This window comes from Paramormyrops kingsleyae, chromosome 10, assembly GCF_048594095.1.
Source record: "Paramormyrops kingsleyae isolate MSU_618 chromosome 10, PKINGS_0.4, whole genome shotgun sequence".
Taxonomy (NCBI): Eukaryota; Metazoa; Chordata; class Actinopteri; order Osteoglossiformes; family Mormyridae; genus Paramormyrops; species Paramormyrops kingsleyae.
Window position 1 is genome coordinate 6,782,675 of NC_132806.1, and position 54,641 is coordinate 6,837,315.

Below are 54,641 nucleotides of genomic sequence, written 5' to 3' on the forward strand. Positions count from 1 at the left end.
GCATAAAAGGTAATATGATTTTTGGCGCTTAAAAATCGCTAGATGCAAGACATTCTTCTACAATACGACACTTTTTGGGGGGGAGGGGGTTGAATTCACGCAAAGACCACCAGGGGCGCTAGAGCGCCGTGACTGACAGAGCGGAGGACCAGCGGAGCGCAGCGTATGAGCGCTTCAGACCGAGCGGGGAAAGTGGCTGCGTGTTTGGAAAAAAAAGAGAGGAAAAAAAACCCGCCCCCCAAGCTTTCCTGTGCGTTTCGTTTCGGCTTTCTGAAACACACTCCTCTCTCGCTTGTATTTGTGCAACTACAACGGGGATAGGAGGAGATGTAGATGGAGGGAGGGAGAGAAGCCGCTCCACACCGCCCCTATATTAAAGAAATTCATTTTAAAAATCCGCTCCGTGCAAGGTTAGCGAGCCTGTCAACCGGAAGATCAGATTTTTTATATATTCAAGCACATACACCTCCCCCTTAACCCCCTCCCTCAAACAAGTAGTCGGTCTGTCAATGCATTGCGAGCGCTAGTCAAATCAAACGAGTGGCGTTTCGGAGCCGGGGAGGCAAACGCAGCACCATCAGGATTCAATGATTGTATTACAGACCGTGTGCGTAGGAATAGCGATCATTGAGAAATAGCCCTTCGATTTTGTCTGATTTTTATTCATCTTAAATAATATTGCTCAATTGTAACGAATGTCATCTACCACTACGAGTTTTCTTCATGCATTAATTTAAAAAGGTTTTAAATATGAGTATTGGTGTTAATTTGCGCATGGACGTTATTTTTATTCCGATCTGAGCTGAAGGAAGGTGCTGCAGGATTGAGTGCGTTCACTCGTACTATAAGGGATTACAAGTTGAATTCCATGGAGACGGGACTATAAAGAAACAGTGTCCAAGACCAAGAGCGTTTTTCTTTCAAGAATGGAAATTGTGAAATAAAAGAACTTGACACGTTGGACATCCGTCCATTTTGTTCCCGAGTTCCGAATTTTTTTTACCATCCCTTTCGGAGAAAACAACTGGAATGAAAGAGAGGGGGACAGAAGGAATGGGAGAGAAATCAAACAAAACCCGTACAGAGAGCAAGGTACAGCAGTTAGGACAAATATCAACACACCGCCCGAATCGCTTTATAAATCATTAAACCCGAACTGAAATAAGCTCCTCCACGAGGATTTCTTTGTTAAAAGGGGGGTTTCGTCCGAGCAAGCAAACCACGTTCTCTGAAAGAAAACGGGACTAAAGACATAATTAGAAAAACATGGATTCGTCATAGCCCTGCAAAACTGTACGCTACTTCTGAACCTAGGAAAAGGTTTATTGATGCGGACATGCTCTTCCCACGGGGATCGGAGGCACTGAAGAACTTTTAGCAGTTTTATCGTGTATTTTGTTTTTATTATTATTTTTTTTCTTATTGGACATCCATGCGGTTGCTCCAGTCAAGCTTTCTCGTAAAGTACTGAGGGATATTCCTGTAGCCCATCGGGGGATTTTTTTTAATCTTCAACGCCCCCGTATATTTTTAAGAACATCCCTTCCGATGAGGGGTAAAAGACACAGCTTGGGGGTTACAATGGCGTGTCGGAACAGTGGTTTTGGGCTAGGAATTTTTGCAGTATTCATGGTGGATTTACTGGGGATCTCCGCCACTAATATGGAGCCGATATACTGGAATTCCTTGAACAAAAGGTAAGAGTTTCGAGCAAAGCGGTTTCGTGTTTCTTATTATAGCATAATATATGCACAATGATATATTTGTTTCTATGTGAGTAATACCTCCCGATCTGTAATATGCCGAAGTTCAATACAATCTTCTCGCATTGTGAGTTTGCGGTACACCGCGGTAATAAAGGTCCCGGCGCCGAGTCTTCGCACCACCGACCAGCCCTTGGGATCAGAAGTTGGCATTGTGGCAGCGTGCCATGCAACCCGGTGAAATCCGCTGTTTCCAGACTGAGCACGTCTCTGTCCGTGGCACCTCGGCGCCTGTACTGAGATTTCTGATGCTGGTGCTGCTTTAGTCGAAGACTGTCTCTCCGGCAGAGATTTCCTTTGCGTCAGGTGGTTTATTTTGCGATCAAATTCACAACCCTGATAGATGGTCATGTCTTGTAGATGCTTAGAGGTGGACTTCTCGGTACAGTGATACAAATTAGGTTGGACGATGGTTTGTACCTTTGAAAATGCAAGGTCATTTAATCAATTATGAATTATCCCAGACTGTCTTTTGCTATATTATTATTATTATTATTATTATTATGTCAACATATATACTTGCACGAACCGTACCGGATTGGGTTATTGAGCAAAGTTTTTGAATTGCATTCGAAATATCACATGGGCTTCTGCAGAATGTGCCATGATTTATGGGCACGTTTTGAGATGTATTTGCCGGGTTATTTATTTGAGTGCTTTTTCCAGGCTTAAAAACACAACAACGTTGTCCTTGCCTCAATTGATTAGTAGGTGCGAGTTTAATGTGCTTTTCCTGGAGCTGACACCGTGGGAGGGCAGCCTGTTGGTGAAGTGAAATTATGGCATCTTTTGTCGTGGAAGCGAGGGCAGGAGCCGTGAAGAAATCTGTGCTTGGAAGTTATGTGCCTGCGATATTTCCTTCGCCTCGATGCTGGATTTTAAAATCACTGCAAGAACTTGAGGTGGTATAGGCCTATAATTGATGACGATTATTATTATTATTATTATTATTAATTTATTTATTTAAACAAACATTTGATTTTTTTCGCCTGTAGGGTGCTTGTAATGTGGTTTAAGAACAAAAATATGAGCATTCATTTCCACCAGTGAGTCAGTGTTGGACAGGGACGTGTTGAATCACTTCAGTAGGGGTCAAAGATGCGTGGGTATTCGTCCCAGATTTCGACAGGGTCTTAGAAACCGCACCTTGTTGTAGCTCCTGTAACAGAATTTTATTCACATTTTACTTGTGATCTGTGTGGTAAATATAAACGAATTTCACAAAAAGTGCGGGTGGCGATTGCAGACGAGCTTCAACACTTCGGCAAACGCTTGTTGTCCGTAAATAGTTTCCAGCTTTTGCTCTTGTTAAAACTAACAGTCCCGTACTATTCGATGTGACCCAAGCTTTATGTAGAGATTAAATTAAATGCCCGTTTTCAAGGAAATTTACCAACACGGACTCTGCCAAGAATTCCCCTTTTTAATATTCATTATTGTGGACGAGCGCCTTTCAGATGCGGCAAATTAAAAGCATAAATCCTGACATGTGTCCAATTTAACAGTTAATTACATTGCTTAAATCGCGGGAAGGGGCACTGAGATAAAAGCGTCTGATGGGACGCGGCCGAGAAGGAGCCCCGATGGTTGTAAAACAGGGATCCTGGGGCAGTGAAACGCTTTATGCTCAGTTTTTATCCCTTATTGTGAATATTATCTTTCCAAATAGAAGATAATCCTTATAATTAATAAAATATTGTCATACAACCTTTTCGCATAAGTGAACACTCGACTCTTCATTAACACCGTATCGATCGGTGCACTATAAATGGGTTTTATGCTTTTTGTTTTTAGATTTCCAATTTTTTTGTAAATATAGCTAAACCTAGGGAGTTTATTGTACCGAGAGTACTGTAGGTTATTTACGCTGGTCAGCTCCTTTTAATGTTAGATTGCCGTGGTATTTAACCTAAATCGGGTTAATACACCGGTACCTGCCCAGGAAATTTAGAAGATGATTTTTGTAGGTTTACAAACCTCAGAAAACAACCCCAAGCTGCCCCCTGAGTCGAAAACGCCTTACTCTCTTTAAGTTGTAATTTTATTATGACCCCCGCCACAGGTTAAAGTTTTAAAATGTGACTTTAGGGCTCAGGCCTACTGTTTCTTAATTAATTTCTTTTCGTAGCTACCAGTCAACATTTAATGTCTTACCTCCGAAAAAGAGCTTTGACTCTTGGCTGTTTCGTCTGGAGGCGCGCAGGAGAGCCGGCCGGGTCCCGGCGCCGCTTTCGGGCGCCGCAGCTTTACGCCCCACCGAGCGGCTGCCCTTCCTAACCGCTCGGGGTTAGTTGTACTACAGCTCTTCTCCCTCAAACACACATTAAAAATTAAACCCCCTCCGGCATTTCAATAATTAATTAATCGTCAGCTAATTGGCTCTGGATAAAAGACTGGTTAACTAGGCTAAGCGTTTCAAGTACAAATAAAAGGAAATTTAATTCAGACACCCTAAGTTTTCAAAAGGGTACTTGGGATGTCAGTGGGAGGGAAGTTAATGGGTCAGATTTGTGTTTGATTCCAGACTGAGCTCATTTATTATTTTTTTTTAATTTGTAGGCTGTGTTTACTGCAAACCACAGACTGGTTTATTTACAAATGACACATTTCACATGCAGGTAAGCTTGCATATATACAGTGTATATATATATATATATATATATATATATATATATATATTTTTTGTATTCCTGTAAAGTGAACCCTGGATCTCCAAGGCTTTTCGTCTGGGGCCAGAGAGACCAACTGCACCGCCTTTTGTCTCGGGACGTGGTTTGTAAGAGAGGCTGCAGTTGTGTGAGCACAGGTGCCTTTTCGGAAAGAACGCGTGCTGAGAAATTCATTTGCGCCTACCCCCCCCCCCCCCCCCCCAATAGCTTTTAGTGGAATGTCAGAGCGCGAAGGGGGCTGACCTGGAATGGATGGAGAGGGGTGGAGTCCATTTGAGTAGCTGAGGACACGGGACCTCGCAGCGGGCTGCGGTGGGGCTGCGGTGAGGCTGCGGTGGGGCTGCGGTGGGGCTGTGGATCATGGCATCGGGACAGGGTGACCAGCAGACGGGCAGGTGCTGTGGGACCTGTGTGCACGCCGGCCAGTCCCAAAAACCTCCGGAAGATTAATGGGCATCGTAATCTTCTCATTTCCCGGATGACTGTGTAACTAAAGCCGCTGGCCACTTCCCCGAGGCTGACGGGCTTGGCAGCATGTGTGACCCCCCCCCGGTCCAGCGAGTAACTGTTAGCAGACAGACAGAGAGACAGACAGGTTGGGGGGCAGATCGCTGGGGGTGCACTCCAGGTTATAGCAGTAGCTCTTGCCTTGGGCCAGCCCCCCCTCACTTTAGTACTTTCTCCCTCCTGGCAGCTTGGTACTGGGCTTGACTCCCCCATACCCCCCCCCCACACCCCCTTGTAGCCAGTACCAGTAGCTCACCTGGAGGTGCTGCCTTATGCAACGCCAGTGATCAGTGCTCTGAGATCAGGGATAGAGTGACTCAGGAAGTACGCCCCCCCAAAACATGGTGCCAGGTGTGGCCCAGAGCCCGTCTCTCTCCACTGGGGGGTGTTTGGTCGAGTACGATGTGAGGACCAGTGTCATTACTACGTCGATCAGACCGTGGCGGAGGAGGGAGACTGGAAAGTCTGAGTAATGTGTAGCTGGTTGGTTTTGAGATGAACGTAATTAAGCAATGTGCAGGACGAGGGAGAAAGAGAGAGGGTTCCGCTGTTGGTGGGCATGTGGCAGAGCTGCCCCCCCCCCCGGTATTGTAAACATGCTTCAGAGTGCGGCCCAGCGGCTGAGCTCTGCCTCTGTGTAGACTCCATGCTTCATGGGCAGGTCGCCCAGCTGACGCACCTTATTGGTCCTTCCAGATCCGGGCGCCATTTGTACAGCTCGCCTGGGCCCATCTTGAGCTCGTTATGAAACGTTTGGCCCGCAGGCACCGTTCTTCCCATTAACGGGGCTGCCAGATGGCAGCGGCGTGTCGCTGTGGCAATCTGACCTTGTGGGGGGGGGGGGCATTGTTATGAAGAGACAAGCCGGATCGGACCCAAAGCGTGGGCTGGGGGTAGGACAGCAATGGCTCACAGAGGCCACTCTGCCACCTTCCCTGAATGCTGTGGAATCCCTCCCTCACCAACTTTGATTCATTAATGTGTTTGGGGCGGTCCTGTTCCTCACCCTGCCCTGTTCCTCGCCATATCCGACTTCTTGCCCTGTCCCACCTCGCTCTTCACCTTGCCATGCTCCCAGCTCCTTGCCCCATCCCACTACTTGCCCTGTCCTGCTCTTCGCCCCAAAGCCCCATCCCGCCCCTCGGCCCATCCTGTTCCTCATTCCATGCTCCATCCTGCTCCTCGCCCCTCCCCTCACTCCGTCCTGTTCCTCATCCCACGCCCCATTGCGCTCCTCGCCCCATCCTGCTCCTCGCCCCTCCCCTCACCCCGTCCTGTTCCTCATTCCTCACCCCATCCCGCTCCTTTCCCCTCCCCTCACCCCGTCCTGTTCCTCATCCCACGCCCCATCCCGCTCCTCGGCTCTCTCCTCACCCCATCCCGCTCCTTTCCCCACCCCTCACCCCGTCCTGTTCCTCATCCCACGCCCCATCCCGCTCCTCGGCTCTCTCCTCACCCCATCCCGCTCCTTTCCCCTCCCCTCACCCCGTCCTGTTCCTCATCCCACGCCCAATCCCGCTCCTCGGCCCTCTCCTCACCCTGTCCTGCTCTTCATCCTGCGCCCCATCCTACACTCATGTTCATGGCTGTTTCGGGGCGGCTGTGTCACATCGGCCATCATCCCTTCTCAGGAAAATTCTTCCTCTAGAAGAGGAGGAAGTCCTGCTTTGGCGCTGGACCAGCTTCAGCATGGGGGTGTTACGTTTCTCAGGAGGACCCCTCCCCCCCACAACTCTCTTTCTCCCATGCTTCTTTTCTACACTCACTGTCCAGACCTGCAGAATGCATGACCCCCCCCCCCCCCTCCAAGTTCCTGTCTCCCTCACATTACTCTCTCAGGCTGTCTTACATTTGTTTAAATGGATTTCTCCTCTTGGTGGGCGGTCCGCTAGTCCTGAACCCCCTGGCAGCCCCCCCCCATTCCCCCGGTGAATGATTTCAGGATGCTTAAATGTAATGAGGGCCGAGTCGCGTTGCCAAGGCAATAACGTTTTCCCCAGGCTTGGCTCCCCGCCAGCGCAGAATAAAAAGTCCTCGATACCTCCCCCTTTTGCCGTGTTCGCCCCTTCCCTTCTCCACTCCCCCTCTCTCCCTCCCTCTGTCTGCATTGGACTCCAGCTGTAGCACAGGTCTGCGGCCGCCGCAGAGTGAGCAGATGGTGGCTTTTCTGTAGTCGAGTTAAAAGAAAAGGGAGGGGGGCAGCAGAGGGACAATGGGCCTCCGGCTCCGCCGACCCGCTCCACTCAGACGACTGCGTTTGCTCCATTTATGTGTAGAAGGATGTGTGGATACCACCCCCCCCCCAGCTAGGGTTCTGTAGTGCAGAACATGCGAGCATCAGGCCGCTTTTGCCTGGAATGTCAGTGGCTCAGAAGCCTCCAGCTCTCTGGGGAGTCTACAGACCCCCCAGTCAGCCATGGGGAGTGGGCACCGACAATCTCCCAGCATCGCCTGCCCCGTGGCCCTCCTGCCTTACGCGCTACCTCTCGCAGGCCAGCTGCGGTGGAGCCCCCCCAGCTACACATGCCGCATCTCGAGGGGACGACCCAACCGGCACCAGCGTCTTCCAGATCCGAGTCGGGAAGCAGCTGCCGGGACCGAGCAGGAGGGAAATCCAGGGAAACCGGCGGGACGTCGAACTGGTCCGGAAGGCTGATCTGTAACCGTGTAAACTGCGGGTGGCGTGTGACTGCCAGTCGTGCCGGTTCGAACCCTGCAGACGCACTGAGGGCAACAGGGTCCCTGCGTGTGAGTGACTAACAGCTAATACACTGCTGCGTTTGGTTAGTAATTTAGCTTCATGAGTTAATGGGTAACTCTGTTAGTCAGGATTATAGTGAGTGAAAGGTGAGTACCTGGTTAGTTTCTAGCACACATATATGACGATTCAGGTTTCTGAGTTACCCCTAACAGAGACATACCTTAGTTTAGGTTACTAGGTTATTTTGTAATGCTTGCAGGAGGTGGCGGATTGCATGTGTGTGGGCTGCGCCTGTGGTCCCCCACCCCCCTACAAAAAAACCCCCAAAAACATCAAGAAAACAGGAGCATCTTTCCCCTGTGACGGCGTAAAGGGGACCAGCAGGGGGAAAAAAACCAGCAAATCGGCTGTAGCACTTGACCCTGTCTTGGGATGGGGATTGGGGGTTGCGAAGAGGGGCAGATAATCCCCCTGCGGTCACGACACCGCCAGCCCCCTCAAGTGGCTCTCCCACGCGGCGTGCTCTGCTATCAATCAACCACCAAATCTGTGTTTGAGGGGATTAAATCCCCCCGCCCCCTTATGTAATGTGGCAGCTTCACTGACCAGAGCGCCTACCTCCTGAGAGCGATCTCGGCTCCGCCCCCCAACCCCCGCATTGCATCACGGCACGCTCGCCGACTCCTCCGTCACGCATGTAAGCAGCCAGGTGACCACCCCAGCGGCTTGGGGTCTGTGATTCCCTCTGTGCTGCTTCATTACTGAAAACCCCGAGGACAATTAAGCCCTCCAGACCCAGGGGGCGCTGTGCTTCACACGCCAGCATTTGTTTTGGAGCAGATGAAGTGGGCTTCTCATTCGGCGAGTGAGTGTTTTAAAAAGTGATGGCGCCGCTGGCTGTATGACGAGCTGGGGCCTCGGCGGGCGAGCCTGAAGCGGCACAGCTCCTCATGTGACGGGCAGCGGAGATGGGAGCAGCCAAGGGGCACCCCTGGGACTAGAGAGGCAGCATGCAAAACAGCCATTTAAGTGAATGAACCACCCACTGCTTCTGAACACACTTCCATAACACACACACACACACACACACACACAGAAGGCTTAACTAATCACCGTGATGAGGAGGGCTTCCACACCGAACTCGCCATCAAAACATCCAGTCCTTCCAGGCTATTTCCGAGTAAGAATCAGCTTTCCGGAATGTTCCCATAAGTGAAGTTCTCGTGCTGTAGATCATGTCAGATACGATGGTGTGGACACATCAGCAGCTGCATGGCTGTGCCCTCCGACCAGTGTTTGCCATCCCTGCTCTTTGTCTCGCACTTTGTCTGTCTCACACCCTCTCTCACTCTTTGTCTCTTTCACCCTTTATGTCTCACACCCTCTCTTCACTCTACCTCACACCCTCTCACTCTTTCTCTCTCTCCCCAATCTCCTACCCACACACAATGAGAGAGAAAGGCGAGAGAAAGTATTTTAAGCCAGGACACGTGTGCAGTGGGGGTATCTTAGAGAGTGAGCCAAAGGTCTGGGTCGCCGTGGCAACCTGGGGATGCCAAGAGCCCTGCTCCCCTATTAGATTGCCAGAGTATTGGCAGGGCGGGGGCCAGTTCATTTTTCAGAAGGGGAGCATTCCTTCAAGCCAGATACACCGCTGTTCCCCAATGTCGGCTGTGGAGGGATAATCCATTCGTCGTCATTAACTGCCTCACAATGTCGTGCTGCGCTGCCCTCTGTCTCTCTGCGCCTCGCACTCCCCAGCCAGCAGGGGGGGCACCTCGGCTCTGCTGGACGACTGGTCTGCGTCCCTCAGCCTCCTCTCTGTAATCCCAAAACTGGGCTCAGGACCCACATCAATCTCGGGGGCAGGTGGGGGTTCCCCTACTGAGTTCTTGTTCCTGTTGGTTTCTTATCTCCCGCCCACTCTCACATCATTCGAGGACCATTCCTTAGCCCATGGTCACAGTCTTTCACCCCCCATCCCTGTTGCCATCGCCCTCCCCTCTTTCTCTGCCCGCCTTTTCAAGCTGAGGATTTCCCTTTACTTTCCATGTCCTCCCCAACATGGTTGCCACACAGTGCTTGCAAAATGATGCATAATATAATTAGCAGCAAGATTGATAAATTCAGAAGCACTCACATATGTGCCCCCCCCCCCCCTTCCCTCTCTCTCTATCCTCTGCCCCAACCCCACCCCCCGTTTTCGATTCGGATGCGGGTCTTTTAGTAGAGCGGCCTTGTGGGTAATGGTGTGGAGGAAACTCCGGGCCAGGCTGCTTAAATGCCACGGCTCGCGAGTGGAGGTCCATGTAAATCAGGCCGGGGATGCAGTGACTGCTCTGCAGGGCTGGGGGGGGGGGGAGCTGAATGACAGCAAGCTGAGGGTACTGCCTGGGGGGCTTGTGTGTGTGTGCGTGTGTCTATATCAGTGTGTATCTGTGTGTATCAATATGATTGTACCTGCGTGTATCAGTATCTGTGTGTGTGTGTGTGTGTTGGTGTGTGTGCGGAGCCCTGGCAGGCTGTCTCTCACTCCCTGGCAGCCCGCGGAGCTCTCTGGCATGAGGGGAAGTCCCACAGAGACGGGAGGATTACACAGAATTACACGCCACGCGGCGCGCGCACACACACACACACACACACACACACACAAGGCTGAGCATACACACGTGCATTGGCCCGGTGCCAGGGGGACACGCTGTCTGAGATCCTGTGCAAGCAAACGGCCGATTTCACGGGAGGAGGCTGTCAGACTGGCTGATCTAGCAGCGGCCGCGTGCTGCCCGCGCCTGTGCGTCTGCCCGCGCCTGTGCTCATGCAAATGGGTCCTGTTTTGGTCCTTTTTCAGTCCTATTCCGGTCCCTTTCGGTTGAGCTCTCCAGGTCCCCTCTGGCTCTGTTGCATTCCCCTTGCTGTCCCCGTCCTAGTCGCTGCCGAGGCATGTGATGTAGGCCAACTCCACGCCGTCTCGTATCTGCACGTGTGAGCAGACGGGCTGCACATGGAGATCCTGCAGCTCCTCCCACTGACAGCCCCTGCGTCTCCCTCTCCATCCCCAACGCTTCTCACTTAACGAGCGTCCTCGTTAATGCCACGGCCGCTAGCTGCCCCTCTTTCCCTGTCCCCCACCCGTGCCTGGAAAGAGAGGTGGACAGCAGGAAGAGGGGGCGAGTGAAGAACTCTATGCCGGGAGGTGGGTGAGGAGCAGGAGGTGCGGAAATCCAGAGAAACAGGAGGGGGGTGAGAGCAGAGGACGTGTTATGGGGGGGGGGGGGGGCGTGCGGATGACTGGCCCGGATGTGAGGGCAGCATGTACCATGCAACGGTACGGGGGACAGCGCTCTCACGTGTTACGTCGCTGCGAGATTTACAGCTCTGAAATTAGAGATGCTCGCAGTTCAGTGTGGTGGTGGGGTAGCGCCAAAAAAGATATGAAAATTAGTTATGCCTGAATTAATGTGGTAATTAAAGAACCAGTCCTAATTAAGTGTAGAGTGATATTAGCAGGTTTTTCAGGGCCAGATCAGAGGAGGGCAGACTGTCAAAGGTCACAAAATGCAGTCTTCCAGTCAGGACTCCCTCATTCCCCTGTCTTTGCCGCGGTTGCTGGCTCGTACCTCCAGGGCCCACAATCCTCGCTTTGTTCAAACTTTGCATATATTTTCATCTTACTGATAAATCTTTTTTTTTCTTCAACACATGCTTGGTTTGTTTCACTTTGTTTATAACTCGTTTAAGTGTTGTTATGGCACACCAGCTAAATGTGAGGACGTGTGTTTATACAGGTTTTCCTATCTTTAGGACTACTTGGAGGAAAAGACTCCCTTTTTCCCACCATTTACTTAAAAATAAAACAGATGTGGCAGACTGTTAGTTATCAGTCTGTTTTTGATTTTCGGTGGTCTTTGGTTAGGAATCATTAAAATGACTCAATGGAAAAAAACAAGTGTGTGTGCATGAGAGAATAGATCTGCAACTGTGTGCGCATGCTGTGCATATGAGAGTAAAGATCTGCTAATATATAAATCTGCGTGTGTGTGTGTCTCCATACTGTGAGCATGACAGTAGATCTGCATGTGGGTGTGCATACTCTGTGCATCAGAGTATAGATCTGCATGCTCTGTGCATGAGTATAGATCTGCACGTGTGTACATGCTGTGCACATGAAAGTATAGATCTGCATGAAAGTGTGTATATGCTGTGTGTGTGTGTGTGTGTGTGTGTGTGTGTGTGTGTGCACACTCCTGCCCGCCTGCATCCAGAAGCAGCGTGTTCCCTGGCAGCTCCCCCCGTCGCTGACAGTTTACTAACAAATCTGAGGTACCAGAAGTCGCATCTCATGGCCTCAGAGCCCATCCTCTGTCAGGCCAGAAAGCCCCGGAAGCCAGACGGGACGGAGGGTCCATTTAGCACAACGCGTTGCGGGTTCCTGACTCACATCCGGCCCCAGTTTTTATAGCCAGCTGGCAACAGTGGCAGTAAGAGCTCGGTACTGCCCAGCCGCTCTCTCTCTCTGCCTGCCCTCCGCGCCACCCAGCCGCTCTCTCACTGCCTGCCCTCCGCGCCACCCAGCCGCTCTCTCTCTGCCTGCCCTCCGCGCCACCCAGCCGCTCTCTCTCTCTCTGCCTGCCCTCCGCGCCACCCAGCCGCTCTCTCGCTGCCTGCCCTCCGCGCCACCCAGCCGCTCTCTCGCTGCCTGCCCTCCGCGCCACCCAGCCGCTCTCTCTCACTGCCTGCCCTCCGCGCCACCCAGCCGCTCTCTCTCGCTGCCTGCCCTCCGCGCCACCCAGCCGCTCTCTCGCTGCCTGCCCTCCGCGCCACCCAGCCGCTCTCTCTCTCTCTGCCTGCCCTCCGCACCGCTCAGCCGCTCTCTCTCTCTGCCTGCCCTCCACACCGCTCAGCCGCTCTCTCTCGCTGCCTGCCCTCCGCGCCACCCAGCCGCTCTCTCTCTCTGCCTGCCCTCCGCGCCTCCCAGCCGCTCTCTCGCTGCCTGCCCTCCGCGCCACCCAGCCACTCTCTCTCTCTGCCTGCCCTCCGCGCCACCCAGCCGCTCTCTCGCTGCCTGCCCTCCGCGCCACCTTAGCCACTCGCTCATTTCTTTGACTGTGCCCCATCATTTATATCCTCATAAAATGCTTTCATCTGGTTAAAAATGTGATGCATTAACTGTTTACACAGGTGGGCATTTTTAAGGGCGCCCGTGTTAACACGACGGCTCCAGCACCTTGGCGGCTGCGTCATCCCCATGGCCGCGTTGCCAGGTACTGCCGCGATTAGAGCAGCAGGGAGAGCGACCGGGACCGTGACTATAAAAGGAAGGAAATGAAGCTGGTGGCAAAGCGTGCCTCCAGCTGGCTCGGAGCTCACAGCCCCGGCTGCAAATTAGCAATTACGAAAAACGGATCCTCGCAGGTCAGCAGCCTCTCCACTATCTGATTATTCAGCTGAAATTTCGGTAAAAATGTCTCAGGGTAGCTGCAGCTGTGAGGCCGCACTCATCGGTAACGTGTGCTGTCAGGTTGAGCCTGTGGCGATTTTCAATTGCTCTGTTCCCATCTTAACCAGCCTGCTGTGTGGTTCAAGTGCCACCAAAGGCGTGGCCTGGTATGACCAGATGCTTTTTTAGTGGACTTATGCAGTATGACTGGTTGACTGACAGGAAGTTGGACCAATCAAAAGCTTGATAGTGATTTTGTCTGAGAATGACCTTTATGGTGAAGGTCACCACGCCGACCGAGCTCAGCTAATGGAGCAGCATAGAGATGAACCTTCCTGGCGCCAGTCCCAGCATCGGCACTGCTGTTGTACCATTGAGAAGCACTGAATCCCCCCAGTATGACATCCAGCCATGTAAATGTGGTGAGAGTGTTAGAAACGGGGTAGAATGTGACTTTCAGCGTGAAAGTGGTGCACTGGAGGGGAGGGAGTGTCCCGCGCAGCCCCCCAGCTGAGTTAGCGTCCCGGCAGCCTGGGAAAGAGGAGCACTGCTGGAGCTCTAAACGGGGCAGTTTGTCAGTCCCGCAGACGCTGGGGGAGGCGGGGAAGCGATCGCTAACAGGGCCGTGCCTGTCTTTGCAGGGAGCTCTTAAAGACGAGAGTGTCTCTCCCCCCTCCCCCATCTCCAGTATCTTTATCAGAAAGGCCATTAATATACCCCCCCCAGCTCACTTTCCCCTCACTGCCTCTGCTCTTTCTTCATCCCCCTTTCTTCTGCCATTTTTTCCAGAGCTTTACCTTTCTGTCTCGTTCCGTTTCACTCCAACCTCTCCTGCCCCCTCCTTGTCCCCCCCCCCCACTCCCATTCATCTGTCGGGGTATCTCTGCTGGGGGTCTCCCTAATTACGCCTGGCCCTCCTTGCGGTTCCTACCCCAGGGGGGCACTAATGCAGGCACCTGGCTCCGCAGTCACCCCGCCCCCCCAGTCTCCGGTGTGTTCTCCGCTGTCCTCTTCACTGCCTCTTTGTCTCTCCACCTCCCTCCTCTGTCAGCCTGGCTCAGATCGGCTTCACTGAATCGCACGTTTTTAAAGTAAGATGCATCTGCAGCATCGTGTGGGTGCTGCAGTTAATGGCCCTGAGCAGCACAGTGTGCAGACAAGATGCACATTAATAGTAAAAGTTATTCTGATAAACGCTGTTAGTGTGTATTTTTTGACTGGTGCTACGACCGTGAGTCTCAGCTTGTTTTGCTCACGCTCCCTCTGCTCTCCCCCCCCCCCCCCCCCCCTTTTCTGTCACCCCGTCCTCCTGCTTCTGCTCATTTTCCCCCGTGGCCCCCTACTTTCTTCTTCCTGCCCCGCCGGCTCTCTGCCTCCCTGTCACTCCCCACCAGCCAGGTCGCATCCATCGCACGGCGCCGGCACAGACCGCGCTCGCTAAAGTAAGCGGCTCTGCAGGGAATGATAATGAGGGAGTTCCCCTTCAGATGCATGGCATCGGGGCTACTGGAAACAAAGGCGGATTGTATTTTTAGACTTGTTGGTTTTTTTTATTACCATAATGTTTTAGTTCGCTGGATCTTTTCATGTGCGTTAGTGTGTCTGCGGGATGGGCGCTATTCCCGACGGCGGCCTCCTGGAAGAAACGCGTATCCAGCGTGTCCCTCCCTCCACGAACGCGCTGCCTATTATTTATTTACTTATTTGTTTTATGTGAAAATGTATTTTAACTTTAATCTTTATTTTCTACGGAAACTGTGCCGAATCACGTGGCGCTAACTGCAGCGTATTTGTACAGTTATTTTTTTTCTTTATTATCTTTGGTGGAAAAGCAGCCTTTTTATTTTTGATTAACCTTTCCGGTTGTCCGAAGCCAAACGCTATTATCGACACCGACTCACGGTTTGTATCATTAGTTTTGCACAAAAAAAACCTATTTTCATTCATAGTCCGTGTAATGTTATTATAATATTTTTTCTGGGATGTGCGAGGAATATAATAAAACACCAAGTTATCGTTTTAAAATTCTGAAAGATAAAGTAACTGCTTGCAAGAGAATGAATGTCGGCAGTGTCAGAAAGTCTGAGTGGGGAATTGTTTTAATAAAATATCCGGCTTCGTAATGCCCCAAACCTGAAAGCCAGCCTGTTTCAGGCAGCCCTGCTGAGACCGGTCTCTTAATTTATCAGGCAAATAAATAATGTAATGTATTGTAACTCAGGGTTTGAGCCACCACTAAATGGGTAAGCCTGCCAGTTGAAGGCAGGTCTGAGTGGTCGGTGTGATGGCCACCAAACGGACTGCAGGGAGGAGAAGGCTTAGGCGGGAGCTGGAGTTCAGGTGAACTGCATGGTAGAGCAGCACTATGGACAGGGTGGTGTATGCTCTGTGCACAGGGTGAAGCAGCACTATGGACAGGGTGGTGTATGCTCTGTGCACAGGGTGGAGCAGCACTATGGACAGGGTGGTGTATGCTGTGTGAACAGGGTGGAGCAGCACTATGGACAGGGTGGTGTATGCTCTGTGCACAGGGTGGAGCAGCACTATGGACAGGGTGGTGTATGCTGTGTGAACAGGGTGGAGCAGCACTATGGACAGGGTGGTGTATGCTGTGTGAACAGGGTGGAGCAGCACTATGGACAGGGTGGTGTATGCTGTGTGAACAGGGTGGAGCAGCAGTATGGACATGGTGGTGTATGCTCTGTGCACAGGGTGGAGCAGCACTATGGACAGGGTGGTGTATGCTCTGTGAACAGGGTGGAGCAGCACTATGGACAGGGTGGTGTATGCTCTGTGAACAGGGCGGAGCAGCACTATGGACAGGGTGGTGTATGCTTTGTGCACAGGGTGGAGTAGCACTATGGATGGTGGTGTATGCTCTGTGCACAGGGTGGAGTAACACTATGGATGGTGGTGTATGCTCTGTGCACAGGGTGGAGCAGCACTATGGACAGGGTGATGTATGCTCTGTGAACAGGGTGGAGCAGCACTATGGACAGGGTGGTGTATGCTGTGTGAACAGGGTGGAGCAGCACTATGGATGGTGATGTATGCTGTGTGAACAGGGTGGAGCAGCACTATGGATGGTGATGTATGCTGTGTGAACAGGGTGGAGCAGCACTATGGATGGTGGTGTATGCTCTGTGCACAGGGTAGAGTATATCTAGGCTGTGTGACCAATTGATTTCACACCTCTAATGAATTACTTTTATTTGGAGGACTTGCGCTTATGAAAAGAGCCCCAGATACCAGCAGCAAAGTGTGCTAAGCACTTAATTGGCACGTTTAGGCTGAGCTCACATAGCAGATCTTGCCAGGACCCCCCCCCCCCCCCCCCCCCCAACACGTGTCTCGGCCACGTGATGTCAACGTCTCCAGCAAGAGGCAGCAGAAGCTGAAGTGCCAGTGTGAGGCGCTGTTCCACTGTGTCACTAAACACACGTTTCACGTCACATATAATTTGTCTCCAGCGGTGTGACGGATCATCAGGTAATGGCCGTCTTCCCGGGCGCAGGGCGGCCCGCGTGGCGTAGGCCCTGATTACCGCCGGGTGTCTTACACAGGTGCGAGGGAGTTGCCGTTTATTGTGACACCGGGAGCTGAGGGTCCTCAGCCATTCGGGGTGCCTGTTACGTGCCTGCAGGGCCCATCAGCCACCAGACGTGAGCGACTCCCTGCTGGGGGAGGTGCATAGCCTAGCAGGTGCTAAGAATGGCTCCCCAGTTGAAATCTCCCCTCCTGCCACTTGGATTAGCATCATCGCTTCTGCAATGTTATATATACGCCCAGTGGATGTATTTCTGTAAAGAACATTACATAGTTTGAGCACTTTGTTTGTTTGTTTTTATTTCTGTCCACTTTCGACCCCTGTAATCGCTCTTTCGCTCTCTGGTACCAGTTTTTTAAAAATCTCTTGACCACCTGCACCCTCCGCTGACCATTGTTCTTGACAGCACAGCTGGTCATTGTCTCTCTCTTTCTCTCTCTCCCTCTCTCTCTCTCTACCTGGTGACAGGTCAGCTAACTGGCTGTGTTTCCGAAGGGTCATAAAATGGATTTAACGTGCTTCTGGAGAACATCTAACATTAGTCTGTGCTGTACGTTACGATTGGGGGCATGCAGAGAGGGGGAGCTCCCAGACCATAATAGAATAGAAATGGATTATCTTTCTGCGGGGGGGGGGGGGGGGGCAGGAAAGGCCCGGGCCAGCTGTTGCGTTACCCTGGCACTCCGGCTCCACAGATGTGTAACATTCCTGGCTTAACATGCCACCTTGTGGCTCTGTGGGTGGGGGGGGGCAGCATTACATCAGTGCGATGGAGGCTAAATGTCAGGTTGCAGCACTGCCTGGCTGGTCCCCGTCGGGCCGGCCCCCACCACAATGACCCGGGGTGTAAACGTTAATGCACTTTACACGTCGGTGGTGTGAAACTGCCTATTACCGTCTCAGAGAGCGCACAGCGTCGTCACCTTAGTCACAAGTCATTTTTCTGGAGAATGAGGTGTGAATTGGATTGGGGACAGGTCTGTAGATAACATGGGGCTCATGCAGGAGTCAAGAAAACCGTTCTAAAGTAGGGACGCATCAGACGCCCCCCCGCCCACCCCACCACTCGTGAATGTGTGACGTCGTGCGTCCGAGTAGAGACGCTCGTCCAGGAGTAGCTTCTCAGGGTCCTAACTTGCTTGCGGTCGCTCTACTGCTGCAGTTAAGGGCCTATATTCAGATCGCAGGTGCCAGTCCGTCACGGGGCTAAGGCAGGGTGCACACAGGGCGGGATTTGAACCCATGACCTCTTCTACCGAATGTGGCATCTGTATGAAGCAGCTGACAGGTTAAAAACCTGACCATACATGGAGCAGCGTGGGAGGTGTAACGGGAGACAAATGGCCCACTCCTCTGGGAAGGGGTAGCATTGGGCTGTTGGAGATTCGGGTTGAGAAAACAATGTTTCTGCTCCCATGCCCTCAGTGGAGGAGCAGAAAGAAAAGGAGTGAAAGTTCTGCACCCCCATCCCCAGTTTCTCCCCCCTCTTGGTGCCTGAAAGCGTGGCCCAGTGAATAGGGCCATTGTCTCTGAGCAAGGGGCAGATTGGGCAGGTGGGGTGAGGGCTTTGTGTGAACGGGTGCTATTCGATGGTTGGGGGGGGCAGTGGCGGAGGTGAGATGGGGGCTGAATGTTTCAGCATAGCTGCAGAGAGTGCAGGCTTGGGCCAGCCGGTGGCATGACGGTTAAGGCATTACCCTCATTTAGAATGTCCCCTGGCCCCAATAAGCCATTGGAAAGCTGAAGAGGTGCTGTCACAAGAGGAGGTGTCACAAGAGGAGGTGTCACATGGTTACATTTCAGTCACACAGCTGCTGATACTCAGACATTGCAACTTTAATAATAAACATTTCTGTTCAGCCAAAATCGGTTTTATTTGCCTGCTAGCATGTTTTTATCCATGCGTGTGACAGATTTATCTGTGTATATGAACTTTATTGTGGAAACCTGTCAGAACATATTGGTGGGGGGACACTCCGATGTGCTAAAAATGTATTTTACTTCTGTTTTGCTGGCTGACTTAGTTTGACTAGAGCAAGAAGTGGGAGAGACGGCAGGGCACCTGCTGACATCATGCATGTTTTGCGGGCGGGCTCGGGGGGGGGGCACGCAGGCCGATCCTGGCATCTCGTGTGTTGTTCCTCTATTTCCGGCAAAAGTCGCACACGGACGCGGAGTCACAATGCATCCAGAGCAGCAGGAAGTGGATACCTGCATGCACAGGGGGCTGGGGCACGTGGGAGGCATGTAGGTAACGTGGGACACGGATCGCGTGCATGTGGGAATGCATGTAACACGCCAGTGCTTCCTGCCACGGTCGCCATCCATCTGCTTCTGTTGCTCTTATCTTTGCTTTGGTTTTTTTTAATCCTGCAACCCTGCTTTCTTCTCCCACTCTGTCAGCCTGCACTTTCTTCTTGTCTTCCTGACTGCATCTTTATTTGTTACGCTCACCTCTGTTGCACCCCCACCCCCCCACCCATTGTGTGTCTACCACCCGCGGCAACACTGAACAGGACAACAATCAGATAAGGGGCAAAAATGCACGTTTCAGTTGGCGTGGGGCTTGTGGGTTGGCCTCTGTGTGAGGCTCTCACCCTGCAAGGTTCTGTGTGCTGCCTTGATTTGAAAACTGACTCCTTGGGGAAGGGGGGGGGCTTCAGGGTTACCAGGGTTTGTGAAGATGGGGAAAAAAAATTCAGACTGCATAGAACAGCGATTCAGACTGAATGCCAAAGTATGCTAATTATCCTTTACGCCTTAAAAATGTAAACTGCTGTTGCTATTTTTAATAGATCTTTTATAGCACACTGGTCCCTGTTCAGCCCGCCTACAGAGAGAGCTGGGCGGGTGGAGAGGTTGTTGGGGGTTGTTTCGGTTCGGTTAGTTGCTCTGTATGCGTCACTGATGTTTCCCTCCCTCGTCCCCCCGCAGGTTTGGGGACGACAAAGGCTATGTCCTTTATCCCCAGATCGGGGACCGGCTGGACCTCATCTGCCCGGCGTCAGAGCCGCCCGGCCCGCGGGCCCCACCCGAGTATGAGTACTACAAGCTGTACCTGGTGTCGTCGCGGGAGCAGGCGGACCACTGCGAGGTGACCGGCCCCCCCAACCTGCTGCTCACCTGCGACAAGCCCAACAGCGACATGCGCTTCACCATCAAGTTCCAGGAGTACTCGCCCAACCTGTGGGGGCACGAGTTCAAGACCATGCACGACTACTATATCATCGGTGAGTGATGAAGCCCCCCCACCTTGGGGAGACAAAGCCCCCAGGTGCATAAAGGCCTCTGGTGGGACGGCAGCCCGCTGGGAGCGAAACGAGAATCATTCCTCACATGCCTTGTCCCACACCAGGGGGTGAAATTTAACCTGCAGGAACACAGAGTGTAATGGATAAAAAGCACTAGTGAATACTACCCAAGCCAGCCTGCCCGCTCTTTAAAATTTCACGCCTGGTCATTTTAAAAAGTTTCCAGCTGTGATTGCCCTTAAATACCTGCTCTTAATTGTTTAAACTTATAAATCTGATAAGGTTTTTTTTTTTTCTTTAATTCCTTGAGGCTTCCTGGTCATTCAAGGAAAATTATAATTATATTTTTTTACTCTTAATACCAGATTATCTAGTGGCCATAAAGCGTGGTTTGTTTCTCCCAATTGCCCATATATTGTGTATCCTTGGGACAGGTTCTAGGTTCCACCTGACCCTGTATTTGGGAGATTGGTTGTGGAAGTCAGATGGATGAAGTGAGATTTAGCACATGTAGCTGGGGCTGTGATGAATAACAGAATATTGTGGAGAATAATCATCAGGTTTTTGAGGAGGGTGTTGCGCTTCCTTTAGGCTGTCAGAGTATGTTTGCGTTCCAGCCGGCTGGTGGGGTTGGTGTGTGACGGACGCTGCTTTTCGTCCTGCGGGAGGAGATTTCTGCTCCCTAGGTTCGCATGCGGAGTGGCGCCTGGTATCGCCGTCCTGTAACCATCCCGGCCGCTGTCCAGAGCGACCTTGGAGGGTGTCACGGCGATACAGATGGCCTAGGCTGCGGGCGAAGCCCCGATTCGACATGTGCTTATCGCCTCCATAACCGTTTTTGTTAGTTTGAGGCAAGAGCGTTAACAAACGCCCCCGTGAGGAAAAGCGAGAGCGGAAAATTCTCCCAGCGTGCTGATTCTTCACATCCGTGATCAAGTTGACCACAGAAAATGAAGCTAGCTTTAAGCTATACTGCAATTTACTGCAGTAGTTATTCAGGGAAAATTTGTTGAATTACACAGTTGTGCAAAGACTTCTCTCGCTTAATGGTAACGGGCCGGTCCCTCGGCCAGCGCGTGCTGTGAGAGGGGCGGCACATTGATGTTCTCCCCGGACACTGTGCATCCTCCAGCCTGCCAGCCCATAGCTCTTTAGGGGTCTCCCAGGGCAGACCTCTGAGAGGGTCTCCGCAGAAACAGACTCGGGATTTTGCTCGGGGTCGACGTCTCTTCTACAAGATCCATAAACGGTTTCGGTCTCCTGGCAGAGACCAGACAGAACGTCTGGGTACCTGGCAGAGATTGTGATGCTATTGACCTTTAACTGGATCAGCGGATGCAGAGCGGCTCTGCCACAGCAAAGATCCCCTCGCCGCATTTTGTAGCAGGTATGTTTTCGACGCTGAAGCCGGCACTGGTCCGCCGGTCCAGAGAGCCCTGCTTTTATCTCCGTCCAGCTACAGTATCTGGTTCCGCTCCAATCAGCGTTGCCAGTCAGGCACCTCTGCATGCTTAATACCCGTCTGTCACTCCCAGTAACGCCGCCCCTTTGAAACACCTCGTAGGTGTTTGGGTGGTTTCATCCTCAAAAGCTGAAGCTCTGGAAGCTCTGGCCCAGCATGGAGGCAAGATGCACAATATCTGCCCACCGCCGTGCCCCGGGTGCGTTCCGTCCCCTTAATTACTGCCCCAGTAACTATGAGAGGATTATTTATTTATTTGCTACCCACCGCCTGATTTATGAAGGTCACCAGCAGCCTCCCTTCACTCGTCAGCTCCTTGCCTTTCCCCACGGTGATGGATGATGAATGGATCTAGATGCATGTTGCCTCATTTTGATACAACAGCGAAAGAGGACGCTGTGGAAGGACAGCATGCATTTCCTAGCATCTGACAGGGAAGTGGAAATAGGGTTAAAGCGGATTTTTTGTTTTGTTTTATTTATAAATGTCTTTAATTATGTATAGACATTAATTTAGCCTCTTTTATTTAAAATATTGCATTTTCCTGGTGCAGTTTTATTGGTCTTTTGCATATTTATCAGGAGTGGAGATCATTTTGATATTGACAATCCATCTTTTATGCTGTTGAATTTTAATATTACTTTCTACCCTGCAGGCTTTGTAGCCTACTGACTGTGTCCTGCAGGCCTGTAACCCACTGAATGTATCTGAATGCCCAGCTTATATATGGGTAAAAATTAACTGATTCTGAGTGAAGGTATCAGTGAAGCAGCATAATAATAATGTGAACTAGTTTGCATTTGACATTGACAGGAATCCCTGTCAAGGAGCTGCTACTCGTGTTTTCCAGGCCTGCCGGCATGTTTCATATTGCGTCCTGCTTTCTATTAGCCGTGTCTGGATACCATTTTGTTTGTTCCATCGATAACTTCTTGGACCATTTATTTATTTTTTTTATCAGTTCTCAGACAGACCTTACTAATCGATTGACAGGCAGAACCGATCAGTAAGGATCTGAAATACAAGGTCAGGCAGAGAGAGGGAGTGGGGGACAGTGTGGGAGAGAGGGTAGGACAGGAATGGGAGCGGAAGAGGGGAGCTCACACATTTACAGTGAAGTAAGAAATGAGGCTTTAAACTTGTATTTAAACTATGGCGTTTAACCAGGCTATAAATATAGTGTGTGTGGGTGGTTGAGGGGGGGCATTGCCCAGGGATTGGACCCACATCACCTGGAGGTGTTGTCACTCTCATAGTGGACTCGCACATGCTCCTGCTCGTGCATTTGTGTCCGCGTGTGAAGGGGCTCCCTGTGTGCTTTTGTGTGCGTGAGATCTCTCCCTGTAGGGATAAGGCTTTTAATTAACCTACCTTAGCATTTGTTAATTTATTCAATATGGGTTAAATGAGCTGGAACAGAGATTGATAGAGGAAGGGGAGAGCCCCCCCCTTGCTGATCCCTGCTCCTCCGCGTCGCCGTGCCGACGCACTCTCACATTAACCCTATGGTCATTTACTCAGGAGTTTTGCTCGCCCGGCCTCCAGGCGTGAGATGAAGCCCGTGCCCCGACTCCCTGGGGCGGGACCGTGCCCTGTGCAGAAATAGGTAATCGCGCGGGAAACTGCAGCATGATCGGCGCCGAATGCAACCAAAGTGCGAGACTGAGCAGCACTGACAGATGCACGCATTACTGTCAAGACACTTAGGGAAAAACACTCGTGGTTTATATATCGCATTTCCTGTTTGGGTCAATGCATGCCCTCTGGGAATGTGGCATGTCAATTTATGGCGTGCCCCCGCCCCCCCACAGCACGCTCCTCGCAGTACCGACTCTCAGCACTAGGGAGTGAGATTGAGTCTGGATACCAGAAGCAGGCCACACTGGATCGCGACAGTGATGAGTCTCCAGTGGCAGGGAACACTGCAGCCGTATCCGTCAGCATGCGCCTGTGCCGGGCCGTGCCGATCGGCACGGAAAGGTCAGCAGTCTGAAGCTTTGCGTGATAAGCGCCTGTTCAGGTGGCCAGTAGATAGTGAGAGTGAACGTGCCCCCCCCCACCCCCCCACCCCCCGCAGCCTGGGTCTAAGCGGATGTTGTTCTGTTGGGCCGTGGAGAGCAGAGCGGAAGGTTCTGGCAGCCGATGCGACATCCCGCCTCCAGGAGCTCTCGGCGCCACCCGCTATCTCATCTCACGCCAGCCCAACACCGTTTAGTCCTGCCAAGCAGTCGGCCCCTGCTGCCTCTGTCCAGGGCATCCCAGGGACCCTCTGGCCGCTCCTCTAAGAGAGGGGGGCAGGGAGAGAGGGGGGCAGAGAGAGAGGGGGGCAGAGAGAGAGGGGGGCAGGGAGAGAGGGGGGCAGGGAGCTGCATCTGTGCCTGTGGGCGAGTATATTTTACATTGTGGGGACCAGTTTTCCCCACAAACCAGTTATTTTGACATTGCGTGACTGACGCACAAGGGGAAACTCAATTTTATAAAAAATCAATTTTATAAAAATCTGTGACTGCAATCAAGAAACTCAAACAGCTACAAGTCTTGTATTTTATTTGATTACTTATGGTTAAGGTTAGGGTTGGGTTGGGGTTTAATTCGTCATTGCTGGAATTAGGGTTTTTCCCATAGAAAGACGATTCCCTCAACGATTGGAATACAGACATGCGTGCGTGTGTGTGTGTGTGTGTGTGTGTGTGTGTGTGTGTGTGTGTGTGTGTGTGTGTGTGATGGACACAGTGCTCTGTTTAACTGCTCAGAGGGACCCAGAAGGCATCAATAATTCAGAAGCCGACGCCGGTTTATTGAATAAGGTTAACTAGGGGAAAGTGAAAGACAGGTACAGGCGGATACAGATGGAGCGGAGCGCCCGTCCCGTCACTGTCTGCGTCCCGTACACATTCCTCCACGTCTGATGTGGTGTTGAGTCGCACACAACCGGGGGGAAGAAAGCCCTAGAGCCAGGCCCAGTGAGGCTGGCGGGGGGTGAGGCGATGAAGGGCCTGGAGCGGGTACCCGCAGACTGGCTTGCCTCCCGGGGGGGCACGCTGTAGTACGCTTAAATGGGCTACTTAACCTGGATTTCTCTGGTAAAACATCCGAGTGCACAAATGGGCCAGAGGCTGCGTGGTGCTGAAAAAAGGAGAAGGACGAGGTGTGTGACTAAACACCAGTCCCTGCTGGAGCACCGGGAAAGGGGGGGGCACGAGTCAGAGTCATGTGACGGGTGGAGGCCGAATGAGGGCCCAGGCGGCGGACTGCGAGCTGACCCACTTCTGAGAAAGTTCTCTCACTCTTCGAGGAGCCTAGTCACCTGTTGGGCTTGCATTCGGCCCACTCTCCAGAAAGGCCGGGGGGTGGGGTAGAGCCCCGGTCCGGCGCCGTGGCGACCCAGTTTCCCTCCATCTGCAAGGAGCATGCAGTGTTTGGTGTAGGGGGCGCTGTGCCGCAGGAAGCCAGTGCGAGAGCAGGTTTAAGGAAACGAAACATGGTGTGATGTGGCTTTTCTGCTTTTGATAAAAGGTTTGGAAACCTTTGGAAACATTTTTTTCCTGTTGAGTGGTTTGGGCTGGTATTTGTCGGTTATAGTAAATTTGAAGTCAACAGGAAGTTACACCCATTACATATAATACCAATTTAATAAGTGTGCATTCCCAGAATGCATCGGGGTGGAAAAGTGCAAAAAAAGAAAGAGGGAACAAAGAGGAGGACAGAGAGGTTTAGGAGGGTGTGGAAGGGACTGGCTCTGGGTCTGTCATGGCTACAGCACTGTGAGTGTGTGTGGGGGGGGAGCTGCATGTGTAGTGTGAATAACAGAAAGTGACAGGTCGCCTCCCCAATCTAGGTCAACAATCAGAACCACGCCGCACTGCAGCAAGTGTGTGTGTTGAGGGGCGGGGTTAGGGTGTGTGTCTGTGTGTGTGGGTGTGTACAGTTCTCTTGGTAAAGGTCAGATGGGAAGACTTCTCCTCTAATTGGATTCACACACACATACCTGCAGACAGCATGCACTGTACATCACCTCACACACACACACACACACACACACATATACACACACACACAGGCTGCAGAGGGTATGGGTTACTGCCAATCCCCATTTGTACCTCAGTCCAGGATCCCATTCCACTGTACTGTGGAATTCTTTGTAAGGAAATGATTCCCCCTCAGAGAGACGTCACACATCACTGAGGACTGGTCTCACGCACAAACATCCCACTCAGGACTGGTCACACACGCACACACGTCCTAGCCGAGACTGGTCTCACGCACACACGTCCCACTCAGGACTGGTCTCACGCTGACAGAAGCCTTTTCTAAAACCTGTGACATACATGCTTGAAATAAGTTTGTACTGCAGTCTGTTAAATTACAGGGCATGATTAGCTGCATAATTAGAATGTGCAAAGCAGCAGAGCATTTTGTAATGGGAAAATGAGAAAAGAATATTACAATATACAGCCCAAAAAGTTTTCTTCATCCAAAATCTGTTTGCAGTTCAGCCTGCAAATTCATATTTTCTGATTAGCTGTGCAAACTCACGTTCACAATATCAGCATGCTTACTGTTAATATTCAGACTCACAAATGTGCAAACTCACTCCCCAATTTAGCATGTAAGCTAACTCATGCTGCCTGATTCTCTGTGTGAACTCACGTTCCCCATTCAGCATGTAAATTCAATAGGGTCCGAGGTGCTTGGTTTCTCAAGAACCTGACTTACAAATCCCTGTCATATAGATCCATGTTCCTCCTCATGTTCCTCCTCATGTTTCTCCTCACGCTCCTCACTGTCATCTCCCACACTCGGGACCCTCCATTTCCTTACCCTGCTTTGTTACCCAGCAGTCAGCTGTCCGACATGCAAACATTCATTCTTTGCATCTCTCTCCCATTAAGGGTCACCATAAATAGATTAGGTGTGGAAGCCTCAAAATAATTGACATAATCCTAACAATAACAATAATAAATAAGGATTTTGATTTTGAATATATTTGTCACTTTGCGTACAATAAACGCGTTTATTTTATTAATAAATAAGATGAGGGCTGTTTTTGTCTCTGACGTGGTGGAGAACCTCGAGTTAGCCGTGAACTGAGGTGTGGTATTAAGGTCAGATAGGGGCGTTCTGCACTGTAATTTCAGTTTTTGTCCTTGTGGTGATTTAACAGAGTTAATTTAGCACCGTTAACACCAAACCCAGTATGAGAAAATATAGCTTGGGCATTTCTAAAGGAGTAGTTTTTGTTTCGTTGTAGCAATTGCTGTTTCTCGGAGGCATTTTCTCACATGTAGTCCCCACTGGGGGGAGGGGGGACTGACAGACGTGTGCTGCAATGCAACAGGACGGCGCAGTGCCGCATTAACATGGACAGGATGAGCGGGAGCGTCTGTACACACACAGACATGGTGTTTGTTGTGTTTGGGGGGGGATTAAATTCTTTTCGTGGTGGGGGGGGTGACTTCGATAGGCCAGCTGTTCACATGAGAGCAGTGCAGGGTAAATGGGGGGTGGGGGTGGGGGGGGGGAGTGAAAAAGAGGGAGGGAGGCAGGGAGAGCAGGAGGAAAGGATGAGAGAGGATAAAGAGCAAACACTTCTCGGGTTTAGAGAAGTCTCTTTACCAGGCACTGCACCAGCTGTGTGTGTGTGTGTGTGTGTGTGTGTGTGTGTGTCTCCATATATATGTGCAAGTCCAAATGTCCGTGTCCTTTCTATTAAATCCACCCATTTCCATTTGATTTGTTTAGTGTGTAATTATCCCATTGGATATTAAATAATAATTAAGGGAAAATGACTGTGTTTAAGAACAACTATTGCCATTCTGTGTATATTCCGGCATAATGGTTTCATGAACATACTACAGAGGAATTATAAAAGGTATTTAAAAGAGCAGAAGTATGTTTTTGAGAGCACAGAACAGCTCCCTGCTCTCTACTGCCCCCTAGGTAACTTGGGGCTTATCATTCTTGGCTGGGAACTCGTTAGCTGAAGAGCTTAGTTCACCACCTGTTGTTTGGAGAAGGGAGCGAGGGATTCAGTGTGCATTCAGGGTGTGTGATGGGTGGGTGGGTGTCAGCGCATGCAGGCATGCGGGGTGGAGGGCCGACACGCACCCAGTGAGAGGCTCCAGGCGAAAGCGCTATGGCATTAGCATGTGGTGCGTCATCCTGCGAGCTGCGGTTCATGGCCGCGACTGCGGGCGGGTGCAGGCAGCGTGTTAACAGGCATCGGCGGACATGACAGAACAGCGGCAACTGTGATCACAGGGATGGAGCGTGTGCCCGGCAAGGAGGCTGCTGTCTCCCCCAGCCCACCCCGCCCCACCCCGTCTGTCCCATCTGTCTGTCCCACGCCCTGCTCCCTGAATACCAGCCTTTTAATGTATGCAATTAAGGACCTAATTAGGGTAATTAATTCAGCCAGCCACGGGCCTTTTCATTGTTATAGATCCAGTTTAATCCCTGCCCTACACTTCTGCGACAAAGAGCTGTCACTAATGAGGGCAGCCACCCTGGTCACACCAGAGTGCGAATCCGCTACCACCAACATCAACACTAAAGCATCGAACCCCAAATCCTACCAGTACCGCTAATGCTAACGCACCGACAGCAAAGCTAGTACCTCCGGCGCTAATGCTAACACAGCAAAAGAAAAGCAAGTATCTCCAGCAGCAACACGAACAAATCAAACAAGAAAACTAGTACTAATCACCATCAATACTAGCACACCAGTACTGGCACTCTGCTGGACGCAGCCGTGGGAAGGGCCCCCTTATGGCGTCGGGTTGATGTCACCAGCTCTCAGCCTGCTGTCCGCTCAGAGACGCCCGCTTCCCCGCTTGCAGTGGAGTTGGAGTGGCATGCGGTTTGTTTACAGTTAAGGGTTAAGTGCTGGTTAATGCCCCATGTGAAGTGTGTGCTTAACGCGTGAGCGGCACCGCCCCCCGAGCACAGCCCCTCGCCAGCCTGGCCGCTCTCCTCTTCCTCCCTGTCCCTTTCTCTCCTGGAACACGCATACATTTCCATGTTGTATAAGCGGTCACATTCCCCGCACACACCCATCAGCCAAACACGTGCTGACACATTATACACGTGTGCTCTGCCATCACTACCCATTCATTATTACTGTTATCAGAATGACTGTGTCTTAGCTCTGTGTGTATCTGCTTCTGTCACATTTTAATAATTTAGAACTGATTCTTTTGGAGATGAAAACAAATTTTGGAAACCGGCAAAGGGCCAAACATTCAACTCAATTCAATTCAATTCAATTTCTTGTTGTATAGCGCCTTTCACAACAGTCCATACATAAAGCATCATTAGAGAGAAATACAAAACAGGAAAAAGGAAGGAAAGAAATTAAATAAAGAAAGCCAGATGACAACAGAGGAGAGGAACCAAAAACGTCCAAGTAAAGAGGAAAAAAACTTCTGAGTTTCCAAGGTCAATTGGCCACCCAACCTCCCCCCCCCCCCCAACCAACCCCCCCCCCCCCCCCACACCGGGCATGATAACATCACTGAAAACGAAAGGAGTGGACATGCTTGCTAAAAGGTAGATATAAGCTGTGATTAAGGATCAAGACAAAGTCCATAAATGAGTCTGTTATCCATGCTGGCCTGTATAGGGGGGGCACTGAAGGCTGCACCCACCATGATGCAGTTTGTAGCTCATCCAGATAATACAACATGAGGCAGACAGTGTATCGTTTCAACAAGTGGGAGCTGAAGACGGCACTGCACTTATCTGTTCTCATTTCACAAAACTCTGTCTGTATCCCCCATACTCCCCACTCTCTATCTCTGTACCCCCGATTCATACTCACTCCTCCCTCCCTGTACTCCCCCATCCACCCCATACTCCCCACTCTCTATCTCTGTACCCCCGCTTCATACTCACTCCTCCCTCCCTGTTCTCCCCCATCCACCCCATACTCCCCACTCTCTATCTCTGTACCCCCGCTTCATACTCACTCCTCCCTCCCTGTACTCCCCCATCCACCCAATACTCCCCACTCTCTATCTCTGTACCCCCGCTTCATACTCACTCCTCCCTCCCTGTACTCCCCCATACACCCCATACTCCCCACTCTCTATCTCTGTACCCCCGCTTCATACTCACTCCTCCCTCCCTGTACTCCCCCATCCACCCCATACTCCCCACTCTCTATCTCTGTACCCCCGCTTCATACTCTCTCCTCCCTCCCTGTACTCCCCCATCCACCCCATACTCCCCACTCTCTATCTCTGTACCCCCGCTTCATACTCACTCCTCCCTCCCTGTACTCCCCCATCCACCCCATACTCCCCCATGTCATTCAAAATATGCATGCACATATATATACATACGTATATATGTACATATGAAAAAGTATAAGCGTCTCATGGAGGAGCAGCATACGGTTATGTTTGTAAAGCGACTGCTGATGAGGGGTAGTTTACACACTGACTAGTGAGGGTGTACTGAGTGGTGGTTTACACACTGACTAGTGAAGCTGTACCGAGTGGTGGTTTACACACTGACTAGTGAAGCTGTACCGAGTGGTGGTTTACACACTGACTAGTGAAGCTGTACCGAGTGGTGGTTTACACACTGACTAGTGAAGCTGTACCGAGTGGTGGTTTACACACTGACTAGTGAGGGTGTACTGAGTGGTACATTACACACTGACTCGCCAGCATGGGGGCTGTTGGTCACACACACACGGACATCCACACGGGGGGCAGGAGCGCACACACAAAGCAACAATCTGATTTCTCATTTTGCAACGGTAACAGGAATAAGTCCAAGAATTCCAGAACTGGATGTTAGGTCTCATAAGCTGTAATTAGACAAAGTGGTGTCTTTAATTGAGGGTTTTAATGAAGTAAATGAGAGCACTGGAAGAACAAAAGCTGCTAGACACGCAGAAGGATGCATGAACCACCCGGGTGCGTGTGTATATTTCTGTGTGTATGATGTGTGTGTGGGTATGTTTGTGTATGCATGGGTATGTTTGTGCATATGGTGGGTGTGTGTGTGTGTGTGTGTGTGTTTGTGTCAATGGCATTTGACCCTCTGTCAGTAAATTCCTTGTGAGGCTGTTGAGAGAGCTCCATCTCTGTGACCCTGGGGGGGGGGGGGGGTAGTTTACATACTGACTAGTGAGGGTGTACTGCTAACCCCCCGCCCCCGTCATATTACCCCCCTTCTGCTCTCCTTGTTTCTCTTTCCCTATTTACCTCCTCTTCAATTCCCACTCTCTGTTTTCCTAATTTAGCCGCCTCCAGTTCCCCCCTCGCTCCCTCTCTCCGTGTCACTGATCGCCATCTCTTTTTTTCCCTCCCATCAGGCCACTGACCCACTTCTTTCTTTTACATCCCTCTTTCTTCTTTTTTACATCCCTCTTCTCTCAACACATATCCAAACATCTAATTTCCTCTTTCCTTTTTCATCTGATTCCCTTTCAATCCTCCTCTCGTTTATATCCCTCTTTCTCTTTTATATCCTCTTCACTCTTCTGCTTTCCTTTCTTTCCTCCCTCTTTCGTGCTTTTCTTTGTGCCCTTTCTCTCCCTCTGCCCCGCTGGCCTCGGTGTGGTCGCCAAGGTGACAGTTTGGTGGTATGTCCCTGTGGTCACGGCGACGCAGGGCAAGCTCACTGTCCCATCTCCGCAGTGCTCAGGGGGTGCCAGAGGCTAACACAGAAGCCCCTGGGATAGTCGGCGGGGAGATGGCTGGGGGGTGGGGGCACGGAGGCCAGCCGGCTCCCCCCCTGCTGGCCTCGGACCTGTTCCTTCCCACCCGCTATGAGCGTGAAGGGCAAGGGGCAGGCGCTGAGCTAATGGGGCCACTCGCTTATGAGTCAGTGAACAGCACCACGTGGGGGGGGGGGGGGCACTCATTACTGACCTCAGGCGTCCATGCTGCCCCCCCCCCCCCCCCAGCCACTGAGCTGCTGGGATAATGGCCCGGCAGAGCGGTGGGGGGTGGCTGGGGGAGGGGGCAGAGCAGTGGAGTGAGTCTGGTCTGGCCAGCAGCTGAGACCTGAGATATTCAGCTCACCCTAACTGCCCCCCCCCCCCCCCCATTGGAAGGCCTCCAACCACATCTCCCTTCATAAAGCAATGAGCTTCTTAGATGACATGGCTGTGCGTGGCTCACCCATAGAGCTCTACCCTCATGATACCACTGGAGGTACGTCTGAAGTGCCCCCCCCCCCCCCGAGACTGTGAGTCCCCACTTTGCTCTGTCAGTGCCCAGTGGAGCAGACGGCGACTGCAGGTGTACAGGCAGGGGAACTGCCACTCTTCAGCGGAGCTTGAGTTGAGGCCCTGGGCCTGGGTAAATCGGAGGGGGGGGGGGGGGACTGGAAGCTTCCAGTGGCTTGAGCCAAAAGTGACTGGATGCCATGGGAGAGATGGGGAACCGAGATGGCCTATTTCTGCAGCCCCCCCTCCATCGTGGCGGTGACTGACACAACAGGGATTTGGCAAGTCAAGGAGACAGCGACGTAGTGCATATAGCACATGCATGACTCGCGTGTGACATGCACAATACCAGGTGTTCTTTAAGCATACGTGCAGTGTTTACACACACACATACACACACACACACACACACCAGATACTCTCCTTTACACATTCTCCTACACAAACAAACTAAACACTCTCTCTCACACACACACATGGACAGGCTGCTCTCCCTGTCTCATTTTTAAACTTTATTCCACCAAACACACAAACCCTCTCTCTCACTCCTAATGTCTTTTATATAATGTGTCACGGCTCTTAACACAGCAACACACACCACATCACTTTAACATTCACATTCACACTGTTAGTCATTTTTCATTACATCTAGCATGTCATGCTAATAACCATTACTTCTGCCTCCATTTCCCATAAAGCACCCAGATTCCCATAATGCCCACAGGCATCATGTAGTTCTCAACCAAGCATATTTTCCCCATAGCCCTGCTTGGGTTTATCTGTTATAGCGGCATGTGTCACTGTACACCAGGGGTCTCCAACTCCGGTCCTCGAGAGCTACCGTCCAGTAGGTTTTCTATCATACCCGGCTTCTGGTAAGCCACACCTGTTCTCAGGTAAATACCAGGAACAGGTGTGGCTCATCAGAAGCCTAGTGGGACAGAAAACCTACGGGGTAGTAGCTCTCTAGGACCGGAGTTGGAGACCCCTGCTGTACACATTCTTCCTGCGTAGGTTTCTCCTGCATGCCGGCTCATAGACATACTGCTCTGTTTTAGACGTACTCGCATCCTTCAGAGCCGACCCGCATCTCCCTCCAACATGTTGAATGCACATGGATGTAACATTGTCACTTGGGTTCTCTCTGGACATCACAATGCCCCAAGGACACATAGCATTCCAGCATACTGCATTCTTCATCTGTGTGGCAGGCTGGCCGTCTGGGCAGGTCCCACTGTCCCTTCCCACTGGGGGGAGCCTGAGCCTCCCAGAATCTCGCCCCTCGTGTGGGAGGTTCACAGGCTGCCGTGCCTCTCCCTGACAGCACTGATGGAAAAGGGGGGCTGACACTCTGAAAGTGAAAGACTGCAGAGAAATAAAATGTCACTGAAAGGCTGGATGAGGCGAGGGGCGAGCCCCCCGGCTGTGCGTTTGTACGTGTACCTCCCCCCATGCCTCCTCACCCAGGTGGTACGTCCCTAGTGGCATGCACAGTTATCTTGCTCAACCAAAGCTGAAGATTTGAAGAATTGGGGGGTTGAAGTCATGTGACCATCTTCACAAACAGCCCCTTTTAGGCCCCGAGAGACCAAGGTTCACCTCTAGTTAGTAATTTGCTAGGTGTTTTTTTATTTTTATTTTATCATGTCAGATCAATTCCTTACAAAGTGCTGTTATTTAGAGGGTTAAAGCTCCTTATCTGCTGTGGCACGATGATGCTCTGTTACTGGTGTAAACAAACAAGATGAAAGGATGACACCAGGCTTCCTGGGTCTGCTTCTGCTGCTGGAGCTGAAGCGACAACTGTGGGCAGCCCTGGGGGACCTCACTTGATTTGGAATCAGGAGGTCACTCAGAAAACCATTTCCCATAGTCCCCCTCTCACCCTGCCACATAACCCCCCGGCTAAAGCAGATCTGGGTCAACATGCAGGCCATCCCAGGGATAGGGAGGGCGTCACGGGGACCACAAACAGGGCTGGATGTGATGTCTTGTTTATTATTATTTTTAACAAGCCAAAATGTGACTTGTCTGGGATATTCAATGGTGACGGCTGCCATGGGCTGTCTGGGGGGGGGACTGAACACACAGCATCACCCCTCCCCCCCCCCCCATCATTCTGCTCTTTACCTCGGTGTAATTGTGGCCCGGAGCCTAAAACACCCACATGTGGCGCTGATGCATTACCGGGACCCACGTGGGTGCTGGGTCAGTGTGGCATTACGCCCTTGGCCCCCAGAGTCTCCCTTTTCTCCATAATCCACTCTCTGCGCTGGGCCTCATTTTCCTCTTTTTTGTTTAATCCTCTCGCTGTCTAATTAGAAATATTTAACTCAATTTAGGTCAGGGTTAGCCGTCCTTGGCATCTAACTGGCTTGGGTTCAGGTCTGTAAGGTCGGCTGGGCCACCGTGGGTCAGATGGTGTGCTGTTCGGCTTTGGCGTGGCCCCGCAGTCCCCCCCCCCCAGCCCCGATGCCTTGTGATCGACGCTGACTCTGGCTTTATGTCATTAATTAGCCGTCCCCGCGTATGCAGCCGCGCGTCTGGCCGCCAGCCTCCTCCCCAGCACCGTTGTCCTCGGCCGCTCTGCGTCTCGCCATCACCGCTGATCATTGTCTCAATTACCCGACCCCCCCCCCCCCGGTTCTCGGTTCCCTCTGCCATCTGAGCCCCCCACCGTGTCTCTGTCTCCCTCTCTGTCTTCGCCCTCAGTCTCACTCCCCCGTCTTTCTCGCTTTCCTCTCTTGTCCTTCCTCCCTCGCTCCCCTTTGCTTTGTGAAGCTCCGCCATGACCTGCGGCACGCAAATGTCATCTCCATTCCATCTCATCCCCTTTTTCTTGATTATCTCACTCTCTCTCTGCTTCCCCCACTTTCTTTCTTTCTCTTAGCACCCCCCCCCCTCATTCCGTGTCCTCTCTGTACCCCTTTCCTCATCTCTGCCCTTCCTCTTGCCTTCCTCTTCCTCCACTCCCATCTGTCCTCAGCACACATCACCTCTCATTGTCTGCCATCTCAGTCATGACAGAACCTGTCACAGCCAATCAGGATCTTCCCCTCCTCATCCTCCCGGACACTTCCGCCAAGTCCCGCAGAACCTGCGCTAATGCCAGGAAATATGCCGGCACTCCCCCCCCCCCCCACAGCCCCTCCAGCTCTCTGCCTCGCATTTCACTTCATTTTACGTTCCCTCTCTATAACTCCCCTTCTATACCTTTTCTTTTTCTTCTCTCGCTTCCTCCGCCTCATTTGAGAGGGTGAGAGTGGAAGAGAGGTGTGATAAGCACAGCCGCCTTTTTTTCACACCTCCGTCCTTTCGGCCGGGAGTGCCCGAGACGTTACATTATAGCCCCCGGCACAAATCGGGGGGATTTTTTTATTTATTTATTTTTTTACTTGCTGAAAAAGCCTGACCCTTGAGATCGGGAATAGAGAGAGAATGAAGGGAGATAAAATGAAAGAGGGAATTGGGACGGAGAATGTGGAGCAATGACCAGCTGACGATGTGGAGACGGCGTGTGCATTTCTGCGGTTCTGCTCGCTCGCCAGCCACACTGTGACCCACTGGTAGCACAAAGCCACCACTTATTAAAGCGCCGCCTGTGTTCCTCTCTGTGTGTTTAGTCATATAGGGCAGATTACACAGAATGACACTCATGTTCTAAGCCACTGGCGGAGGTTCACCTCAGGTCTTACTCATCTTACCAGGGACTGAAAACTAGGATCCCTGTTTAAGTCCAGATGGTTTTCACTGAGCTTACGTTGTGTTACTTTACCTATGGACTAAACAGCATTACTAGGCTAAAACCTGTGTCATTACTCCAGGGGTGGCCAATCTTATCCAGAAAGGACTGCTGTGTGTGCAGGTTTTCGCTGCAACTCCCTAATTAGGTTACTAATTAGAGGACTGATTGGCTGAAGAGTCCTCACACCTGGATTTGAACAGCTGACCTACAGGTTATCCCAAAAACCTGCATACACACCGGCCCTTTGCGGATAAGATTGGCCACCCCTGCATTACACCATTGTGCTAATATACCAAATGTATACTTTTGCAGAGCACAATGACGAAACTACAGCTTCTATTTGTGCATAAATTCCCTGTCCCATTTTGGGAGAAAAGCCATTAAGAGTCAAACTACTACAGAACAGCACTGAACATCACGAAAGCAGCAGGAAGCCCTGCCATGACTTCCCAGAATTTTGTAGTTAATAAAAGAAACATTCAAAAGTAGAATACAAAACGGCCTAGTGATGAAGATTATGCTGATGAAGTTCTAACATGATTTAAAGGTTAAGGTTATTCATGTCAACAACAAGCGCATCCAGTGACCAAAGCAAGGTTGGATTCAGACTGACACCTCTGTTCCCTCTCTCCTGTCTTCGTAGCGACCTCTGATGGAACACGCCAGGGCCTGGAGAGCATGCGGGGGGGTGTTTGTGCCACACAAGGAATGAAGGTGGTCCTCAAAGTGGGACAGAGTAAGTCGTCCTTGTGTCGTCGCCGTCACCGCAGCCCCCACTCAGCACAATGCGCAGTCCATTCCAGCCCTGTCGGCACTCGGGACTGTGCAGTCTTGCCCAATTAGACGGGTAATGACCGGTTCAGCACATCTCTTGTCCAATTAAGGAATTTCTGGTCCAGGGGAGTTGGTGGCTCTTTAGGTACGCATCAAACAGCCACTGTGGCGACACTGAAATTATCTAGACACCTGCTCCATACATTGCGTACACACAGCCACCCTCCCACCCACATACACACACACACACACACACACAGTAATTACCAGGACACCTGTTCCATCCACATGCACTGAAGACGTGCAAATTCCAGCCCTCCATCCTAGAGCAGACCAGACTCTCTCCAGCTCTCTGTGGGGTTCCCTTCTTTTTGTTTTGCTATTTGACTCTGGAAACAGCATCATGGTTGGATTGAGGAAGTCTGTGTACAGTCTTGATGTAACACTGTAAATCCTGGAAAACACTGGTTTTCAGTGAGGTGACTTAGCATGTTGTAGCTGCTCTCACCACATGTATGTGAGACGTGACGTGCTGCCTCAGTCCTTTCCTGTGTTTCTGGCCCGAGCTGTGACAGGGCTGATGGCAGACGAAAACCGTACATACAGACAAAACTGAAACCAGCAAACGAAAATAGTGCATGCAGACAATCTTGAAACCAGCAGATGAAAACAAAACTTACCAACTCGAAATCAGCAAACAAAAACAGCGCATACACACAAACCTGAAACCAGCAAAAGAAAACAGTACATACAGTGAACCCGAAACCAGCAGATGAAAAAAGTACATACAGACGACCTCGAAACGAGCAGACGAAAACAGTACATATAAAAGGGAACACAGACCGATGAATTTGAACTCAGCAGACCTATACAACATCACTCATTGAATTCTGCCAAGACCACAAATACTGAAAAGACTAATTCATCCAGTTGTAACCCTCTAAATCTCAGGGAGTGGTTATAATGGGCACTCAGCCTGATCAGCCGTTTTGTCATCAGCTGGTATCTCAGCATGTGCTTCTGGGTAATGCCATCTTGTCTTTCTATAGGCCCCTATGGTTTGCCCCCGAAGCCAGTCAAACCAGACCAGAACTCAGGCCGCACCGACAGCCGGAACCCAGGTACTGAGGGAAGGGGGCAGGGCCATCCGAAAGGGCAGTGAAGTAGGGGGCAGGGCCATCCGAAAGGGCAGTGAAGTAGGGGGCAGGGCCATCCGAAAGGGCAGTGAAGTAGGGGGCAGGGCCATCCGGAAGGGCAGTGAAGTAGGGGGCAGGGCCATCCGGAAGGGCAGTGAAGTAGGGGGCAGGGCCATCCGAAAGGGCAGTGAAGTAGGGGGCAGGGCCATCCGGAAGGGCAGTGAAGTAGGGGGCAGGGTCATCCGGAAGGGCAGTGAAGTAGGGGGCAGGGCCATCCGGAAGGGCAGTGAAGTAGGGGGCAGGGCCATCCGAAAGGGCAGTGAAGTAGGGGGCAGGGTCATCCGAAAGGGCAGTGAAGTAGGGGGCAGGGCCATCCGGAAGGGCAGTGAAGTAGGGGGCAGGGCCATCCGAAAGGGCAGTGAAGTAGGGGGCAGGGCCATCCGAAAGGGCAGTGAAGTAGGGGGCAGGGCCATCCGGAAGGGCAGTGAAGTAGGGGGCAGGGCCATGTGGGAGAGTGATGAATGCAGAGAGATTGGGAAAAAGCTACAGGGATTTTGCGTTGTTGGTTTCTGCTAATAAATTCCACCTGTCCTCCCCTCCTCTGGTACCTTCTGAAGTCTGCTTGAGGCTGTGCTTCAGGCTAAGAATATAGACCCTTGTTGTAGCCCCCTTGTGATAGCCCCCCAGGGAGGAAGGGAAGGAGACCATTGGAGACTTAGGAGGGCCGTTTCAGAGAGTTATTATTGTCATTAGTCTGGTGCCCTGGTTGTTGTCGGTCCTTGGAGAGAAAAGAGCAGGAGGGTGTGAGGAGGAAGAAGAAAGGAAGTGATAATAAAAGGAAATAGAGGCAGGGGGGCAGAGAGAGATGGGGTGAGCGGGGGGGGGGCACTCAAGGTGAGGGGCAGGAGGAAAAAGGGACGAAAGAGCAAGGGAGGGTGGGGGAAGAATGAACAGAAGGCGGGAGGAGAGCGAGGCAGGAATGCAGATGTGAAGCCCGTCTTCATGACGATGGGAGGGCAGTATTGTCACTGTGTGCCCTGCAACATGAAGAACAGGAGGAGGATGACAAGCCGGGAAAGGCGGAGCAGGGGTTGAAGCATCTTCTTTTCTTTCTCGCTTGTTTGCATAGTCATTACTTTATTTTCAGATGCTTTGACTCACAGTAGGCTATCCTGTAATTTACCACTTTATCTGTATATTTAGGGTAAAGATTCAGGTTAAGCTTTTTTCAAGGGTAAAACCTCAGTGTCCTTTCCAAGGGTTTCCATGAACAGACTCCCTGTTCAGAATTCATGAGCCGCTGCTTTGCATCGTTTGCCCGGTGACCCCCCCCCCCGCTTTAAGACTCTCAGGGGGAAGCAGCGCTTTCTGTGCCGGTCACAGTAAAGGTCACCAAGGTGTCTCTGGGTCTGTGTCCTGCTCCAGGCGGCTCCGGGAACTCGACGTACACGCGAGGCGGCGGGGCGGGGGGTGAGAACGGCCCTCTGCCCTCCTCAAACGTGGCGCTGATCGCGGGGGCCGCTGGAGGCTCCGCCTTTCTGCTGCTGGTGACAGCGGTGATCTGCGCCGTGTGCTATCGGCGGCGGCACGCCAAGCCCTCAGAGTCGCACATCCCGCCGCTTTCGCTGTCCTCGCTCACCAGCCCCAAGCGGGGAGGCGGGGGTGGTGGGGGCAACAACAACGGCTCCGAGCCCAGTGACATCATCATCCCGCTGCGGACTTCCGATTCGGCCTACTGCCCTCACTACGAGAAGGTCAGCGGGGACTACGGGCACCCTGTCTACATCGTCCAGGAGATGCCCCCCCAGAGCCCTGCCAACATCTACTACAAAGTATGAGGCACCTCATGCCCCCCCTGCCCTCACCTCTCCCCCCTCCCATACCCCTCTGCACCTTTGACCTGCCCCCTAAAGCTACCTGGGTCCTCCTCCCAGCGCCGTTTTTTCAGCCAATCACAGGGCGGCTCCATTCAAAGGGGTCTAGCTTTTACTTTGGGGGGGGGGGGGCCTGCCTTGCCTCTCAGAGCCACGTCACCAAGACCTGGGGGGAGCAAACAGCCTGATGGAATTGTTTACGGGAGATGCCTTCAAGGCCGGCTTCAGAGCACGAGATCTGCAGGCCACCGCTAACCCACGAGTGTGTGTGTGGTGTGTGTGTGTGTGTGTGTTTTTTCTTCGGAGCTCCTTATTGGTTCTTTTGGTTGTCATGTACAAGACGACCTTCTGTCATCTACCGATGAAAACGCAGTGACTGGAAGGTTGTAACAAGCCGATGGGTTTGGGGCCCCGGCTGGAGCTGTGCTAGTCTAGGATAGCCGGTCAGCTTGTGCGTCTTGTGTTCGTGTGCGTGCGAGAGAGACAAACTGTGCCAGGGCCTCTGATGGAGCACCGACAGTGAATAAACAGTGAACATGTGTGTCATTGTGTGTATACCTGTGTGTTTGCGTGTCGTAGGCAGTTTTTAAAACCAAAATGTCACAAAACATGAGAAAATATCAAAAATCATCGGATTTTGTTTATTTCCATTATGTGTATAGATTATATATACATATACCATAAATAACTTTAGATTTTTTTTCTATCACAGTTTTTTCAGTTTTAGGCACAATTACTGTTCGCATTTATACCTTCATTTCTTATGAAAGAGTTTTGAATTTTAGCCAGAGATTGCCCTAGATCTTTTCACCCCATTGTGCTGTAATTTAATTTAATCTTTGTTTTTCTCGCACGTGGTGATTCTTCTCCCTGTCACCACTCCCCCCTCGCCTACCAGTCCTTCCCCATGTATATTTTTATAGCTCCTTGTAAAACGCTGTAGTTTTGAAATTAAAGCTTGTTTGTGGAGGTGCTGAGGTAGATCAATCTATTAAAGTTTTAAAAGAATACACGTTTTTGCAAAAAAATAGAGAAAAAAGAAAAAAAAAATGTTTGTTTTCGGGGGCATACAGGGGTCCAAAGACGACAATGACTGTTGGGTGGGAGACATGAATAACGTGGAACAGGAAATGGTCCCAATGGAAGTCGCATTGAATGATTGGGAATTCTGCCCTCTGTGGCCTTTGAAACGGACAGGGACAGCTGGGCAGAGCCGGCTTCTGTGGAGAGGGGGGTGACTGGCATCTCCCAGGACTCTCACGGTATGTAAGCGGTGCCTCGTCCCTGCTCTGGCTGAGACTGGGACATCTTTCAAAAATGATGGGATGACAAAAGAAAAACAGAGAGATGGAGAAATGGAGAACACGTCGCCGTTTGCATTGATCCTGTGTTTGGTTCGTCGCGTCACGTCGTCTGTTTTTTCGATTTCTGCTGTTTGCTTTTTTGTTTTTCCATTGGCGTGTTCCTACCTCCTGACGCCAAACCTGGAAGCAGAGAGAGGTGCACCCCCACCTCCAACACGGGGGGGGGGGGCAGGTCAGCATGTGATGGGTCCGATGGGGATGTGCGGGGCGGTTCCCTGGCCCAGAGGAGTGGGACACACCTGTTGTTGTAAGAAATGGACTCGCCGGAACCAATGCAGTAGCAAGCAGGCGTGAGGGGAGAACAGAAGCACACGCATCACCTGTGACGTAAACATGCAGCGCATGCAGACGGGAAAGCCTCAGACTCGCCTTCAGAGTCTCCATCACCAAGCACACGTTGGGCAGCCTCATTGATCTGTGGTGATAAGGACGACCTCAGACACGGCGGCGGACAGAGGGAAACAGCCGCCATCTCTGTGCCGACTGCGCTCTCTGTGCACAGCTGGAAAGAAAGCCACCAGTTTTGTTGTCAGCACAGCCAAGGACTTTGCAGAGGAAGAGCGCCCCCCGGTGACCTATCCTGAGAGACATGGATGTTCATCGCCGTGCCGACCACACCTCTTTCCAGGACTTTGACCCGCGGCCTGGTGACAGCGTACGAACTTGTTCAGTCAAAGCTGCGTTTAAAGATGTTACCTTGGCAAATGTGAATGTTTCTTGATGTTATTCTCTGGTTTAATTTAAAAGCAGGTAGCCGTAATTTGGTTTGTGATTAGTATTAAGGGGAATATGTTTTCCATCAAAATCTGGTGTCTTCTGTTATTTGCAGTGTAGTTTCACTCCGAGTCTCGGTGTGTGCTGGTGCAGTCGCTCCAGGTTTCCTGTCAGACCGTGTGCCCTGTCCTCTGCACCATGCACCTCACTCTTGTCTTCATAGCAGCCCCTTCGGCTTGTCAGTCCATCGTTGTCGGGTCTGTCGTAGGTGTGATGTTCTCGGGCATCTCGTGTGCAGACCGCTGTCTGACATCATCAGTATGGGACGCGGATGGGCACGTCTCCCATGGAGTCCTTATAGGTTGACTGTGCCAAAAAAAAAAACAAATCACCTATGTATATCTTCTTTGCTGTTTTTCTCATGGACACTTGTGAGAAGGACTGTTCCGGAAAAACGGGGAAACCTCCCTACATCCCCTCCTCTCTGTTCGTGTGTCTGTGGTCACCGCGCCAGAGGAAAGGCTCTGGCTCACAGGCCATGTGCAGACTGCGGGACACTACCGTGAAGGGACCCCTGTATACATGTAACTCCTCTGACCCCCCCCCCCCCCCCCTTTGGAAAAGGAGAATAAACTAGTACATTCCTGCTTTGGAAATATGTTGACATAAAAAAAGTTTAAGCACCAGAATTTGATTTTTCTGGGTTGTTTTTTCATGGTGCATGTGGTTTTGGTTTGGGCTGGATGTGTGTGAAGATCGCGTTGTCTGGGGATTGTGTGTGTGACTGGTGGGGGTGGGAGGTGATTTTTTCTGTGTATCTATGGTGGCCCTTGAGGGACACACGTGGCACTCATCAGCCTTTTTTTTTCCATTAAACATCTCCTCGATTTCTCTCAGCAAGGATTCATGTGGACTGATCCCCACAGAATATAGCCCTAGACACTAAAACACCCTTAATCAGTACCCGCTCTCCACTTTTTTTCTCTTTATCTGCTGGCTATCTCACATCTCCTGTCTACTATTGTTAGTGTCTATTGTTGCTAGGCAACGGGAGGGTGACATCACCGCCTGCTCGCCCGTATGACACCTCTCTCTCCTTTCTCCATCTCTCTCATTCCCCCTGGACACCACGTCTGGCTCCTGGTGCTTCTCATTAACAGTTTTTTTTTTTTCTCTCTTACCACTCTGACACTCTCAAAATCACATTCAGAATCAAATAGTTTTCAAAAAGACATTGGTGTTGAAATTTTCAGTTTAACTACCAGCCGCCAAGTACAAATTAAACCACCACACGAAAAAAAATAATACGAAATGCAACTGACAGCTAACTATGGAAACTCATCGTATGTATTTTGTAAGTGGATTTGGTGGCTTCGCCATGTTGTACCGTGCTGAGCAGTGCCACTCCGAGCTGAGCACGATGGCTTCTCATCCACCCTGAGCTCCTCGCCGCGTTGATCTGCTCATAGAGCCACGTATCAGAACACGGCAAATCTCTGTCAGCTCACCATGCAGCCAAATCCCCACTGTGCTCTTCTGATACTCAGGCCTCACCTGTGGCACCTGGGGTCCGAGAGGCTTGTTCCGTCTATGGATTTGTTATAAAGATCGCATGTTTTAATTACCGGCAGTGTAGCGTCCTCGGCTCAGGCTGAAGGCGTTAACATCGAAAGGGAGGCAAAAGTAAAGCAGGAAATGTCAGGATATTTCATTTAGGATTTCGTCACTGAGCTGAGCTGAGTAGTTACTCATTTCTTGGAAGCTGTAAAGCCTTTTTGGAGAGGAGAAGGTTAAATCCCGTGAAAAGGCCTCTCTCTCTGGTTTGTAGTCTGACGGGGGTGGGGGGGGCGCACCTGGTCATTCAGTGGGGGTCACCGACCCCAAATTTGGACGTTGTAAAGCTAGGCACGGGAGTAAGGATAAGCAGAGGTGGTAATAGTGAGGGGTCGGTGAGAACGGGCCATGTTTACGAGAGAACAGAACCTGGCGACTCCTGCTTTAATGGCCCAGTTAGGGACCGTCTGAAATTCCCATTCCCGGCCTTTTAAATTTTTAATTAACACCATTAACTTGTCATACACACTCCATCATGCATGTTTGCAGTAAATCCGGCAGTGCGGCGGCACTGGGAAAATGAGTTTTATGGAAAGTGTGTGTTCATTTCCCAAGAAGCGGCTTGGCTCCTGTAGGTTTTAATCGGGCAAATCTGCGAGTATCATTAGCCTAAGGGGGAGAACGAGCAGGATCCGCGGAAAGCGCTTCAGTGGGGATCCGCTCGGAACGCCAGGCCGCCTTTTTCCTGCAGCCGGATGTGTGTCAGGCTGCTCTGTGCTACACCGACTGAGACAGCTACTCTCAGAAGAAGGCAGAGTTAGGGGTTGGGGGGGGGAGAGAGAGGGGGAGGGGGAAGGAGAGGCAGCGCTCACTTTGGGGGAGAGTGTTTGTGTTTGCGTTCTCCGCTCCAGGCAATCTATGTTAATTGCAGCAGATTGACTTTCTAATATTCCTCTGTGAGTTCCGGGCGTCTTCTATTACAGAACCCAGTTTCATATTTTATCGAGATGGATCGGGACACCCCCTCCCCCCCCCGTCACCCCCACCCCATCCCGCAGGTCACCGCACGAGATCTGCGTTCCTGCCGTAATTAATCCTGGAGTGGGGACAGCTTGCCATCACTCCCCCCCACCCACCCACCAGCACCCTTTATGACAGACGCTTCCTGAGTCATCGTCACGAGGCCCCAGTGCCTCACGCCTCATAAGCAGCATCGCGAGCCGCATTTGCGGCCGGCAGCCGCTTTTTAATTAAGAACGAGCAGCACTGCAAGCGAAAGGTCTGTCCTGCTCCCCGAGTTTCTCCGGATCTGTGAGTCTCACACACACACACACACACACTCATGTTTGTATTTATATCCTTGTGGGGACTCTCCATTTCTATGAGCAAAATCCTAATTCCAGCTATGACAACCTTAACGCCTATCCAGCCCTAACCTTAACTATAAGTAACCAAACAAAACACAAGATTTTTGGCATTTTTTGTTTTTTTATTTCAGTTACAGATTTTTATAAAATAGAGGTTATCCAAATGGGGACCTAAAAAATGTCCCCAAAGGGTAAAAAGTTTTTTTCCCCAGTCTTTATAACATTTGTTCCACACAATGTGATAAATACAAACCCACACACACACACGCACACGCACACGCACACGCACACACACACACGCACACACACACACACACACGCACACACACACACACACACACACAGCTTGCTCCTGCAGCTGAACATGACATGTCAGACAGGAGCCCCTCAGCGACCACCTCAACCTCCCATCACCTCCCCCCTCCTAAAACCAAGGGGGCGAGTTCTCGAAGGGGGTGAATATGCACTCTTCCCCCGGCAGCCCTCAGCCCCCCATTGCTTTATTGTGGCAGTGGGCACCTTTGACCTCGGCGCTTGTGGAATGTGTGTGTGGGGGGTGGGGGGGTGGGGGCAAGGGGGGGGGGGGCGGGGCACGAGCGCACCCCGTCGACAAACGACAAAAGCCGTCAGGAAACAAAGGGGGCCGCGGCACAGGAATGTATCAGAGAGGCAGTGAGCCGTGCTGATGTGCTGGGGGGGGGGAGCTGATGCACTGTCTCAAACACCTTCAGCCCCCGACACACGGGGCGGCAGTGGGGGGGGGGACTGGGCCCTGTGCCGGTGTTTCAGAGAACAGGCGTGCACTGAGTCATGGTTGGAGCTGGCAGACAGCAGGGGGCGTCGTCACGGCATGGAGAGTGTGGAGCTTCCTGTCCTCCTGGTTATACTGTATGTATATGGGGGGGGGGGGGGGGGGGGGTCAGAGAGCAGAATAGGCCAGAGCTGTCATTCTTATATAGTCACTGTGGGGGAATACATAGTGGGCAAAAGGTAAGGGTGGCACACACTTACTCACACACACACATTTATATGTACATCTTTGTGGGGACCGTCCATTCATTTCTATGGGCGTAACTCTAATCACAGGAATGACAGCCTTAGCCCTACCCAGCCGTAATTTGAACTGTAAACAGAGGTTAAATCAAGGAGTAAAGGTAGCCCAGTCAGGCACAGAGCACTCTTAGTTCATTAGTTACATATATTTATGAACACAATTCATAAAGGTGCAGTGTGTTCATTTGTAGGCATGTTGTGTTGCCAGTTTAATGAATAGTACGTGAATTTTTTTAAACACATGTAAGATGCATGAAAATGACACACAGCTGCACTCTAGCAAGGCCCCGTTTATATTTAAACCCTGATTATAAGTAATCAAACAAAATGCAAGACTTTCGGCTATTTTATTTTTTGATTGTGTTCACAGATTTTCATCAAATTTTTATCATGTCCCCACAAGGTCAAAAAAAGTTTTTAATCGCCAGATGTCCCCACGATGTAATGTATACCTACCGCCCTCCCCCCACACACATGCACACACACCTCACATGCTAACACAGACCCTAAGCTGGGTGAATTTGTGTGTTTTCCAGTACTTGTGTCATCAGTGTGTGTGTCGGTTTAAAAAAAATGAAACAGGTGGCCTCTGAATGATCACCCCCGTCTTTACACACACAATAGTTGAAGGCCATTTTCATTTTCTTTCTAATACATTTCACAGCCCCCCACCCTACCGTCACACACATACACACACACACACATGCTCTCCACATACTCAACAGCTGCCCTGCTCTTTGGAAACAAAGCAAGACGATCCCCCCTTGCCCCGTTCCTTCATTCACACCACCACTCATCCTTAATCTCTCCATCTCTCGCTCCTTTCAGCAGAAGTGACCATGGCGGGTCCATTACAGTGCCCCCCCCCAAAGGGAAGGCACACTTCCTGTCTTTGGAACATGTGTGTTCTTGCCCCCCCCCCAGCTCCCCACATTCTCACTGTCACTCCAACTGGGTGCATTTATGGACAATCTGTGCAGTCGGACGTGAACCCATGCCTAAACGGTGTTATGGGCTTCGAACCCCCCCCCCCCAAACTGGTTTGACTGTAGACGTATCTGCAATTGCTACGACGGGCACACTGGAAACTTGCAGGCAGCTGGTTTCCTGGAACTTCGTTCCCATGGAGACAAGACCCCACCTGTCCCCCGCCCGCACACCCCAACGCACACAGAGCCTCCCTGTCACACAGATTAGGCACACCGTCATGGCAGTTACCGGCGTTACGGCAGGGGGTCGCCATTCATTTCCCCAGCACCCGCCCCCCTGCAGATCTGCCCCCGATCCATGTGGATGTGACCTAATGACCCTGCTGTCACACACAGGGTCCATCTGCTGTGGAGGGGGGCTGAGGAGAGGGCGTCCTGCCAGCACACATCGCTGACGGGATGCTGCCAAACACCCCCCCCCCCCCCCCCCCGACTGTCTGATTTAAATGATTTTTTTCCCCCACTCCCATTGTCCTATGAAGGTAGCAACTCAGCATCCACAACAATGGCTATCCCCTCTGCCCTATCACTCTGGGTGAGAGCCAGAGTCTCTCTCTGCCTCAATTACATGCTTACAGAAGCTGGGCTGAGTAACAAAACCCGGTTAGCTGTTAATCGGTAATCTGTTACCACGTTAAACTGTAGCGTCCCAGCTGCCGTCCAGTGGCTTGTTTCTAAACCGGAGCACGTGTTAATGGCGTGTGATTCCTCCACATCAGTGAGAGAATACAGACACGTGGCAGTCAGTGAGGGCCCCCCAACACCAGCTAATACGTAAGGATAAGAAGTTTCTAGAAGAGATTAAGTTGGTGTGCGCTGTCGCACAGGTTCACGATCTCTAGAACTTGCACCGTTCGTCACCATGGCTTTAAATGGGTATAAACCGCGGTTAATACTGCGCACAGATCGCATGGGGGGGGCCTCAACTCGTGCAAATTAGTGTGGCAGCGGGGGCGGGGGGGTGGAAGGGTTGAAGCAAAGTGTTGCTGCTTGTGTTTATTTGTTAATTCTCTGTTAACAAGGTACTTAGCTAGCAGCTATCATTATTCTCTCATCAGCAGCGCCGCTATGAGCGTAATTGGGCCAGACAGCGGGAGAATGGTGAGGAGAAGGTGGTCATTAGGCTCAGGAGACCGGGCGGGACAGCCAGCGGCGAGAGAGACAGGGAGAGTGAGAGAGACAGAGAGCAGAGAGACACAGAGAGAAAGAGAGCAGACAGAGAGCAGAGAGACAGAGAGCAGAGAGACACAGAGAGATTAAGTTACATAGATACACAGTTTGGTCCTGCTCTCACATTTTACTTCATCTCCCAAGCATGACCCCCCACACCACCCCACATTGCTTCCTAATCCCTCACCCCCCCCCCCCCCCCCCGCCACTCCATCTCATAACCACAGGCACCTTTACAGCACTGGCCTTTCCGGAACGCCCCCTGCAGTGCACTGTGGGAATCGCGAGGGGCCCGTGACCGACTGCTCCAGGCCGGGCAAGGCTCCAGTGTATCTCGGCCCCCTGGCATGGATGGCCAGCTTGTCAGTCAAGTCCCCCCTGCTGGGTGGGGCCTGGGACAGTACGGGTGTGTGTGTGTTTGGGGGGGTAAAGGTTAAGAGCCAAAAGAAAATTCAAGGCAGGGCCTCTTACCCCAAACTTAGCTCTGCCCTCTGCTAATGTGGCCCCACTGCCAGCTATATTATTACATTTTTCTTTTCAGTATAAATACTTTGTCCCTCAACTTTGTAAAAATTGTTGTACCCTTCAAAAAACATAGTAAATCAGATCTTTGGAACAGCGACTGTGTAGTGAAATCAGTGTGGTAGCTTGGAGTTTCAGTGTTATGTAGTATAATGCTGCGGTACTATGAAGCATGTAGTACAGGCTGCAGTACTGCTGAGTACTGCTGAGTATTGTACTGTTGTGTTTAATCGAATAGTGATTGTGTGTAGTTGGTGTAATAATAGATGATTAGCTATCGTTTGCTGACCATATAGTGGCGATCTCCCGTTCTAGATTTATTTCAGATAACATCAGGCAGATCAAACCCTTATTTATCAGAATATGTGTCTCAACTCAAAGTTCCGTTGTCTTGCAGCTAGATTACTGTAACTCTCCACTGCCAGGGCTGCCAGCACGAGCAGTGAAACTGCAGCACATAATTTGAATGCGGCAGCGCGTCTGGCATTCAATCAGCCGGGATGCCCTCACAGTTCTCCTGCTTGTCTCACTTCATAGCTCCCTATGGGCAGTCGCATCAAGCTCAGCTCCCCCGATTTTTAAAGATATTATCGGAACAGCACCCACCTCCATTCCGTCCCTCAGGACCTACATTCCATCTCGACCTCTTTGGTCAGCAAGCCAATGCCAGCCAGAGATTCCCCACCCCCCACAGGAAAGTAAGTAGACATTCCATACATTGGAATTCACATTTGGTGAATAGTATGCAAGCAGCACTAATAATTAGAGTAATTGTCTAATTAAGCCAAACTCATTGCTGATGCAGGGGTATAATTAAGCAAACAGTCATGCAACAAATATTAATGGCAGAATGGGTGGTCATACAGAAGAGGCTGGTGACTTTCAACTTGGCACCATTATAGTAAAGGATTCCATCTTTCTAACAAGCCAGTTTGCCACAATTCTGCCCTGATAGAGTTGCCCTTGACAAGTACTGGTGAATTTGACACGTCTAGGAGAAAGTTCCACTATGAAGTATTAGGCTACACAAACTCTTGGAAAGTGACACGATTAAGCACAACCTGAACGGCAGCAAATCCCACCAGCAACGTTCATCTAATGGACATCAAACATCTAATGGAAAACCTTCCCAGAAGAGTAGAGGCTGATACAGAAACAAAGGGCAGGCCAACTTCATTCCCTTCCTTTCGGACTAAGATGCTGGATAAACTGGTGTCCGCAGATTTTTGGCCAAATAGTGTACATGGTTCTTCAGTGGTGGAACATCAAGTCACGGTCACCATGAAATGCCACAAGACTGATGTTTTGTGGGAACCTCACAACTAACACCCCCAGCCATTGACCTGGTCTCGGTCTATACTGGCTGCTCCTCGCTTAATCAAAGTCAAAGTGAGTTTATTGTCGTCTCATCTCTGTGATGCACGGGTCATATACAGAGATAAATATCGTTCTTTATTGGTCATAGGGCAAAAGAGCACCAAGTAGAATAGAAATATGTAAGACATATAAGCATAAAACATAGACATAAGACATATAGATAAGCACTGGATTAGGTTACGGTCTCCTGAAAACACTGGATGCTTTTGTCTTGTATTTGGAAATAGTCAGTAGGCAGCTATTCCATGCAATGTATTTATGGCATTGACTGGCTTCTAACCAGGTTTAGTGCAGCTCTCGATCCAGTGCTGACTGCTCATTCACTGGAAGCTCAGTCTAGCAGCTCATATCACCTAAGCTGTCTCCTTGGCGGCTGTATGCTTCTGACATACTATCTATCTCAACTGCACGTTTCTTTAGATCAGTGTCTCCCAATCTGGTCCTCAGGGACACACAGACCGTCCGTGTTTTTGCTCCCTTCTAGATCCCTGCCAGACAGTCCACATTTTTGCTCCCTCCCAGCTCAACCGGGAGCTCGGAGACAGCAAAAACAAGGACTGTCTGATGGTCCCAGATTGGGAAATACTGCTTTATACATCAGTGTCTGCTAAAAGTGGGAATGCAGATGTGCTTCAGCATGTAAAGCCTTTGTGTGGTGCTGGGTATCGTGCTGGTGTGCAGCACAGTGTCTTCTGCTGGGTCTAGGCCTAACCCTGAGACCTCCTTGCCAGGCGCATACTGTGCACACTCCCCCCCCCCCCGCCCCCCACCCTCGCCCTCATGCCGTCGACATCGCCATAGTGTCTGAGGTGCAGAATAACCAGGGCCTTTGCTGACATATCCATTTAATTAACTACCAGATGAATTATTTATTATGGGCCGCAGGGCTGGAGATAATTATAACGATCAGGATAATTATGTTTATTTTCCTTTATTGTATTAAGATGTCAATAGCTTGTTCCGTATTTCAGGCACGTTTTTCGATGTACTTCGTTTATTTTTTTTTTCTTTAAAAAAGAGGAGGAAAAAGAAGGGAAAGACAATAGTCAAATGAAATAGTTTCATCTAAGGCACCCAGGGGCTGGGCGCTGGGGGTGGGCACACATACTGATCGAGGGAATGCTGGCTGTCTCTGGGTCATAATTCACCCCCCACCTACAGACCACTGGTGGGGGGGGCAGTGTTGGGTTAGATCTGACCCTGGATGGATCCTTTATCTAGTCATTTTTTAACCGTGAGGTAAGACTCAGACAAAGGCTCAGTGAATGATTGCCAGCTTCGTTGGCTGTTGTTTTTTTTTTGCTGTGTCAGCAGTGCCCAGATCACTGCGGGGGCTGTCCTCAGATTTCCATCTCCCCAGCGCTGCGCTCTCGCTCTCTCATGATTGACTGGATCGGCTTGATCGATACGGCACAGTTTGCTCAGTGTGGGGAGTGTCAGCCCCCTCGCTCACATTAGGCGGGGCAAGTAAAGGCGGGCGGCGACTCGGGGGCCACGGGAACCCCTGAGCCCCGTAGGATGCTATGGCAGTCAGTGGGTTGGGGGGGGGGGGCATGGGGGCACGTGGTTTGTCAGGATCTCCAAACACCCAAATGTCCAGCAAAGTCCCTGAAGCTACGGCCCCACCCACACATCCGTGCCTGCTGTCAAATCAGGTGCGTGGGGGGTGGAGGGGGGGGGGCAAGGGTCATGTCTGTTTGATTAGCACCGCCCACGCTGGGGCGCCAGAGGTGGCGGGATGGCGTGGGCGTGGGAATCCTGGGTACACACGTGCCAGGGGCCAAGAGGCCGATGTTGCAAGGGAGGGGGGCCGGCCCCCCATGTGTGTTCGGGAGTTACAGGCCTCAAGATTTAACACAATTGACTGGGGACTGGTCAGCGGTACTGGTACCAGTGTTTCCCAGTTACTGTCACCTGATTAACCTCAGCAGCAAACGAGTCAGCCTCCTACTATCTGCTACCTACTGTCATCCAGCCCGGTCATGGTGAGATCCTGAGAGAGACAGAACCATTCTGTCCTACCCACCCAAACGTGTCCTGTAACACAGCACTGCACCTTTCAGCTGTGCTGACGTGTTCCCGGGGTCCGAGCCCCCCCACACCTGTGGCAGTGGCGAGAGGGAGGGGCAGCATCTGCACACACCACTCACTTACACTGCCCTCACACGCCATCCGCACACTCCACTCGCTTACACTGCCCTCACACGCCATCCGCACACACCACTCACTTACACTGCCCTCACACGCCATCCGCACACACCACTCGCTTACACTGCCCTCACACGCCATCCGCACACACCACTCGCTTACACTGCCCTCACACGCCATCCGCACACACCACTCGCTTACACTGCCCTCACACGCCATCCGCACACACCACTCGCTTACACTGCCCTCACACGCCATCCGCACACACCACACTCCACCCGCCTCTGCACAGCTTTTAATTTCTCCGAGTGAATAAATAGTTGATAAATATGTGAATAAATTAAAAAAGAGACGGGTTGGGGATGAAGAGGGAAAAGTTACTCATCAGAAACATTTAATTTCTCACTCGGGCAGCCACGAGACAGGAGGTTTAAATGTCTGTGTGTGTGTGTGTATGTGTGTCTGTGTGTCTGTGTGCATGTGCGTGTCTGTGTGTGTATGTGTGTGTGCATGTGCGTGTCTGTGTGTGTGTGTGTGTGTGCATGTCTGTGTGTGTGCATGTGCGTGTCTGTGTGTGTGTGTGTGTGCATGTGCGTATCTGTGTGTGTGTGTGTGCATGTGCGTGTCTGTGTGTCTGTGTGTGTGTTTGTGTGTCTGTGTGCGTGCGTGTCAGTGTCTGTGTGTGTCTGTATGTGTGTCTGTGTGTCTGTGTCTGTGTGCGTGTGCATGCGTGTCAGTGTGTGTGTGTGTCTGTGTGTGTCTGTGTGCGTGTGTGTGTGTGTGCGTGTGTCTGTGTGTCTGCGTGTCTGTGTGTGTGTCTGCGTGTCTGTGTGTGTGTGTGTGTGTGGCTGGGACAATGACAAGCTCCCTGTGTCATTGACTGTCTGTGTTGCCTGTTGACTGGAGCTGCACACACCTCCCAGGTGCCCAGATGATCTGCATATGCTTCCTGCCTGTCTCCCCCAGGCTGTCTCGCTCCCAGAAGCATAGCTGGGATATGACCCTGGATACGCTGCATGTCACATAACTGGACATGAAGATGAAGGCAAGGAAGGCTACTCTGACAAGGACAGACAAATGTATTTGGGGACAGACATACAGCTTGACTGACAGACTGTTGGGCTAAGAACAAATACACACACTCGGACAGATGCACCGTCAGGGAGATAGGGCCATTGCAGTGCCCCTCCCCATCACCCCTCCCATCCTGCCTTCCTGGCTGTCATCCTCAGCTCAGCCCCCACTGTCTCGTCGCTTCTGAGGAATTCAAACCCATGCTCGTCGCTCTTTGCCCGCAGCTTCCAGTCGATGCTATAAATATTTCACCCCCCCAGCCCCCATTGCCAACATGCTACACCCCCGGTCAGAACGTGCTTTCCTCCTCAGCAGAAAAAATCCCGCTGTTACCGTGACTACAACAAATAGATCCCCCCCGCCCCCAAATAAGACCGCGCTTTAAAATGTCACTCCCTCCCACGGGGCCTGCGACGCACCCAGAATTGATTGACATTCGCAGTGGGGCTGACTTCAGGCTGAGTCTCTCACTCCCTCTTGCTCCCTCTCAGTCTTGCTCCTGCTCTCTCCCACTCAGGCTCACCCCCGCTCCTTCTCGCTCCTCCTACTCCTCCTGCTCCCTTTCTGTCCCTCTCACTTTTGCTCCCTCTCACTTCCACATCCTCTCACTCCCTCTTGCTCCGTCTCAGACTTGTTCCTGCTCCCTTCCACTTTTCCAGCCTTGCCCACGTTTCTTCTCACTCCCTCCTGCTCCCTCTCCTTCCTGCTCTCTATTGCCCCTTCCTGGTCCATCTTACTCTCTCTTGCTCTTTCTCACTCCCTCCTGCTCTCACCCCCCCCCCCCCCAGATAAGCACAGTCCAAGCTGAACAGTTCCCATAAATGCAGTGACAACACAGCTCCTTCCTGCTCCCTCTCACTCCCTCCTGTTCCCTCCTGCTCCCTCTCGCTCCCTCCTGTTCCCTCCTGCTCCCTCTTGCTCCCTCCTGCTCCCTCTCGCTCCCTCCTGTTCCCTCCTGCTTCCTCTAGCTCCTGCTCTCACCCCCCCCCCCAGATAAGCACAGTCCAAGCTGAACAGTTCCCATAAATGCAGTGACAACACAGCTCCTTCCTGCTCCCTCTCGCTCCCTCCTGTTCCCTCCTGCTTCCTCTAGCTCCTGCTCTCCCTACCTTTACTCCTCTCTTCCTGTCTCCCCGGCTTCATTCCACATGACTGAAAAGGCCTAGTGCAGAATGTTCCCCTTATTCCTTGGGATTAACCTGATCTCGGGCTCGATTCCTCTCTTACGCCCAGGATCGTTACGTCTGGGCGGCATTGATTTGTGCGGCACGTTGCCCCCTGTCAGCAGCCAGCTTTCTCCGCAGACTTGTGGCATGTGACGCGCTCGGTGATCGGCGCCTCGGGATCGATGCTGCCTGCTTATCTGAGTGCCCGTGTTTTCACAGCACTTATGGGAACTGATCAAAGTTCAGCTTGGACTGTGCTTACATGGGGGGGGGGGGGGTGATGAAAGTGGGGTGGGGGTGCTGAGTGTCCACAGGGTGAATAACCTGAGATAAACCCACTGACCAGCTCTTAAGACAGAGTAAGCTGAACTAATTAAGTCTGCTTAGTGACTTAATGTCTGTGTATAAATACTACATCAATACCTACAGGAAAATATGTAAATATCTGCCTTACAAAATGATGCTTTTATATTTTTACCTGTGGCCATTTGCAAGGCTGGACGTTTCAGCGATCTAATTCCGATAGCAAAATATAGAAAAAGCAGAATACCTTAGTGACCTGACTCGAAAATTCATTTTCTCTTCAATTACTCTGTATTACTGTGTAATTAGTCACAGGCCCAGGTCGTTTGCAGACCTCTAATTATAATTAAGAATGACTAATGTACAAATCTAAATATTCAGTCTAGGTGATAAAGACTGAGATGCTGCTGGACGCTGAATCATTAATACTCAGCTTGCTGATTGGTCACCCGGGACAAGGGGGCGGGACTTTAAATGGGATTTTTATCTGAGATTGGCAGCTGGGATGTCAGTTTTGGAGGTGTAGCTCCTTTCTGACATGGGGACAGGCGGCCCCAGGCCCTGACAGAGACGGGCTTTGTCCCATTCAGCCGCTAATTACAGGACGACCTAGAGCAGCGTGCTGAAACGTTGTGGCCAGCCTCTGCTTCCAGATCTGTTTCTAGAGCAGGAAGCTGAAATATCCCCACAAAGATGGACGCAGGCCATCTGCGCACCAGCCGTGTAATTAATGTGGAAAACTGTGCAAGGTCATTAATTAAAAGCTAATAAAAACGCGTGCTGGATTCTGA

The 54,641-nt window shown here is 51.3% G+C and overlaps 1 protein-coding gene across 1 annotated transcript; it reads left to right on the forward strand.

Annotated features, from left to right (window-relative positions):
• Positions 1–246: 246 nt before the first annotated feature.
• efnb3b (ephrin-B3b) lies at positions 247–41,816 on the forward strand. The gene is made up of 5 exons (XM_023790451.2): positions 247–1,697; positions 19,559–19,854; positions 35,909–36,001; positions 37,089–37,160; positions 38,601–41,816. The coding sequence occupies exons 1-5, from the start codon at positions 1,549–1,551 to the stop codon at positions 39,011–39,013; spliced, it is 1,023 nt and encodes a 340-aa protein (XP_023646219.1). The 5' UTR covers positions 247–1,548; the 3' UTR covers positions 39,014–41,816.
• Positions 41,817–54,641: the final 12,825 nt, after the last annotated feature.

Coding starts and splice junctions, on each gene's coding strand:
- efnb3b (XM_023790451.2), top strand. CDS start 1,549: ATGAGGGGTAAAAGACACAGCTTGGGGGTTACAATGGCGTGTCGGAAC. Junction 36,002..37,088: donor GGTCCTCAAAGTGGGACAGA/GTAAGTCGTCCT, acceptor GTCTTTCTATAG/GCCCCTATGGTTTGCCCCCG. Junction 37,161..38,600: donor CACCGACAGCCGGAACCCAG/GTACTGAGGGAA, acceptor GTCCTGCTCCAG/GCGGCTCCGGGAACTCGACG.